This window comes from Ursus americanus, chromosome 15, assembly GCF_024610735.1.
Source record: "Ursus americanus isolate L20-20 chromosome 15, mUrsAme1.1.p, whole genome shotgun sequence".
In the NCBI taxonomy this organism is placed as follows: domain Eukaryota; kingdom Metazoa; phylum Chordata; class Mammalia; order Carnivora; family Ursidae; genus Ursus; species Ursus americanus.
In genome coordinates, this window is record NC_142141.1 from 11,000,262 (window position 1) to 11,072,350 (window position 72,089).

The window sequence follows — 72,089 nt, forward strand, 5'->3', positions numbered from 1 at the left end:
TATTAGGAATTGGTATAACACTGCGAAAACCAGTATCACTTGTGCCTGCAGCCCTCCATAAGCAACTAAGAATACTCCAAACCCAATTATCCTGCCTTCTGTCCTGCTGGCTGACCATCGGATTGATGTTAGCGCAAAGCTATGAAAATTAAACAAAACAGGGGTTTTGCATAAAAGGGATTTCACTCCATCTTTGTGATAAGGTGTATTATCATCATTATGAAAGGTTTTAACTAAGTGAGGCATTTTATATTACCTGTAAAATACTTTTTAAAGTGTTAACCTTGAGAAGAATAACCCTGCTTAATTATAGTTCCCAATAATTAATTCAGTCTTTTAAATTTTTTATCCAATTATAATTCTTCTTCCTTGCTGGTTTCCACTGTAATCACTCATGTTCTATAAGAATAAAATACTCAGAAATGGACCTAATTCGGCAACCTGAATATAGAAGCACTAATTATAAAAGTAAACTGTATAGAATGTCAAAAATAATTTGACAGATTTTTTTTTCCTATGACAACTTAAGAAATTAATAGGTTCAACTCAAACGTATCCCTTTTAAATTTCTACATAGATACTCATACACCTATTCAGAGCTGCTAGGAGATAAGCATTTTGATGCTGTTAGGTTTTTTTTTTTTCTTCCATAATCCCCCAAATAATAAACACTAAAATAAAACAAAACCCCCATATCCATGCACAATCCAAACAAACAAAATAATAAAGAAATTAAAAATTTATATATATATATTATATATTTAATATAATACATTAAATTGTTAGTTGGAAACAGTCAACTCTTTTGTCAAGGGTTCAGGTAGGAGTTTTCTTACAGTGACATGGAGAGGCAATCTTTACCTTCAAGATTTTTTCTGATTAGATTAGAGCAAATCCACAGGGAATAAAGGGAAAGAAAAGCCCTAGCAACACATCTTAACAGGTAAATTGTTATTATAGTGGTAGAGATGAAGAAAGCTTATTTATTTATTTTTTGTCTATAGTGAAAACTATGAATTCAAGCTGAACAGCTTTTCATTAAGAGGTACGATCAAGGACTTGTGTTAGAAGACTAGGACTTGTGTTAGAAATTATGTGCTATATAGTTTTGGGACTGAAAGTATCACATAGTAAAGGAAGTAACTAGAGGGATTTGGAGAAGAATGCCAATCCTTTGGTGGTACACCAGAGAAGCAAACTCATCACCATGGGGAATCTGAGAAATTGGTGGCATGGTGTCACTACTACCAGGAGATAAAATGTTAGGTTCCACAGGTGCTCAGGATCTACCCAGGATGCAGTTCTGCCAAATGATCACATTTTTCACCAAGAGGTTGGATGTGTGGGCTAACAAGTCAGCTGAGCTCTTCTGCAATCCAACTCCCAGGTACCGGAAGGTATTAAGGAGCCCCCCAGTTGCCTAGGTCTGAAAGTTGGTACAACTGAAATTTACTTTAGGCTAACACAGCAATTATGTTGGTTTAGCAAACTAGCTCACATGAAATTGAAACGACGAGAAGTAACTAAAAGCCAGAAACTCCACAAATGGAACCAAGCAAAGTGGTCTGTGATAAGACAGGTAGAGAATTAGAGAGAGGAATCTGGATTCTATAAGATTATATATTTTTATCAGATGATAGTTTTTTTTTAAATCCATCCTCTGTTTTTCAGCAGTTATTCCTTTGAAAAAACCATGATCTGGATTCCTAGGAGCTAGGAGTAAAATAGGTGAGTCTACACCTGTTAAATATAGAAAAGTTTGGGACTGGGTTATCTCTAGAGAACCAATGTGGTGTCCCAGTTTGGTGACTGAGATGGATGCTCTTCGACAGCCTTGTCAGAGAAGAACAAATAAAAATGAGGGATAAAAATGAAGCCCATTAGTGCCATTCTAACAAGGGTATCCCCCCTCACTAAACAATGCTTATAATAAGCAGAAAAATATTTATTTCTTGGTACATCACCTTTTGTTCAATTCACCCCAGAGCAGAGGCATTTTCAATCTGGGACTTTAAGTGAGGCAGGACACATCTAGTTTGAGAGAAGGAATATCATAATGTACAAGGAGCTCTCCCATAAAGAGCAACAGCAAAGTATACATATTGCCTTCTGATCCAAAGTCTACTTGAAGATAAGATATATACAAACACACAGATGCACACACAAACATAAATATCACAATTATTTTATGTGTCTATATGTTTACAGATATCAGAATATTATGGCATTATGGAGGGATATGATCATCTATAATTTTTCTACCAATAAAAGTCTTAGGGTCTGGCCATTATTATGTTAATTGTTTGAGAGATTCAATTCTTGCTGCCTGCTCTGACTTTGACAAACCTGAAACTCTCTCCTTTAATTCCCCTGCCCTTTGGACCTTCCACGCAATAGGAACTAACTCTTAATTGAACCCTTGGCTAAAAATTTTGGCATCCTGTTTGCCCTTTTAGAAGGTTCTTCTGAATATGGACCTGCCTTTTCATTCATGGCTTCAGTTAATCACTCTTTAAATCCACTTTCCTATTCTGAGCAGTATTCACACAAGACTATGAATCTCTTCAGTTTCTGAATACCTACTCCCCCTTGGCTAATTCCACTGCTATGTGAGTCTTGTTCCAGGGAAATGAAAAGAGAAAACGAGAAATGATTATTACATCCAGGTAAAAACTCTGGTAATATATCTAAATTAAGATAAATCAATAGCAAGAAAAAGAAGCATGGCAAGAATGCCTACACTCTTATGAGTGCCGAAGCTCTCTTCAGCTGCATTTGGTTCTGAGTTGTCCACTGGCCATGTGATAACCAATCTATGCACAAAGGACAGCTGAAATGATTGTTCACACTTCAAATTCATTCTCTGTGGTACTTTGAAAAAGGAAAGTGCTTTATATTTATTTCTTCCCATTAAAGCAAAATGTACGAGGTGGCTATCTGAGATGGTTTTGATTGATAAACTCTTACTGCTCAGTCATCAGACCGTTAGAAATTCATAGAAATCAGTTAACTCTTTGTTTTGCTGCATTTGTGTGGGCGTGTACATATTCTGTAGTAGAGAACTTACTTGAATCTCAGAATCCTGTGGCTTCAATGACTATACACTTTTCATTATGTTTTAAAGCAATGAAATAATCAGAAGTTATTCCTTTGAGTAAGAATAATCAAGTTCATGTGTGTGGGGTTGTGCAATATAAAATAAAATTATGTCCTTAGAAATTATTTCATATTTGGAAGATTAAAAACATTTTCGCTATGCAAAAGACATGTGATGGTCAAATTTAGTACCTTAGTGTTGAGAGATGGACTCAGGAAGTATGAACGGAAAAATATCTACACTGAGTTTCTCTTTTACTTCATTGAGAGACTGGACTAAACTATGATGTTGGTTTGGGAGATGAAGGTAGATGTGAAGCCAGTGTTTGGATGGGAATAATTTAAGCCATGAACAGAAACTATCAGAGTACGGAGAACTATTGGCTGAACTACCAACTGACAGCATTCTTTATGGAAAACATACACCAAGTCCCTAACACGGTATTGATGGGCACAGGATGAACCACAACTCAGCAGGCACCAAATCCATTTCACTAATTCCCCTGGTCAGGAGAAAAGACACTAACCCAGAATGGAGCCAATCAGCAAAGCCAGGGTGTGCCATGCTAGCTATACACACCAGCAAATCCATAAATCTATTGTAATTGAGGTAGTATCTTTAGAGAAGAAGAAACATTTTGAAAAGTTCCATTCTCTATTAAAGGACTATAGAGATTATAAGAAAGCTAATTACCTAGAACTAATCTATTTAAATGAAATTATTTAAATTTTAAAGTTATTAGTAACAATAATAACAAATATTAGTTACCGAGTATTCATACTATTTATATAAATATTTGATGGAATTATTTTAAAATCTCACACTAACTCTCCAAATTGGGTATAATTATCTCCATTTCATAAATGAATTAACTGAAGCTCAGAGGATCTGGTGACACATCCAGCTTCCCATGATTGGAAATACTGGAGACAGACTCAATTGGTCTAATAATAAGTCCTCCTTCAAAACCAGTGAGGATGTGGATGAAAGAAACGGAGACCCAGATTAATACTTTTTCCTTACATCTAATTCATAGGATAAGTTAGAGAACTAAATTGTGAAGTGAGTCTTTGTTTCCTGATGATCTAACTCTCAGCTTTTATTTTTGAAAGGATAATAATTATATCAAACAAACATGAAGGCAAGTAGTAAAACTCCCAAAGAGAAAAGCCCAGCATTTCAATGTTTATTCATTCATTAAAAAATGTACTCAATATTGTAAAGCACTGTGCTATCTACCCTTTTCTCTAAACAGTAACAACGACATTCTGTTATTTTCCCCCATAAGATATATTCCCTGCAAAATTAACTCTGTTTTTCTTTTCCTGAAGTGAATTATGGGTATATTGATTACCTGAATAATATTCAGACTTTTAAGAGGACCCCAGTACTGAAGGAAACAGAAAGGCTCAATTTAGTATGAAAGGGAAATGGACAATTAGCCCATTAACTCTGTATTAGGTTGATAGCAGAAGGTTAATTGATAACTCAATAGTTTTAACTGTAGCCATGGTACTCTGTTGGCTCAGAATACAGGAAGAACAGCATCATTTCGCCTAGAAAAACTTACAGATAAGTCACTTGTAATAGTCACTAGGTGAAATTAAAAAAAAAAATGTGCATCATGATTTTAGGGCTTCTAGACAACATATAAGACCCTACAGCAGTACATTATACCTGCTCCCTGTCAGGAGCATGACATAAAGGCCCAAATAGGGGAATCGGCAAGACTGAAGTTTCTACCATTGTGAGGTCATAAATAAGGCACCCAGTAGACAGAGTACTACATTGAATTGAAGATGTTTTAACACCTATATTCTCTTTATCCTTATAAAAGCAGCTTGATCCTTGAGAAAACTCTTTTGCTATTTATTTTAAGAAAAGTTGAAAAAAAATTATTGTTCCACTCTAGAATGATAGATTTCCAGATATTCTACAGTGTTAGTTCTGTAAGAATCATGCTCTAACTTCAATTTCTTAGGCAATCTGAGCTAAAATAGGATTCCAGTAGAAGCCCAGCAAGTAGCATTAGAAGACTCTGGTGTATGTAAATATCTGTGGCCAAGACACTGAGCAACAGCTTGAAATTTAAGCAAAAATTGCATGGTTCTTTGTCAGTCACTACATTAGAATCTGTGACCTTTGAAAAAGGAAAAAGGACAAAAATAACTTAAAGAAGACAGTAAGATCTTTAACAATTTCAGTCCTAGCATCTTATCTATGTGTTTAATTAATTAATCAATTAATTTATTCATTCATGGACTAATGTGAGTACTAATCATCTAGCCTGTGCCAAGAATTGAGTTAGGCTGTGTGAATACAACAGTTAACAGGATGCAGTTTTATCCCTCAGGGACTTTATGACAGAGTGGGAGAGATACATAGCTAGCATATGATTACAGTGCAGTGATATAAGGACCAAGTTAAGGGCAATTTTTGCTAAGGCAAAAAAATGAGTTTCAATATTGCTGGTGATAGGATCTGGATAATACCGATTTTAAGATACACATTAACTTATGTTCATTTTCATTGATAAGAAGTTCATCTGTCATGTAATTTAATCGATGAAAATAGGCATGAGTCAGAAAAAAATGAAGGTCTGAAACACTTCTGATTGAAAAGTTTGCGAGATGGGACAAACGGGTCTGTAAAGAGGAAGAGAATATAGAAGAATATGGAATCTGAACATTTCCTCTCACTTGAGCACCAAGGTCTCACAGACCAACTCTTGGTCTCTTGGCAACTCTGCACAATGTGGAGCAGTCTAAATGCACCTGAGCCATTTCCAATTGTCTTTTCTTACCAAGGAGAAAATGACTATAGAGTGTGTGTGTGTGTGTGTGTGCGCGCGCATGTGTCCACTAAGGGATGTGACACTCTGGAGCCCAGTTAAGTGTGCTGAGGAACATTTACTTCATAGGGATACTTCTACCCGAGAAAACTATAGATGCCTGTGCTGAGGTCCAAGGGACCAGGCAGTTTGGCTGGCAACACTCATTATCTTCACAGGTTTTTTGACTGCGTAAGATTGTGATCAGAACCACACTGGCTGTGAGGACGAAGAAAAATACATGGCTTTCACAGATGTTAAAAGGGGTTGTATAAGTTTCCTATTTTGGCATAACATACTGCCCCCAAATTTAGCAGCTTAAATTAACATTTATTATCGCACACAGTTCTGTTATCTTACATAGGTCATGGACACCTGGAATCACTTTAGCTGAGTGGTTCTGGCTTAGGCTCTCTCAAAAGGTTGAATCATGATGTTGACCAATGATACAGTCAACCTGGAAGCTTGAATAGGGCTGGAGAATTTGTTTCCCCAGGGGCTTACTGACGTCCCTTACAATTTAGTACTGCTTGTTATCAGGAGGCTTCAGTTCCTTTCATGCCATGGGTACTTCACTGTAAGATGGCTTGAGTGTCTTCGTGACAGTGTAGGGAGTTTTTCCCAGAACAAGCGATCCAAGAGAGCAAAGGGGACTTGGCCAGAGATGTTACAAACCATAATTTCTGCATACCTAGGGTTCACAGAGGCTTCCCAATTCAACATGAGGGGACTACATAGAGGTATAAATAAATACCAGGATACAAAAATCACTGGGGAACATTTTAGTGACTGGCTATGACAGAGGAAAAGGCAAAGAGTTTTATTTATTGACAATTTGGATATAAGAAAGGATGGGGAAACCAAATATGAAACTCTGGAGTCTGACTTTTGACAGTGTCGTTGCTTTTGTTTGGAAATGTTTTGCATTTGCACTTTCCTGCTGAGTATTTGTTAACATGTATACATGACAACTATTATTTCTCTAGGGAAAGTCACTGGTATGAGTTGTTAGAGCACAGTGAGGTTGTTAATTTGCATCATCTTCTGGAGAAAGGTAAGGAAAAGTATCCTAAGGATGGTTCTAAAGCCAACTATTTCAACAACTTAATGAAACTAGAATGTCTATATCTTTAAGGTATATCAAAAGTGTAGAAATCAAGAATTGGTTAGTAGTTGTTAGCACTAAAGAAAAAAGTTTAGGGTTACATGATGTGAGAATTGCTGGTTCTCTCAAACCAAGGTCTCTTAAACTTTTCCCTACTGACATTTTGCATGGGATTATTTTTTGATTCTTTGTGATGTGGGGCTCTCCTCTGTATTTAACACTACCCCTTGCCTTTACCCACTAGATGACAGTAGCACCTTCCCTCCATTGTGAAAGCAATATAATTCCAGACATCACCACATGTCCCCTCAAGATTGGGGAGTAGGTGGGATGGGTAACGCATAGGGAGAATAAAATCACCCCTGGTTGAGAACCACTGGTCTAAACATTTTTGCCTATTTTTTTTTTTTTAACTATTGGTAAAGGCTTTGCAAAAATTATGTCAAAATTAAAATCTAACTTTGATGAAATCTTGTGATTAACCTACCTGATCAAAGGCAGTGTTTGTCATGAAAAAATAATTTCTCTCTAATTCAATTGAAAATACAGAGCAGGAAACTCACTCAGATAAAAATGGAAATAAAATTTTATGTCAGGCTAGCCTTTAAATTAAATGCCTGCAGTCTAAACTTTCTAATAATTTGGCCTTTTTGGATTTGAAAAGGTGCATTCTAATCTTGACTACCAAACTGAAGTAAACATGAAATTGTATGACAGGACACAATAGAGACCCATATCCTGAGGAATTTTGCCTAGGATTAGTATTAGAGAACAAAAACAAAGAAACTAAAAATTCTAGAAAATTTGAAGAAATCCTCTAAAATATAATTGGAACTAATATAAGTTTGGCAAGGTTGCAGTATATAGGGTAAATAAAGATCTATTCTATTTCTTTTCTTTTTTTTTTTTAAGATTTTATTTATTTATGTGACAGAGGGAGACAGCCAGCGAGAGAGGGAACACAGCAGGGGGAGTGGGAGAGGAAGAAGCAGGCTCCCAGCGGAGGAGCCCGATGTGGGACTCGATTCCGGAACGCCGGGATCACGCCCTGAGCGGAAGGCAGACGCTTAACGACTGCGCTACCCAGGCGCCCCAAGATCTATTCTATTTCTATACACCAGCAGGGAACAATCTGAACATGAATAAATGATTCCATTTATAAGATCATCAAACATTATAAAATAGGAATAAATTTAACAAAGAAGTGAAGACTTTTCAACGTTGTTGACAGGTTTTAAAAGAAGCATAAGTAAATGAAAAGACATCCTTGTTTGTGGATGGGAAAACAATATTGTTAAGATGGTAATGCTCCACAAATTTATCTACAGATTCAACACAATCCATGTCAAAATCCCAGCTGTCATCTTTTGCAGAAATTGTGAGGCTGATCCTAAAATTCTTATGGGAATATGAGTCCCAGGATAGCCAAAACAATATTGAAAAGAATAAATTTGGAGGCCATACACTTCCTTCCTTTAGAACTTAATATGAAGCTATAGTAATCAGAACAATGTAATACTGGAATAAGAATCGATGTATAGATTCCTGAAATAAAACTGAGAATCCAAATATAAACTCTTATGTTTATGATCAATTGATTTTTACCGAGATAATTCAATGGGGAAAGGACAGTATTTTCAAAAAAAGATACTTTGATAACTAGTTATCCACACACAAAGAATAAATCTGGAGCATTTCCTAACATCATGAACAAGGAGTTAATTCAAAGTGAATCAAATACCTGAATGTAAGTGCTAAAACCCTCTTAGAAGAAAATATAAGAATAAATTTTCATGATCTTGGGCTAGACAAAATCTTCTTAGATACGACACCAAAGCAAAAGGAACAAAAGAAAAACAGATATATTTAATTAAAATTAAAATCTTGTGTGCTTCCAAGGAATTGTCAATCAGGAAATTGAAGATAGCCCACAGAATGGGAGAAAATATTTTCAAATCATAGATCTGATAAGATACTTGATTACAGAATAAATAAAGAACTCACACATCAATAATATGACAAATAACCCAATTTAGAAGTAGATGAAGGATCTAAATAGTCAATTATCCAAAGAAGATACACAAATGGTTACCCACCTTGATGAACAGACTCAAAAGCATCACATTTTACCTACTAGATGGGTGAATTTATGGTATGTGAATTACATCTCAATAAAGCTGATTAAAAAAAAGAAAATTTAAAATATTTAACCAGAATTATTTGTTTATTGAATACATAATGTAAAGTATCTTCAATGAATATATTGCACTATTATCAAGTATAGTCTTTTTTATTTGTTTTGTTTTTGAGACAGGGAATGTGCATGAGTGAGGGAGAGAGGGAGAAAGAGAGAGAGGAGAGAGAAAATCTTAAGCAGGCTCCACACCCAGTGCAGAGCTTGAGGTGGGGCTTGATCTCGGGACCCTGAGATCATGACCTGACCTGAGCTGAAATCAAGAGCAGGATGCTTAGCTGACTGAGCCACCCACATGCCCCTCAAGCAGAGCACTTTTGAAAACTATCCTAGTGAAGCTACCCTTTAAGTCAGCAATCACAACTATGATAGCTAACATTTCTTGAGTGCTAACTTTGTGCTGAGCACGGTCACAAGTTCTTTCCATTTTTCTTAATTTTTTTGCAACACCATTATTGGGTAGGTGATATCATTATCTCCATCCTCAAATGAAAAAATAAGGAAAATCAAGGTTAGCACACTTGCTCAAGGTCACGAACACTTAGCACACTTGGTCAAGGTCCGCTTGAAAGGCTGAATTTGGCTTATTATACATTTTCATCAAACCATTTTTCATTAAGGGATTTAACTTTGGTGTTTCTAAGGTGAAGAAAGCGTAGTTATGGGTAGAAAGTATTTTCTTTTTCTTCCTCTTGATTAATCTTAAGTAAGCTTTGGCTCCATATGATTTATTACTATTTAGGAAATGTATAGTACAGCATGGATGGATCAATATGGTTTCTCTTATACTCATCTTCTAGACTGTGAGTTCCTGGAGAGTACAAACATTATCTTATATATTGTTAATTTCCCAGCTCATTGTAAATGGCAAGACATACAGGTGATATTTGACAGAAGTGTAAAGAATTAATTAAACCAGAAAATTTTGTAATGTGGAAAATTTCAGTTGCTGGAGTTTGTTGGAAAGCTCAGTTTTCTCTATTTTCATCACTTTAAGCAGAGAATTCTAACCATCCAAAGGCCATTGTAACATGTGGACTCATATTTCTGAATCTTCTTTGAGGCATATTCTGTATACTGAAATTAATTGTGCAGCATGTGGGGACTGTATGAGTTAAATTATGCTAATAAACATCAAGAATTTTCTGAGGTGACAGAATTTCTCTAAGAATTTTAAGTTCTAATATTCTGAAATTTTTAACATTTTTTTAAAAGAAGCAATTTTATCTTTCTTGGGAATTAAATGTTTTATTTCAAAATTTCTGGACTAAACATTCTGAAAACTGCATTCATTTCTCTGGGTCAGAAGGATAATGACTTATTGTATACCAAAGCTGGGCCCACATTCTTTAAAAAATGTCAGAATGTAGGGGCGCCTGGGTGGCGCAGTCATTAAGCGTCTGCCTTCGGCTCAGGGCGTGATCCCAGTGTTCTGGGATCAAGCCCCACATTGGGCTCCTCCGCTAGGAGCCTGCTTCTTCCTCTCCCACTCCCCCTGCTGTGTTCCCTCTCTCGCTGGCTGTCTCTGTCAAATGAATAAAAATAAAAAAATCTTAAAAAAAAAAAAGTCAGAATGTAACTTCTCAAACTTCAAGTTTAAATATAAAATTTCCATGCAAAAAAATTTACATTCAAATTGTAAATATAAACTGCCCTCATTATGTCTTTTAGCTCGTTGCTTAAGGTGTTTTATTTAAAATTGAGAATCTTTTTTAGCCTACTATTTTGTAGTGAGCAGTATTTTTACAGGGTAATTCTTTGTGACCTGTGTATGTGTCTTTTCACAGCCTTTGTCCCAGACTATCTTTTCAAGAATGTTTATATAGCAGAAGAACTTTGGAAGATAGAGATAGTGTCTCCCTCTGTGGCAAGGGGCATATATATATGTGTGTGTATATATATAAATTTTTTTTTCCCTGAAGAATATAATAAAGATAATTACTCCTTCTGGAGCAATGACTAGGTAGCTTTGCTAGTAGTGCGTTTAAAACATTGGGGTTTCCTCAACAGATGTTGGCGAGGATGTGGAGAAAGGGGAACCCTCCTACACTGTTGGTGGGAATGCAAGCTGATACAGCCACTCTGGAAAACAGTATGGAGGTTCCTCAAAAAGTTAAAAATAGGGCTACCCTACCACCCAGCAATTCCACCGATTTACCCCAAAGATACAAATGTAGTGATGTGAAGTGGCACCTGTACCCCAATGCTTACAGCAGCAATGTCCACAATAGTCAAACTATGGAAAGAGCCCTGATGTCCATCCACAGATGAATGGATAAAGAAGATGTGGTATATATAAATACATATACAATGTGTGTGTGTGTGTGTGCGTGTGCGTGTGTGTGTGTGTATATATATATATTGTATATATATAGTACAATATATATATTGCATATATATATATAGTATATATATATATACACACACACACACACACGCGCGCACACGCACACACAATGGAATACTACTCAGCCATTAAATAAATGAAATCTTGTCATTAGCAACCATGTGGATGGAACTAGAGGGTATTGTGCTGAGTGAAATAAGTCAATCAGGGAAAGATGGTTATCATATGATCTCACTGATATGCGGAATTTAAGAAACAAAACAGAGGATCATAGGGGAAGAGAGGAAAAAATAAAACAAGACAAAATCTGAGAGGGAGACAAACCATTAGAGACTCTAAATCATAGGAAACAAACTGAAGGTTGCTGGAGGGGGGTGGGGATGGGGTAACAGGGTGATGGACAGTAAGGAGGGCACATGATACAATGAGCACTGGGTATTATATAAGACTGATGAATCACTGACTTCTACCTCTGAAACTAATACATTATCTGTTGATTGAATTTAAATTTAAAAAAATTCAATTAAAAATAAATAAGTAAAAGATTGGGGTTTCCCCTAACATCTGTGTTCTTCAGAATGACAGAGACCTACTGTGTGTGTAGCATCTACTTGGGTCCATCTTGTCATTGCCCCCCTGGGACTTGGAGGTGAAGAGGAGCTAATGAGAACATAAAGTTACGCTGCCTGCAATGCTGTGAGTAATAAAGCCGTGTGTCTCTAATCCAGAAGTCTCGCGTTTCTGCCAGCATCTAAGAAACTGTGGCAAGCTGCCTTGTTAATTTCAAAGTAGGGTAAAATCTCAAACTCTATAGTTATTGACAGAACTGGCTTCTAAACACACAATAGACCTACACAATGTGTGAGTAACACATTGTGGATATTCTAAATATTACATGCAAATGCTGATTTAAAATACATTGCCAAATCCACATACCTAACATTTATGATAATGACTGTAACAGACCAGTCAGATCGAATGTATATCCTGCTCATCCATGGTCACCATTTTTGACATTTATTTATAAATCGTAGTTTTCTTACATGTCTTCTATTTTTATTAAAAAATTAGTTTCAGCATATTGAACATTGCAGTTTTATTTTTATATTAAATTTAACTATATACTCTTAGAATTTATTATCACAGGAAAAATAAGCAAACGAAAACCCAATCACAACATCATGGTTATAAATGCGTTTCCAATAGTTTCTTGTCTGATTTCTTGGCCTCCCTATGATTACCAAGTTCAAAGCTTTGGTATTGGCATAAACCTATGAGCAACAAATTTTCGTCAGCATAAGCCCTAACCCAAGAAAAAAATTCAGTCTTAAAACAAACAAACAAACAAACAAACAACACTAACTATGCAAGGGTAGTATCAGATGTACTTGTCGATAGGTAAGTCTGATTGTGCTAGAGAACTAAGTAGTTTCACGTATATATTTTTTTCTGTTTTGTACATCTTTCTAGTTTAAATAGCATAAGGTGAAAAGGCAAGGACTAGTTCTCCTTGTGTTCTATATCACCAACAAATAGTGTCCACTATAATAAATGTGAATTGAATGAGTGAACTTTGTCTGTTAAAAAGCTCCTGTGCTGCTATGCTTTAGGACTGTTTAACTACTAAAAAAATGGTTTGTTTTTTCACATTCAGTTGGTGAGTCCACCTGATATCACTAGAGTAATTAGCATTGTAAAAGCTGTTTGAGAAAATGTACATAGGAAACTGGCCAATTCTATTCAAGGTCATCTAACTAATTTGAAACACCATTGGTTCAAGTCAAGTTTATCATATATAATTGCTGAACTTCCCTCCACTGCCTTAAAAATTTTACTACTAAAACTGGTCAGTGTTTATAAAATAGTCAGCCTTCATTAGGTGACACCTCCAATAATAATCATGGACAAGACCCTGCCTAATAAGGGCTCAAGAGCTGAAAGTGACAGGAAGGCAGGCAAAACATAAACAACTGAATTGCAAAAGCAGATGACTCCTACCATCTGCTTAGCTTGTTTCTGCTCTCATTTTGCCAGGAGCCCTTTGAGAAGACACGGAACCATGCTGATGCCCTCCATCATATGTTATCTCTCCTTCCCATCTGTGATGCCCTCTCCTATGCTCAATGACATTACTTTGGCTTTGCCTTTCCCTATTGAAACACACAAGATAAAGGAAGAGAAAGGAAGGGGTTCCATGGGTCCGCAAAAATGTTGAAGATGAGGACAGGATGGGATGTTAAGCTCCACCCTTTAGGGGGCCAAATAAGGCAGAAAATTAAAGTAAGGCCTAAAATAAAGTATGCCACATGGAAACATTTATTTATTCAATAAACTTTTACTAAATATGGAATATGTGGCAGGTATTGTGGTAGGTTGTGCAGATAATGGGGGGAAAAAGGGAATGGGGGAGAAAAGACCAGTTCATGAGTTCAAGAAGTTTATAGTTTAGAGAAGGAGGCAGAAAACAAATATACAAAATAATTACAAAGGATTGTACCTGCTAACCTGTAAGGAATCAACTCAAAGCTTAGATGTAGAATAACAGGGAGTGGGGAAAAGCACTGCAGATAAATTGGTTAAAAAAAGACTTCAGCTGAAGAACTTACACAACTCAACACCAGAAAAACCAAATAATTCAATTAAAAAAAATGGGTAGAGGACATGAACATATATTTTTCTAAGGAAGACAGATATACAAATGGCCAACAGACACATTAAAAAATGTTCAACATTACTAATCATCAGGGAAATGCAATCAAAACCACAATGAGATATCACCATACATCTGTCAGAATGGCTAAGATGCAAAACACAAGGAATTACAAGTGTTGGTGAAGATGTGAAGAAAAAGGAACCCTTGTGCACTGTCGGTGGATATGTAAATTGGTACAACCACTATGGACAATAGTATGGAGTTTCCTCAAAAAATTAAAAATAGTACAATAGTAATTCCACTACTGGGTATTTAACCTGCAAAATGAAAACAGTAATTAGAAAAGATACATGCACCCCCTTGTTCACTGCAGCATTATTTATAAAAGACAAGACATGGAAGCACCTTACGTGCCCACCACATAGATGAATGGATAAAGAAGATGTGGTATATACAATGGAATATTACTCAGCCATAAAAAAGGAATGAGATCTTGCCATTTGGGACAGCAGGGATGGACCTAGAGGGTTTTATGCTAAGTGAAATAAGTCAGATAGACAAAGACAAATGCCATTTGATTTCACTTATGTGGAATCTAAAAACACAACAAATGAACAGACAAACAAAACAGAACCATAAATAGAGAGAACATAAATAAAAACTGGTGGTTTCCAGAGGGGAAAGGCTCAGAGGGATGGGCAAAATAGATGAAGGGGATTAAGAGGCACAACATTCCAGTTATAGAATGGATAAGTCACAGGTATGAAAGGTGAAGCATGGGGAATATAGTTGTAATGGTGTTGTGTGGTGACAGGTGGTGACTGACCCGATCATGGTGAGCATAGCTTAATGTATGGAGTTGTTGAATCACTATGTTGTGTACCTGAAACTAACATTGCACTGCAAAAAGAAAAAGAAAAAAAAAAAGACTTCAACCAGACAGTAACACTTATGGTGAGACCTGAGCGGTGAGAAGAAATCATTACTTTAAGGAAGTACCTAAGTCAGTGAAGTAAATAATTAGTTTACATGAGGGTAGGGAGAGGGGAAGCCTGAGGAAAAGGTTTGGGGAAAGGAAAAACTTGGTGTGTCCTAGGAGAAGAAAGAAAAGAAAGCCACTTGCTGTTGCTGGAGTGTCATGAGGGAGAAGAGCAGTGTGAGGGGATAAGCAGTTGAGAGGGAAGCAAACACCGGGCCCAGCCTCTGCTGAAGAGTTCTGATTTTATTCTAAGTATTATGGGAGTGACTGGACATTTTTATCAAGGAGGTAATATAATCAAATTTACTTTTAAGAAGATCACTCTGACAGTTATATCCAGAGTAGATTAAAATAAATTCCATAAGTTACAGTATAAATGACATGTGGCTGGGGGGGCGGGGACTTTAAAGAAGAGAAGTCAGAATGGTGACAGAGTTCAAGTAAGAAAGTAAGAACAAAAAGTCGAGCTGTTATCCTAGTCACCTGCTGGCAACACCGCGATGCCAGCAGTGTAGCAAGATGACCAAGTCTGGACGGGGAATGCGTCTTCTTTATGACAACGTGGTCAGGGTTCCCCTGGGGAGTACTGCCTACTTGTTCTGTCTTCTCTGTGTGACCTGAATTCCCCAGATTTTCATATTTATATTTCTTGACAAATATTTGCCCACTTGTAAACAGGAAACATGGAATACATCTAGAAGATCATGATAGTGGCGGGGACGGCAGCTTCTGGGTCCTGATTGTTTGCTGTCACCGTTTCTGATGCTATCGTCCTAAGGTCAAACACGCTGGAAGGATATTGCGGCTCTCACACAGCCACGCCAGAGTGCTACCGTCGGTCGCCTTTCGTTACGATAACAAGCGTAGGCTCTCGGTTCAATGAGACCGACCACAGAATTACAAATGGCACCGGTTTAAATGCCTTGTTCAACATTGCAGGGGGAGGACTGACGATTTTTCAGAGCTGAGAAGGAGCCCTGTGTATCTGCTCATTACTAAAAAGGAAGAGTGTGTTTCACAAAATATGGCCTTGTGGGCTAAAGCCGTCTTTCTTTGTTCCTTGGAACAGCCGAGTGTGGCTTTACATCTCAGGCCAATTATCCTCCACCGTTTCTCAGAAACTGACAAAACCTGTAAAATGAGCAATGATACGAAGACAGCATACCATTCTGCAGTTTACTTTGTATCCTGCATTTGCATCTGATTTTGGTGTGCGTCTACTGGGCTGGGGGGATCTCACTACAGCGATAAGATTTCCTAATATGAGAACAACATACCAAACAAACAGCTGCTAATTCCCGCTGTCTCTAATCTCCGCGCTGGACAGCTCTCCTTAAGAAGGGTACCTCTTCTATCAATACCCCGCATTATTATTATTATTTTTTCCCCTGAGATAATGGGATTAGCCAGGAGCAAAGCTGTATATCCTGCTACCCTTAAAGAGAGCCCTCACTCTAGCTTGGGTTTGTGGGATGTAACCTCAGTTTTCACTGAGAACTGCTGGAGCTTGACGTGCAAAACAAACCATCGGGGCATGTGGGGTGATTTCATACAGACTTGCTCTCACAGGAGAAGAGCAAAGAGTCAGAGATAAAAATTAATCGTGACTCTCCATCAACAAGGCACTGTGCTCCCTTCAGGTTAATGCTTGTTCTGGCCCCCAGAAATCCCAGGAAGCCCAGAGACACTGTCCTGCAGGCTCCTGTGGGCAGCACTCCCCATGGGGAAGACAATATAGTAAGAGCAGGTGAAAAATCAAAATGGAACTGAATAAAGAATATGAACATTTTCTGATTTTTTTTCATTTTCCACAACACACATAAAATTCACTTAGAATATACCCATAATAAAAAGAGAAATGATCAGAGGGATATAGAATAGAGCCTGCTGAAAACTGATTTTCAGATACTCCATAATGTTCTGCAAGAGAAAACATTGTGTCAAATGTGAATTAAATTTGAACAACAGCCTTTCAAATGCAAATCCTTTGGAAGGGATGTCATTGATATACAACCTCTAAAAACCTTTCAAAAGAAATAAAATGGATAAATGTGATAATTAAGATCTCTATTTATAGGAAAATGATCAGATCACATTTGTTCTGAAATGTTTTTGTACCTGCAACATGGAGGGCAGATATAAAAAGTAAGGATCAGGTTTGAAATTTGCAGGTTGGAGGTGAAAATGGAATGATAGCTTGTCTGACAGAGGCGAGGGTTTTCCTCTAGTATGCTAAGACCCATTATTATGCACCCATAATTGCCAAGGCCCGCACTGACCTCTATTCACTCTTCCTCACGCAGTCTCCGCTTCAGCAACCCCTACAACACCCTCTTCTTCCTAATGCAAGATGTAAGCCACTCCGCTATCAGCAGCAGGATTCTACTGAACAGTAGTATTTACGGGAAGCTGACTGGCCTACTTGAGAATGTAAGAAGTACTGTTTTTCACTGAGTATTTTTGGAAACAGAGAGCTATATGCACAAGGTTTATTAGGGAGTGATCTCAAGAGACACATCTGTAAGCAAGTGAGGAAGGCAAGATGAGGCAGAAGGAGATGAATGACAAGTGACTGTGACCAAACCCATAGGTGATCCTAAAACAAAGCAGTGATCTGGAATTAGGCTGGCTCTTCAGAGTTGTCACAAACCAGGGTAAATTATGGGGGGAGGGGTAAAAGGCTCTCCACTCCCACATCTGCCAATCTTTGGTCACAGCTGTCCCTGGGAGAGGGTATTCTTGGGTGAAGCTGGATTGAGGTCAAGGGCATTTGCCAGTGAGAGATGCACCTGTAATCTCTCTGCAGGTGCATAATCCCAGAAGCTGGGGGAAGAGTGAGAGAACCCAAGCAGTATATTATCCATTACAGCTCAATATATGATGGACTTTGAGGATTCCCTCTTCTAAAGATTCCCCCTCATCACTGGACATTATTTTTATTGGGAAATTATTCTCACAAAAGGGAATTTGCTTCACAAAACACATCAAGCTATTCCCTAACATATGTAGCTGACTATTGCTTTGCCTTGTGCTTGCCAGCTACAATGCTAAGAGGATATTTATGGCCAAATGAGGAGAAAAGGTCAGGATAGAGGTGAGAGAAATCCACGGTTGAGAAACCCTGGGTAGTTGCAGTAGAGAAAGAACCTACAAAGACTCTAGAAGAGCATCATCTCTCAGATGATGAGGAGAAGATGCTAAGAGAAGAAATTCTGTTAAGATTTGCCCATGGTCAGTCCTATACTGTCACAGGAGAAGTAATGGCAGTAGAGGTGAAAGGATGAAAAAGGAATAGGCAGCTATGAAAATTTAGATTCTCTTTCCTCACTGACTGGTTTTTTCCGACATCGCTTTTCCCAAGCTTCTATTCTAGGAGGAGAAAAGTCAGGAAACATGGAAGACAGGATATGCGTTGGGTGACAGTGTCCCTATACCAAATGTTGAGCACTCCGTGGTTCTGTGATTTGTTTTCTGGTCTCCATAATCTAATCTCAATAATCTGTCTGTACACCTCCTAGTTTTTTTGTTTCTTGATAAGACTTCTTTTAAATGTTAGGCACACCATTTGTGCCTCCATTCATAATCTCACTTTCTTTAGGCAAACGGTAGCTAAAATCTGGGAATGCTGCCTTGCAGGACATTTAAAGCACACTTTTCCATGTCATTTGCCTGGACTTGGCTAAGTTGCTGCTGGTATTTTTCTGGCCAGATTTTTTCGTCAAGTAGCCAAACGTTTTGAGAACCATTTTGTTCTTGCAAGATTTCTTTCAGCTGGTTCTCTGCATTGATGAGGTTCAGAGGGTTTAGAAAACCATCTGAACTCTTGGGATTTTATTTGAACCAAAACCCAAACTTTGAACCCTTTATGGTTTTACACATCACAAGTAAATGTGTCTCCTGCCTTGATATTATTCCCTCTGGTTCCCTCCTGACTCTTTGTCCCTTGAATAAAACTGAACAGTGAGTTGGAGATCAAAACTCGATCCAAGGGTCACCTCCAATTGATGACCTTCTCTCTACAACAACCACTTTAATTAAAGACCACATCTACGAGCAACCACTTTTCCATGGGCCCTTGGATATGTTCTCAAGACAGATTTTTCTGTTAACAGCAGCTGCATCCCCTTGCTCTGAAGAGTAGCAAGTCCCAGTGGATCACAGATCTTAACCCCATGACTGGCCAACCTATTTATGCTGGCTACTAATAATGACTTATGTTTATAATGGCACTATTCATCCTAGAGGCTCACTCTCAGCACTCCACTGACCACATGTGTGCTCTTTATACAGGCATGTGTCTATACACACCCACACATCACAACTGCACAAAGGTCTTGACTGCTGTGGCTTTAATCAGCCCTTTCTTCCTTTCGCTTAGCTACGGGGCTTGATCCCTGGGATTAGGGGAACCAGTGCACCCTCCTCTTTATCACGGGGGGAGGGGAGCCAGACTGAACAATTGGGAGTCCAGCTCCCTATTCACTTTGCTGCTTATTAGGGTGTGTGTATATCAGCTGTGATGCTGCAAACCAAGTTGAGAGAGATATTGTGCAATACATATTTAATAGTGGGAACTCTCCTCCCATTTTATCTCTTCCCCTTCTCTCCTTCCATTTAATGAACCAATTATTCTGACAAGGAGGAGAATGCTCTCTTCCTAGCTCCCTCGCACTTGGAGCCTTTATTCCCTGCTTCTCTAAAGTGCTGCCTAATTTGGCATAAGACCCTATTGTAGGTTATTTTTACATTCACCATGAATTGTGTAAAATTGTTTCAGCACTTTGGAAATTTTTCTTTTAAAGCAGGAGATATTATTTTATCCCCATGTGAGTGACAGATAAGATGTGATGGTAAGAGAATGGCCAAACCTGAATAGATACACAATTGCCTTCATTTTATTTAATGATATTAGTTTGTTTTCTGTAACAGATTAAACACAAAGAAAAACACCTAGACTGTGTATTAATGGATTCCCACTTCTGTTTTTGTCGAAATGCTTAAAATGTAGCAAATCTAGTTTTTGCATTGAAGACTCTGCAGCTATACATTATTCATGAAGAAATATGATATGATTTTATTAATTTGCACATTTACTTTATTTACATGCATAAAAATCTACAGAACTACTACTGATCATGAAATGTTTTGAGGAAAAAATTGGAAGCAGACTTCAACAGTGCTATCCATACTGTTTTTCTTAAGCATTTGGTCCTCTCTATTGGGTAGAATGTTAATTATTGATCTATTTTGCATGGTGTAATCTGAATTACATGATGATTGCTCTTTGTCACATAAAGTTTTAAAGTGTTTGGTTTATTCTATAAATAAACTGAACTGAAAGACATGGGATATTTTTAATTAGAGGAACTGTGATCAGTTCAATTTTTAATCTGTAGTAAGTGCCAGGCACTCTGATAGATCATAGTTTCAATAAAATTTACAAGAAACAGCCTTTGGCCTCAAGATGCTTCTGGACCAGTGGGGAGACAGACTTTCTAAACTCTTAAATGCCAAATGTCATTAGAGAAACACGGAATATATACCTACTATTTTTGCAGGCTCAACATCCCTTCTTTTGGTAACAACACGCAGATTGACTTTTAAATATTCACTGGCTCCTCTAATGTCAATCTATGTAGTTAGGGAGGAATTGTTTCTACCCTCTTCTTCCTAGAGTCAGCATGTGATCCAGTCCTGGGCAACTGGCATTCCATCTTCTTATCCACAACAATGGATAAGTATCACAACAACCAATCGGAGTGTTTTCTGGACATTTTCCTAGAGCTAATGGGAAAGAGCAAGCCCTTTCCCCTGAGTTTGCTAGGCTGACAGAGCAAAAATCTAAAGTTGTTGGTGTCCACATTTGGAAATTAAGTCACTATGGCAAAAACAGGGTTAAGAGTCGGAGAGAATGCTAATGATACCACTTGAACACTTGAATCCAGTCATTACAAAAGCCAGAAATTCTATGAACTTTTTATTAGGGCAGTTAAAGGATCTCTCTCTCTCTCTCTCTCTCTCTGTGTGTGTGTGTATCTATACTTGATTACCTGCCTGAATGCCTGCATGTATTTGTTGTAGTTTGAATAGGTACTCATATACTGCAAACAAAAAATTCTAAGAACATGGTCCCAAAGAGGAGGCAGTAAAAGATTTCTAGAAGAGATTTCATATAAAATGTTTATAACCTACCAAAAACAATGGTGGAGATGTTGGTTTCATTTAAGTCTAGAGATCAAGGTTAAAAAAAAATCTAAGAACCAGTTTACCATGAGCCCATATTTAAACTAAAGATAACAGACACTTCTGTTGGGAAATGTGTATGCAATATTCCTGTTCATGTATGCCTGCTTCCTATCTATTAAGTTCTTAGTCACTGAATAGTCTTACCCATAAGTAAAAATTTGTGAGCCCAGAACTACTAAATTTCCCTTAGTAGAAACAAGAATAACTTTCTTAATTCACCCTGGGGCTCCAGCAGTTAGTACTGATACCCTACCCAAGAAAGTAAAACTTTGTCCCCAAAAGTGATTGTGTCAAATGACTATATTTAAATGTCAAGACAACAAAATATGTTATGAGTTAATGCCTCAGGGCAGCAAATGGACTAAGTGATATATCATGATCCTTCTATCTCTACAACTCCATGAGTCTGTAAGGCTATCTTCCTTTTCTCAGACATGTCTAACTAATTTTACCACTGGACTAGTTAGGTCTGAGTTTAGGTTAGTAAGCCATGTTCTGAGCTTGAAGGTACCTGTTATTTCAAAACTGTAGATTTTCTTCCAGTTGTGCTGCATGTGCTTCTCTACCTATTAGAAATAGGGAAAAAGACTAAAATTGGAAGGCACAACAAGCCTTTGAAGCAGACCTCTCTTACATTCAACTGCAATTCCTCTTGAACCTCACTCGTGCTGTACAATGACCAGTTGAGCAGGTTTGGGTCAGCTTTGGGCAGATGCAACCACAAGGGGCTTTGCTCTGAGCTCACATGGCTATTATTCCTGTTTCTCATCCTGGGGCTTCTCGGAATGCAAAGTTTAGAGCCTGTGGGAATTATCTCAGTGGTCATGCTTGTGCAAACAGAAAGCGCAGGAAACCTGACAATAGGAGACAAATGCAGGTGAACAAATACTTCCCCCTTCTTGCCCCAGGTGGATAGATCTGAAAAGCATTTCATATGGTTATTCAGAAGGTCATAGGGGAGATTAAATTCAGTCTCTATAGCCATTGAGCTCTGTGGCCAACCTGACAAGCATCCTAGTTTGTTTCCTTCCTTCCTTCCTTCCATCCTTCCTCCCTCCCTCCCTTCCTTTCTTCCTTCCTTCCTTCCTTCCTTCCTTCCTTCCTTCCTTCCTTCCTTCCTTCCTTCCTTCCTTCCTTCCTTCCTCTGTTCCACCACTCTATCCTTCACAACTCTGTTCTTTCCAAATAAACTACCTATGCATAAATCTTTGTCTCATTTTCTGCTTTGGGAGATGGGGAAAACTCAGACTGAATACTACTAACAATATTTTTTTCATTTGAAGGCATCTAAAGACATCAGTATTCTGGTGTCTGGTTTCCAAATGACAGCATTCTTATAACTACTCTGCAATCCATAGAAGCTAAACAAAGGGGAGAAGCTGGAGACAAATATGTGCCTTTGAAGCACTTTGAACAACAACAACAACAAACACTTCAATTTAAAAATTTTAGTGGTAATGTAGACATCATTCTAACTAAAAAAACCTATAAGAATTATTCTCAACACTGTATCCCAGTGAAATTCATCTCACAAGGAACCTAGAATTCATAGAATCTCAGAATTCATGTCCATACTATACAGCGCTAGGATGTATCCTTGAAAGATGACTCTCATCTCTATTTGAACACTTCCAGCAACCTGCTGATTGTTGGTAAGTTCTACAGGTAAAAATATAGAGAAATTAATAAAAGAGTACGATTTATTAATATAACCTCCCTTGAGAAAGAAACTGGCTTTGGGGATCTTATACAAGATCATATTTTAAAGATTTTATGTATGTATGTATTTAGAGAGCATGAGAGGCAGAGGGGCAAAGGCAGAGGGAGAGACAGAACCTCAAGCAGACTCCATGCTAAGTGTGGAGCCTGACACGGGGCTCAATCCCATGACTCTGAGATTATAACTGGAGCAAAATCGAGTTGGATGCTTAACTGACCGTGTCACCCAGGCACCCCTACAAGATCATATTTTAAACATGATACTAGGGGTTCCTTTGTTAGACTGCCCAGGTTTGAATTTCTGCTTTAACTCTTACTAGTTTTGTGACCTTGGACAAGATACTTAACTTTCCTAAGCCTCAGGTTTCTCTTTTGACAAATGGTTGTAGCAAAACTTATTTTGTAGGGGCCTAGAGTGTTCTAAGTAAAAACTGTTGGAGAAAACACTGCAACTATGTCTGACATGTGGTAGGCACTAAATATATGTGACATATTTGAAGAAAGGGGATAATTTTATTATCTAAAGAACAATAATAAATTGCATTTCTGCAAAACGGAAAAAGAAAGGAAAAATTAGCTAAAAGATGCCAGACAGTTTTACTACGCAATTGAAATACTGCAATTTAAGAAGGATGGTATTTCAGTAAAGTGAATTTAGGTGTTCCAAATAATTCAAATTCACTTCTTTAACTCATCTAATACAAGCATTATATTGCTAAAATTATATATGTTTTATCCTAAATTCCCTGAAAGTGTTACAACATTTTACTTTCTTTGGCATTGCATATATACAGTCTAAGAAGAGCTGGTTTGTAAAATGTTTTACAGAGATATACATATCCATCTCCTATTAGACAATACAACCAAACTAGAAAATTCAATTAATAGGAATAAAGTCTAAGCAAACTTCAAAGTGCACAAAGGAAAATATTTAAATCATAGTAGCCAGAACCCCAGACTGGGACTTGCAGTGGAGACTCAATGGCTATTCTAAAGTCTGCCATTTATAATGTGGTTAGGTCACTTAATTTCTCTAGGGTTCAATTTTATCTAGATCAAATTCAGTCTAAAACAAATGGGAAGGGATTGATTATCTCTGAGGACCTTTCTAATTCTAAAATGTCATAATTCTATATTTTTAAGTTTGCTTTTGCAGGATAGATCAAAGCGTAAATAGACTGGTAAACTTTGCTTTATACACAAGAGTGATTATGCAGCAAAATCATTTGTTCTTGACCTTAGTCTTGACATAAATAAAAATTCCATCACAGAAATCATAGAAAATCAGAAGGAGTCCAGTTCACTATGAAACATGCTGTGTTTCTTTTGAAAAAGACACATGACATTTGGTTTAGGTTTTCTAAAGCTGTGATAACATCAAAACCTGTAGAAGAACTTCACTAATGAGGCTTTAGGGTTGAGACAGGAGGAAATAAACTACACAAAAAAGATTTGTAATTAGCACATCAATTATTTGTACGTGAGTAGGTGCTCCTGAAGTGCTTTATGGTGCTTAAAAATTAATATTTCCATGAATACTTCAAGCACTTTCTTGCTTCTGGTTTATACGTGTGTGTGTGTGAGAGAGAGAGAGAAAGAGAGAGAGAGAGAGAGAGATTGAGGTGGGGGATAGGGGCAGAGGAAGAGAGAGAATTTTAAGCAGATTCCATGCCAATGCAGAGCCCGACATGGGGCTGGATCTCACAACCCTGAGATAATGACCTGAGCTGAGATCCAGAGTCAGACACTTAACTCACTGAGCCACTCAGGCGCCCCTAATTCTGGTTTATACTTTTAATTCATACCAACACTGAAGAAAAAGATTACTACTTAAAGACAAATGGGTCTTCAAATCCTTTTCAATTTTTGTTTCTTCTGGTTTTATGGACATCTAAATAAATGGGTTTGGGCTACAGTGTTAAAATATTGTTCAGTGATATGTTCATAATTTAATAAAAAGCAAAACTAAGGGAAGCATTCTTGTGTCTTGGGAAAATGCACAAAGAAGGACACTTTTTCTCAGAAAAAAAATCCATCTTTGCAGCAAAAAGAAGAGAGGTAGTAAAATCTGAGATGGCTTTCCCAATACCAAAATGGTCTTTTGGATGGAAAAATTATTCAACAGCTTTATGCTACTACCCCACAAATCTTTGAATCAGAATTTTTTCTCAGATTTTTAATTATTACCTGTGTGATTTTATATAACATAACTTTGAAAAGTTGGCAAAGTCTTATGAAATAATAATGGCAAATAAACTTGAAAGTTATGGAAGGAAGAGATGCCACCTATTGTTTGATAAACTGGAAAAATTAAATTCATGATTTAGTGGAAAGAGACCTTCTAAACTTCAACATTCCCACCCTCAGAAGATGAGTTCTAGTATCATAACGAGGTAAGAATGAATTGTAAATTACTTAATTTTTTCCTTTGCTTTTTTTAATTGAGGTATAATTGACATAAGACAGTCTATTAATTTCAGGTATACAACATAATGGTTTGTGTATATTTGCATATACTGCAAAATGGTCACTGAAATACAGCTACTTAACATCTGTTAACATACACAGTTACAGAATTTCTTTTTTCTTGTGATAGAACTTTTAAGATCTACTCTCCTAGCCCCTTTCAAATACACAATACAGTATTAACTATAGTGGCCATGCTGTACATATCCTCATGACTTACTGATTTTATAACTTAAAGTTTGTGCCTTTTGACTCCCTTCACCCATTTCTTCCACCCCCCCCCCCCGACTCTGGCAACCACCAATCTGTTGTCTGTATCTATGTTTCTTTTCTTATTTTTCCTTCAGATTATACATATAAATGAGATCATATGGTGTTTGTCTCTCTCTGTCTTACTTATCAAATTTTGAAGATTCAGGAGTAATGTGTTCATAATGCCTTGGTTGGTTATTTTATGGTGTCATCAAAATTAAAGATAATTATGACATAATGTGTCAACACATTTTTTTAATGTTGCACGAAGAAAGTATCTACAATATGAAAAGCATGTGTAATATTACCTCTGTCAGGCCCCGTAACTGGAACTCTGATCTTGGTATATCATCATACAAGTGGAGATGTTTTTAAATAAAGCTGTTTCAACTTAATAGCATCTCATAACTCAAAATCAGCATTTCTTTAATAAAATGTAAATAATCACCTCAAAGGCAATGGGTATTTCATGCAGAACCCCAAAATAGAATTTGCATTAAACTGAAAATTGGTCCATGCTTCACCACACAGTAATTTGACCTAAAGATAACATTCTTATTCCCACAGCTACAAGATGTGAGTTTCAGGCAATGAAAACATTTAAGAAGCACAATGTGCAGTATATTTTATAATGCAAAAATGTCTCTCTCAAGTTCTAATGTAACAAAATACAGAAATCCATGGGCTTAGCAGTGTTAATGTAGGCTCTTACCACATGAACTGTGACAATAGGAATGGTAAACAGAAAAAAATCTAGGAAATCAACATGTCTCATTTCACTTGATGCTTCATTTCTTGCTTAGTGATTTGTGGAATTAAGAGAAAAGGGACTGGGGTGCCTGGGTGACTGGTTAAGCATCTGACTTTTGACTTCAGCTCAGGTCATGATCTCAGGGTCATGAGATCGAGTCCCACTATGGCCTCCTGACTCAGCAGGGAGTCTGCTGGAGATTCTCTCACTCTACCTCTGCCCCTCCCCCTGCTCTCTCTTTCTCTCAAATAAATAAATAAAATCTTTAAAAGAGAGAGAGAGGAAAGGGACTTTGAAATGAATGCCCAAACATGGTGGTCCCATGAGACCTTTCTTTTACTGTTGGCTTATGGACCAATACTGTTTGAAATGTGTATTTGAGTGCTGGAGGAGAATGGACTGACCTTGCTAGTGGTGAGGAGAGTATACAGCCTATTGAATGGACAAGTGGTAGACACTCCTTTTGGTTTTATTAAGGGAAGTGTAATCTGTAAGGTACAGTGAAACACATGGAAAAGAAATTAAGGAAAGTTCAATGAAGTGAATGCTTTTAAGAGAATCAGCATGCAATAGAATTAGCTTTTATTTACCATTCACAATACTTAAGTCAAGTAATCAACACAAGTTTCTTCTACTGAATCATGCAAAAAAGCACAAAACCTGCTGTCCATAAAAATCAAAACAGAGCCATATCTTATGAAAATGATAAGTCCTTGTCAACCCAGCCTCCCTCTGCTGCCTGGTAATGAGAGAGTTTGACACCACCTGACACTTCACACTCATATAAAATTTCAATCATATCATGCAAGAGATTCACAGATCAACCCCCACCCCCATGAAACCATTAGAGTGAGACAGAAAAACCATTTTCAATGGGCTCAGTGGAGCAGAACACAACTAAATGTGATTCTTTTTTTTCTTTGTGTTCCCCTCTGTACTAGAGTTGGTGCCTAATGAAAAAGGTTAGGTGATTAGTAGTAACATTGAAGATGGTGGCTCTGACATGGCACTGTCACTCAGTACATTTTTCAGACACGTAGATGCAATACCAATAAGCATTATTTTAGAGTTGATCTTGATTAAAAACACTGATCTTCACCTACAAATTCTTGTACCATGCTATAGTGCTATGCCTGGATATAGTCCATTGAAAACAAATTATTCAATATTAAGTTCAGAATGTTTCCTTTGGTGTTGCAAAATTTAATTTGTTGTTACTTGTTTTAGGTGTAGTTTAAAGAAATTTTAGGAAAAGAAAATAACACTGTTTGGTGGTAGGGTATATAATCCTATAATTAAACCCAATATTTGAGAAAAAGACCACCTCTATTGTCCTGTGACATTACTGGAAAATACTTTGTTGGGCATTCCTCTGACAGAAAATTTGCCAATATTTTCCCAAGACATGACTCCTGGAACCCCTTAAAACGTTTATTAGTTGTAAACAAATTGTTTTAAAGTAATATTTTGAATGACAACATTAGCTGGGATAGTTTGAATATTCAAATATGGTGAGTTTAGTTACAAGAGTGTTTCTTACTGGGTGATCTATTAACTACAGATGTTGATATTGCTTTTTGGAAGTACAAACAGGAATGATTTCTATGTTTAAATAATTTGAACTGCATTGGCTGTATATTTCAGCTGGGTAAAAACTGATACCTTTCTCTAATTCCCAGATGCAGCATCTGTCTCTAAGGGAGAAGGACTTTGTTAATATTCAAAAGAGGTGGTTACTTTGCTTTAAACAGAACCATACACAGATCCACTGAAGCTCATTCCAGGTATTTATTTCTTAACAGGATTGCTCTGCTGCTATAGGAATCCATACATCTATACCCGATTGGAGAGTGACTCCTGACTGGTGAGTGGTGTCTACTTGGATGCCTCACTATCTCTGAACATATCATCTGCTCTCTCTACATTTCTGTTCCTTCTAAGGCTTCTCAGAGACTTAATTAGAGCTCTAGTGTGGCAGGAATGTTACTTGGGTGAGTACAAATGAACTTCTGATTACTTTTGGTATAAGGTAGTAATTATGAAGATGAATTCAAAAGATAGAGTATCCAGATCTGAATCAAGGTTCTGAAAAAGTCTTCATGTGCAATTTTGTGGCCTTTGTAAAATATGTCCTGAAAAGTATACGCCAAGTAGTAGCATTTCTTGGCTCAGGACATACAAATGTTCAACTTGACTAACTGATGCTATTGTACTAACTTCCAAAGTGGTTGTATCAGTAGGTATGCACATCACTGTTGGATGACAGTACCCACTATCCCATATCTTTGATAACCCTTGACATTACCTGACTTTTTGACTTAATACTTATCTAGAGGAAATGATTGATGGTTTTAATATAATATGGTTAATATGGTTGAACACCTTTTCACATGCCTATGAGCCATCTGCATTTCCTTTTTTGTGTGCGTACGCCCTCATTTCTTTTCCCCATTTTTCCATTTCATTGTTTGCCTTATCTCATTGAATCATTTGAGTTCTTTATATATTGGGTAATTCACACAAACTTAGAGAAGCTCAGTTTCCTTGCATTAAAATGAGGATAATATTAGGATTTAATTGTTAGTCATGAAGAATATATGAGCTAATAGATTTTAAAGTGCTTAAAATATTGTCTGGCATAAACTGAGAGTATATTATTAATAAGTAAATATTTGCTATGACTAATTCTCTTCTATGAGACATATTAGATACGAAAGTAGTTAGTAGCTAGAGTAAAGTTGTATGAGCATTCCAATCTACCAACCTTTTTTTTTTTTTTTTAAGATTTTATTTATTTATTTGACAGAGAGAGACAGCCAGAGAGAGAGGGAACACAAGCAGGGGGAGTGGGAGAGGAAGAAGCAGGCTCCCAGTGGAGGAGCCTGATGTGGGGCTCAATCCCAGAATGCCGGGATCACACCCTGAGCCGAAGGCAGACGCTTAACGACTGAGCCACCCAGGTGCCCCTACCAGCCTATCTTTCTAGGTATGTATGCATGTATGTCACAAGAGGTTGTTGCTCCCACCCAAACAATAAAAATAAACTAAGTAACATACATAAGCCCAGTTTTTAAAGACTATTAGAAAGCAGGAGTCACAAAGAAACTAAATAAAATAAAACTCCAAAAACTGCCAAACTGCTTCTAAGACAAAAGAAAGCCATTTCTGTTTTCCTCCTTGACAGAGAGCCATAAAGAGAGGAAAACTCCACAGATGTGGGTAAAAAGCACCTAAATCAATTAAAAAAAGAAAAAAGCCTGAATGTATACTGGTATGCCAGTTTACAATCCCAGAAACTCCAGAAACAATTGAAATCTGTGCCCACACTCTTTTCGACAGGCCTTTACCAAATGTTTATGAGAAAAGCTGGAGGCAGTGCAGAGCAGAGCAGCTGAAAGAGGCACTTTCTGAGGCACCAGCACATGTGGAGCTCTAATATCTGAAAGTGGAGTTGAGAACTTTGAGAAACTACAGATAATTCAGCCCCTGCACTGAGTAACTAGAAGAGGCTGGCTACGACTGGGGGAGGGGCGGAAGAGCTGAGAGTGCCCTTCCACCTCTGAAAGACGCTCCTAGAACTGCTGAATGGTGAGGGTATGGATTTAGAACTGAGAGAAACCATATGGACACTCTGAGCCTCATCCCTTGAGTATGAAGCAGTGACTGTACATGGTTGTATAGCTGGAGGAGGGGCATGAAAACCAAAAGGGATCTTCCTGAGGCAGAGGCACATAGGGCCTATTGAAGTGTGAAGGGAAGGCAGGAAGCAAGAAGTCTGAGAGATGTCTCCCAGGCACTTGATGCTTTTCATTGTGTACTAGGCAAGAGTAACCTACAGGGAGGAGAGGCAGGATGAAAAAAAGAAAAAAAGAAAGAAAGAAAGAAAGAAAGAAAGAAAGAAAGAAAGAAAGAAAGAAAGAAAGAAAGAAAAAGAAAGACAGACTCTAGGCATTCATACCCTGCATCAAATAATTTTAAGCTGATGGTGAAATGAATCTAACTACAGCAACACAAAGTCCAGAATTACTTCAAATACAGAATAGACTGGAACTAGATGGGCAATCCATATACTAATGTTTGGGTAAAATTATTTACCTCAAACTTTATTTATGTTAGACATTCAATAAAAAGTCATGAAACATACAAATTAGCAAGAAAATGTGATTCATCATCAAGAAAGGAAGTGAATTAGACAAGATATAGTCCAGATGTTAGAATTTTTAGAGAGCAGCTTTATAACTCTGATGAATAACTATGATGAATATGTTGGAGAAGGTTCACAACATGCAAAAGCAGACGGAGAGATGAAAACCATAAAAGGACCTAATTGGCAATGCTAGAAATAATGGGGAAAAAGGGTGATAGGGATAAAAGTCCTTTGATGGGTTCATCAGCAGACAGAGAAAATATTGGATGAGATCAGTAAATGTGAAGACAGATCAATACAAGCAAAAAAATGAAGAATAAAACAGTACACAGGATCCGAAAGATACTATCAAATAGTCTAATATATATGTATTTGGCATCATAGATGAAGAATGGGGAGAAAATAGGACAGAATATTGAAGAGATAATAGTGATGAATTTCTCCAACATTTATGAAAGAAATCATCCCACAGATTTCATAAGTTCAGTAAACTACAAATAAGACAAATGCAAAGAAACCCAAATCAAGGACATCATAGTCAAACTACTGCAAAGCAAAGACAAAGAGAAAATCTTGAAATCAGCCAGAGGAAGAAGACACATTGCATACAGGAAAAAATGATGAGACTGGCAGCTGACGTCTCATCAGAAACAAAATGACACCTTTAAAAAGCTAACCAAAAAAAAAAAAAAAAAAAAAAGAGGAAATTATACACTCAGCATAAATATGCCTTAAAATTGAAGGCAAAATAAGACATTTCAGAGCCAAAATATGGACAAACTTTCTCCAATAGATACACTCCACCAGGAAAAAAAAAAAAAAAAAAAAAAACCCAAAAAAAACACACCTCTATCCTGAAGGAATATGCTATCAGATAGAAAATAAGTTTTTCAGGATGGAATGACAAACATCTGGGGTAACTACATCAATAAATATAAAGGGACTTGAGATAGATAATTTTAAATCTCTTTTATTTTTTAAAAATTTATTTGATAGTGAGAGAGAAAGAGAGAAAGTGGGTAGGGGTAGAGGGAAAGGGAGAGGGAAATTTTAGCAGACTCATTGCTGAGCTTGAGACCTGACACAGGGCTCGATCCCATGACTCCGAAACCCTGAAACCAGGACCTGAGCCGAAACCAAGAGTCAGACACTCAACCAAATGTGCCACCCAGGGGTCTCTTAAATCTCTTTTAAGGACTATTGACTGTGTAAGTGTTAGTAATGTGATATGGTATTTATAGTATATTTTAAGGTAAACTACATGAAAACAAGAGGACAAAAAGCAGAAAGATAATAACTAAATGTATATCAATCATTGTAAGATTATTAATTGGTAAAATAGAATTTTTTTAAGTCAGACTGATAACTTCAAGAAGTACATTGTTATACCTAGAGAACCAATAAAAATAGTATAAAAAAATCCATGATTAAACAATCAATAGAAGAAAATGGAACACTCAATCTATTCTATTCAATAAAATAAGCAAGAAAAGAGAAATAGAGCAATAAAAAGCAAACAGAAGAAAGAAATCAAACTTGATATGGGACTTGAAACTAAATGTATTATATTAAACATAAGTAAAGTAAACTCAAATTAAAAGAGAGATATTGTCAAACTGGATGAATAAGAAATACTCAACTCTATGTTTTTTAGAAGAAACACAATTTAAACATAAAGATACAGATATGTTGAAACTAAAAGGAAAGGAAATGTTATGCCATGCAAAAATTATTTAAAAAACTGGTGTGGCATATTAAACAGCAGACTTCAGGATGGAGAATATTATCAGAGGAAAAGAGAAGCATTTTGAATTATGAGTTAAATAATCAAGAAGGCATAATGATCTTAAACGATAACAATAATCTTAAGTGTGTTTACCTAATCCCACAGTTTCCAAATACATGGAGCAAAAATTGACAGAATTGAAGGGTAAATTGAAAAATTGTTCAGTTTCAGAACTTACCACTGGTTCCTTGGGAACTAATAGAATCAGAAGCCAAAATATCAGAGTATAGATGATTCAAATAACACTGTCTCAACACATCAACACTCTTATGTATCATCAGTAGAATACATATCCTCAATATCACATAGAACATTTGCTAAGATAGACTATATGCTCAGCCATAAAAAAGTCTTAATAAATACCAAGGATCATAAACCTACAGAACAAATTTGCTAAAAAGAATGATATTAAATTTGAAGCATATAATAGGAAGTCACTTGAAATATTTAGGAATAATTTGAAAATTAAGTAACAAACTTTGATAAACCAATAGGCCAAAGAAGAAATCACAAAGGATAATCTTAAAAAACCTGAACTTACAGAAACCATTGGGGTGCCTGGGTGGCTTAGTCAGTTAAGCATCCAACTCTTGATTTCAGCTCGGGTCCTGATTTTAGGGTTATGAGATGGAGCCCCATGCTGGGCTCTGTGCTGGGCATGGAGCATGCTTAAGATTTTCTCCTTCCCTCTTCCCTCTCCCTCCCTCTCTAAAAAAACCCCCCAAACCAAAAACCAAAAAACAAAACCCTGAACTGATGGACACTCACAATAAAAACACAACATATCAAAAGCTGTAGAATAGCACTAACATAGTCTTTAAAGGCAACTTTGTAAAATAGCAAAACGATAGATAAAATCAACGAAGACCAAATTTGGTCCTTTGAAATGTTGAATAAAATTTGGAATCCTTAGTAAAACAAATTTTAAAAAAACCCACGAACTACAAATACCAAGAATTAAAAAAAAAAAAAGATATCATACAGATTATATAGATATTAAAAGAATAATTTACTTATGCCAATAAATTTGATAACATAATAATATGGACAAATTTCTTATAAAACAGAACCTACCACAACTGATACAAGTAGAAAATCTAGCAAGTTCTCTATCCATTATTTTTTTTAACTTAGAAACTTCCAATAAATTTAAAATAGAGCCCACCTAAAAATCAAGATCACATAATAGTGTAAGCTACACACTAGAATGTGTAAAACTTGCATATGGCAAAAGGGAACTCAAAATAATTCAGTAACTATGAAATGTATATATCTATATCTGTATATCCTAGGTGCATTATACCACCAGCTGTATTTTATTTTCCTGGCCTAGGACTGTTGGGTAAGACAATGGGAAAGAGGAAATTAATATTCATTTGATATGTATAGTACACTAGACACTATGGCATAAATTTTGAGTTAGGACAGCAAATGGTTTCTATAAGGAAATACATTCTTTTCTGTTTTTCTTGAGACTTAAGATCCTGAAAATCTAATTCAGTTTAAAATATGGGAAAACAACATGAAATTTTGAAGATAGATGATGAATTTGTGAGCACCTGCCACTCTTAAAGCTCAAAAAGATCCAATAATTTAGATGAGGACTTACAGCTGCCTAGTCAGGGTAAATGGAGGATTTAGACCTAAGTCTACCTGATTCAAAAGCTTGTGTTTTCTTCAATATGCCAATACTATAGCTTGTTTGGTTACTACTGATGATAAGGATAACTATCTGATCTACCTTCCAATTTTCAGAACTTCTTCATAACTTACTATACTTTACTATGCATAGTTTAGGTAATAGTGTAGACCAAGTTACTAATTTATTCTGATTCATCTTACTACAGTAAATCTATAACAAATAGCATGAAATGTTATTTGTAGTTCACATGGAGAGTGAATCATTAAGTTCTGAAATAAAAAAGAACCTCACCAGAAATAAGGAGACCTATGTTTTTATGTAATCTTTGACATTTACAAATAAATCTCTTAGACTAAGTTCCCTGGTTTTCAATACTTAGGGTAAGGAATTCAGAAGCTCTGAAGTCTGTGTTTGTTTCCATTTGGGAAATCATGTTCTTAAAATATTCAACAAATAAATGCAATACCACTAATGACAACAAAAAGTTAAAAAATCACAAGAATCAATCAAGCTCAAGGTCTTTTTTGGTTCAGGAATTACTGTGGAATATAAAAACTGAAATTCATCAGTCCACAAATACTTTCTGAGTGTCTACCATGTGAAAGTGGTATAACAACAATAATAGCAAATAATACATACGTACATAGGTCATATCGTTCACTGGTCTAACTTTTTGCATATATAAACTCATTTAATCATCATGACTATCCCAAGGTATAGGTACTATTATCATCATTTTAAAAATGAGAAAATTGAGCCTTAGAAATGTTAAGTAACTTACTCAAAATTATAGTCTAAGTGACATGGCTGGAAATCAAACTCAGGCTCTCTGGCTCCAGGCAGAGTATGTAGTCTTAATCAAATGTTGTATAAAGACATTTTTTTTCTATTCTAAAGAAACTTCAGTAGTAACATAAAAAATAGAAGCAAACAGTGTGGAGGTCCCTTAAAAAGTTAAGAATTGAGAGCTACCCTATGATCCAGCAATCGCACTACTGGGTATTTACCCCAAAGATACAGACGTAGTGAAGAGAAGGGCCATACGCACCAGTATTGTCCACAATAGCTAAGTCGTGGAAGGAGCTGAGATGCCCTTCAACAGATGACTGGATTAAGAAGATGTGGTCCATATATACAATGGAATATTACTCAGCCATCTAAAAGAACGATTTCTCAACATTTGCTGCAACATGGACAGGACTGGAGGAGATAATGCTAAGCGAAATAAGTCAAGCAGAGAAAGACAATTATCATATGGTTTGACTCACTTATGGAACATAAGAAGTAGGAAGATCAGTAGGAGAAGAAAGGGAAGAAGAAAGGGGGGGTAAACAGAAGGGGGAAGGAACCACGAGAGACTATGGACTCTGGGAAACAATCTGAGGGCCTCGTGGCGGGGGGAATGGGATAGGCTGGTGATGGGAATTAAGGAGGGCACGTATTGCATGGTGCACTGGGTGTTATACACAAGTAATACATCATGGAACTTTAAAAAATTAATAAATAAGTTTAAAAAAATAAAAGTACATATCAAAATGATTTGGTAAATGTTTCATGATCTTAAAGAAGGAGATCAGTTAGGGCTAAAACTTCTCAAAGAGGCACTATAAAGAAGAGTACTTCAATTTGGCCACTGGCAATGAGTAAGATGGGTACGTAGAGGGTCAAGGTTCTAAATAGCTAAAATTTAGACATTTAAAAAACACTTTAGCTTCTATTCATTCTGCTTTAGCTTGACTGAAGCTCAGATGAGTGGATGTCTATGTGTTTCAGGATAGGGAAGTGAATATTACTCTTCTAAGAAAGGATGGATGTTTATAAGGATGAAATTTCCTGAATTTTTGTTTGTTTTAATGGTGGGTCTTTATTCCCCTGGTGTGTTTTAATAAATTAACTTGAATAATAAATAGTCGAACTATCAGGGTAATAACTCTCCTGTCTCTAATGCCTTGACATTCAAATGTTAGGGTTCAAAGAAATGCATGAAGCTTTCACTACATAAAGGAAGCTTTTTTCTCCTCAAGTAACCCCACTGAAGTAAAATGTTTATTATTACAAGTTACTTATTTCTTTACTCATCGATGGTAGTTTTGGCCAATGAGTACTAGGTAAGAAAAACTGGGAAGCCTCCCACTCTCCTTTCCCACAAAAAAGATTTGTCCTCATCCAAGGATCTATAAAACATCTTCACATCATTTTCCTTCAGTGTCAAATGCAAATACTATAGGAGAGGCTTTTACATTTCCTAAGGGTAGTTTAGCAAAAATAGCTTTTCCAGGCCACTTTTCTCTGGACCACAGAGACGTGAAAAAAATAAGTGTCCTGGGCTTAGTGCCAGGTCTGCGCCTATGTTGTAAGGATCAAACTAGTTAATAACGGTGAAAGTGCCTTGTACGCTCTGAAGGTCTATATCACTGATTGTTAACATTTGGAGACCATGAATTCCTTTGTCATCGTGACACAAGCCACAGACGATTACATGAGAAGAATGCACACATGTACATATCACTACCACAAGCAGCCACAGAATTTGGCATATAATCTCAGGGGATTTGTGGACCTCTCCACAATAGCTAGGTATTCCACAGACCCTAAGTTAGGAACCTTAGGTCTATAATAATATGAGATTATTATTATTATTTTAAAGATTTATATAATTCTTATATATATAGAATTATATATATATATATATATATATATATATATATATATATATATATATATATATATATATATGAACCCAATGAAGTATCTTTGAGCTAGAAGGGGCATCATATATTATAGACTGTCAACTACACACACATGATATTTTCAAGGGTGGTACTAACCTTATATTATGCAAGACAGCATTATGGATCACGTGATTCAAAAAATCCATAGTAGTCTCAAAAAAAGACAAAAGGAACTTTAATTTCATCCCAGGATTTTAATTACATTGACATTATTATGCCATCATAAGAGGTTTATTTTCAAGGAATTAAAGATTTCTGATTCTAGATATACATTGTCATATACCTAAATGATACCTGTGCTATCAAAGAGCATAGACATAAAACAAATGAAACACAGTTTGTTAAAGTATTCTAAAAAGAATAAAACCTGACAAATATTTATGGATTTATATATTTTTGGATCCATAAAACAAAAAAAATACCTTAAATAGTTTGATTACTGATGGCATATACTTGATTTGTCCAGAATGTTAAGAATAGATTGGCTGGTAAATATATTTATATAAATCAATCCCCAAATGTCTGTCCAACATTAAAATTGATGAACATGGCATTCAGGCAAATGCAACCAGCCATTGGGGAAAAGCACATCTTGGCTTCTGTTGCAATACCGAGAAACTGGACTATGCTGTGTCCAAGTCATGAGCCTTTTGGCAGTGGAAATTTCACACACACACACACACACACACACACACGGATATTGGCTTGGGCAAATAATTCTAGTTCTTTTTCCATAGACAAATTCATGAACTAAGTAAAATGTCAGATTGTTCACTCCCATTGAAAATGCTATCTATCTAGATAGGTAGCTACCTAGTTAACTGTGTATCTTTTAAAACTTAAATCCACTTAGGAAACCCTGTTCATGAACTGCCAGAATTACATAGGACACCTGTTTTCAACTATCAAGTCCCTTAAGGTTTCAAAGCAGCAACTCCAAGATTGTCATGTATTTTGAATAAGGTTTAGGCAAAACATCACTCAGCCAACATACTAATATGATATTGATAAAGAACCATAGCTGTGGTCACGGTAGGTAGGGGAATTTGAGTAGGAGGAAGATTGGACCTCACTACGTGTTTGTGATTGTGTTGGCTTACGGAAAGTATAAAAGATATTCTCAATATTTTGCCAAAATTCAGAATACCTGAGAGAATTCTAGACTCAATACCCTCGAAGAACACAGAAAAAAGTTCTGGAATTACAGAGAATAATAGTAGAGATTGGTTCATTCCTTTCAGCAAGGATGGATTTTGGATGAACTGTGAATGCACTTGGTGGTCATAAATACACACTGAGTCTCTTCTAATTACCTTAAGTTTGTTTGACCATATAAATTCATGTTCTTTGTCTTTCAAAGTAGTTGAAATACTAAATTTACTAATAACTGATTGTTAGAAATATTTTTAGGGTGAGTAACATGTAATTTTGCTATAGATGATGTAGCTAATATGTAACAAGTAGTAGCTATAGATAAGCTTTAAACTTTCAACCCTTTGTTCTGGCTGTAAAATGTCAGTTGGACCCATTTTGGTGCTTTTTATTACTGCATCAAAACCATGCTGTGAATTTGTAGCTGCCATAAATGCTTAATGTAAGAGCTCATTGTGCAATAAAGTGTCAGAACACTGTTTTTAAACACGTTTTTAAAGCAACGTTTTACAGCTTACATTTTTTCCCACTGCGTACTATAAAAAGTACAGATTTTCAATGTCACATTCATAAGAAATGCATAATCGTTCCTGGGAAAGCCAAGTATGGTGAGAATTAAATGATTCCTCCTCAACCTTTTTATAAACCCTGCTTTTTCCACCTCTTCTGGCAAGACCATTCTGTCTTCCTCAAAGGAGAGAACTGCAACTTTGGACGAACATAAAGTATTCAGAGATTAATTTGGGTGTTTTGATCCTCAAGTGATTTAAACCTTTAAACATGAAGATGAACACAAAGAGAAACAGAGAGGTGTGGATTTCCCAGTTTTCATCTCAGGTTACCTTGCAATATCATAAAATTACTTTATTATAAGTTACCACCCAAAATACTCAAACTCTCTCTCTTTCTCTTTTTCTTTTTGAAAGACTATTTTTCTTCCCTATTGCAGTTGGACTTTTATCTTAAACTGAAGTCTCCCTTCCTGCCATCATACCAACATTCTCCTTTTCTTACAGTTAAAAGAATTACTTTATTTCACCTGCTGGTCAACTTGAGTGTCAATACAACCTTGTGTATATTTTGTGAATTTTTCTTATTTTTCTAATTGTTTTCCATTCTTGAGTTAACTGTCAGTCCTTGTGGCCAAAGTCTTCTAGCAGCCAAACTGAAGTTCTATTAGGATCACTGTAAGCCTCAGCCACCCCTTGTGGGGCAAAAAATTGTTAATCCTAAACTGAAAAGTATCAGAAGATTTATCTGGAACTTCTGCTTCCATCTGCAATTGGCAATATTCTATAACCATAGGTATAACCAAATTCTCTCTACTTTTTAAGATTTACCTTGATGGAGTCAAGAACTTGTTCCTGTGACTAAATTTTTAGTATCTTTGTAGACTGATCAGAACCTTCTGGAGGGTTGACAGATGAGAAAATATTTTTTTCGTGGAATGATTTCCCTCCTGAAAATTATTATATATGATTCTAAAGGTATGAGAGAAGAAACTTTATCTGTTATTGTTCACCATTACATCACAATGACATTACAATCTGGCACATGTCTGAGCATATTGTAGGTACTCAGTAAGTACCAGCTGAATATGTGAATGAGTAAATTTGAATAAATGAGTTAAATAAAAATGTGTTCAGACAATCATTAGTATTTTTTTTTAAATTAATGTCCAAGGAGGAGCACGGCATATGGTATGGAAGTGTTGAATCACTGTATTGTACACCTGAAACTAATATTACACTGTATGTTAACTAACTGGAATCTAAATAAAACCTTAAAAGAAGAAACTAAAAAAAAGAAGTCTGATTTCAGATCTGCAAGTTATCATATTAGTATGATCCTTGAAATAATGACAAACAAATTTGCCTCATGATCAAACTTAAATGTAATCTGTAAATTACACTGGATTTTGAGTCCAGAAAAATGGCTCAACTCCTAAGAGTCTAGAAATATTTTTCATTGACTTGAGTCTTCTTTTTCCCCCTGACTCAAGCATGAAGTTTCCTTTTCTCTAACTCAAAAACACAAAATCGAGGTGTCATAAAATAGGTAAAAGTTTTTTTGGAGTGGACTGAGCAATCAATTAACTTCTTCGACTACAAACCTAACTTAAATTAAAAAAAAAATGAAATCTTGTAATGACTTTCACAAGAGACAAGATCCTTTGAAGCTACTGCCATCAAGAAAAACAATAACTTTTGAGCTACTCTTGGTAAACATGGAAATAAGTTGGTGATTCATTCTTATTCAGAGGAAGGCATTCAATTTTTTTTTTTTAACTGAAAGAAAAGTGCCAACTATAAAATGCCAAAGAGATTAAAAGGGAGTACAGACATACATGAGTAGCCTTTAAAAAAGTTACTTTTACATTCCAACCAATTTTCTTTTTTTTGGCCACATGGCATGTATCTGTTTAATATGCATGAAGTTGGCACAAATGTTTTTTTTTTTTTTCCAACTAGCTAGTGACAACCTAAGCATTTGGAATGCACAGCATTTTTCTGTATTCTAAGGTATTACAACTTATTACTCATTCAATATTTCAGAATATTTTCTAACTGTAGAGGTTGAATCTTAACATAACCCTACTATACCACAGGCCATCCCAAACATTGCCTTAAGCTTGCCATTTACAATTTCTTATAAGCAGTGATGCCAGTGAAAACCAAAACATACTAGAGATTTAAAAAGGAGAGACCAAAATATCGAAACTCTCATCAGTTACTTCAGCTTCAATTAGTTTTTTTTAAAGATTAATTAATTAATTTATTTATTTATTTAATTTGAGAGAGAGAGAGAGCCCTCGAGAGAAGGAGAAGCAGACTCCCCACTGAGCAGGGGCTCAATCCCAGAACCCCGAGCCAAGGGCAGATGTTTAACCAACTGAGCCACCCAGGTGCCCCAGCTTCCATTAGTTTCTATCTGGCTTCTCTTCAATGCTGAGTATGTGAGTGAGTGTGCATTTAGTAGGAACATTAATTTTTTCAAAAATATTTTTTGAAAATTTAAATTGTTCCAGAAGACAATAAATCCTACCTCAGGAATCAACCTGGCTTTGCTTTCTCGTCTCTTAAGCTAGTTTTACTCTATAATTTTATGTCCTTTGACTTTTAATGTGTTGAAATTCCTGAATTACTTTCACTGAAGCATCTCTGAGTTGATAGGTTGTTCAACCCATGAAATTCTATTTAGGGAGTTAAGGTATTAAAATGATCAGAAAAAGGATATCAGCTTTTACAAATTAAATCCTCTAAACCTTCCATTCTGAAGTACTAAACAGATACAATTCAATTAAGAGAGTGAAGGCATATTTTTTAAAAAAGATTTTATTTGTTTATTTGAGAGAGAGAGAGAGAGAGAGAGAGACAGAGACAGAGACAGAACATGAGCAATGGGGAGGAGGGAGAGGGAGAGGAAGAAGCAGACATCCTGCTGTGCAGGACTAGATCCCAGGACCCCGAGATCATGACCTGAGCTGAAGGCAGACACTTAACTGACTGATCCACCCAGGAGTCCCAAGGCAGATTGAAAACAATGTTCTAAATTCTTATTTTCTATTTGGTTATCAATGGTATGTAATATCATAGTCTGTATAAGCATCCTACTTGAAGTCTCAGCAACACAAAAGAAAAGACAAAGGAGAAACATGGTGGTAATTGGAAGGAAGTTTTTCAGGGCAGAGCTTCCGGGGAACACCAAGAAGTCGACTTTGATGGCATAGCATTAATTCTGGTCAATAAGATCCCTGTTGTTTGAGTACCAAGCATTCTATAAGAGGCTCTGGGAGATTACTTCATTCTGTCCTGATATCAAAAGTAGATAAATTGCCTTGTGTTTAAACTATCCAATACCTGAAGTGGATTACATTTCAGATGATCACAAAAACCTATATGACTACTGTTTTCTCATTTGGTGGAGTTCATTAATGATTATGCACTTTTTCTTGCAGAGACAAAGGCTATGTTTCCCTTAGCAGAGAATTTGGCATGTATTTTTTAACAAAAACTTTACTAAAGGCTTTTAACATGATTTTTAACACATATGTAATTTTCACATCTTGATTTTCCATGTTCCTATGCTTTCAAGATGGAAAGCCAAATACCAAGATAAGGAGCTGGTAGAGGCAAAACTATCATTCATTTATTTCCTCATTTCCCTCCACTATTCAACAAATATTATTAAGCACTAGGCACTGATCTGGGTACCAGAGATATATAAGAGAGCAAAACCAATAAACCTAGACAATAAATAATGAAACAAATAAATGCATTATAGATTGGATGGTTGTAAGTGAAATTAAAAAAAAAAACTAAGTAAAGGTTAGGTAGTAGAGGGAGAAAGTATAGAAGTTGTGGAGGGAGATCAGAAATCTTAAGTGAGGGAGAAAGAAAGCCACAGGACTATTTAGAGGACAGGCAGAGGGAACAGTGAAGAACTGACGCACTTTTTCACCTACACTGAAGGGCCGACATCTCCATTACATATAAAATGCATTATCCTGAACACAGCTGTTCCAGGTATCTAATATGGCTGATATACTCGTATCTCCATGTATTTTCATTGTAACATTAAAAGAGTGAATGTTAATGTTGAAAACAACCTAAAGCTCTATCAACATCAAGATGTTTCAATAAATTATGACTTATTTACACACAAAAAAACTCAGCAGCACTTGAAAAAATGGGCATATCTATATGAACTACATGGGAAGACCTCCAAAAATATTGCTTTGTGGAAAAATTAGTTAGAAAAAAATATCTAGACCTTGACTTTATTCATATTAAAAATTTATAAAAACAAAACACACACAATAAATATACATATATAAAACTTAAAAATTAATGGAGATTTATAAAAATTATTAAAGTAATCGTCTCTGCGGATGAGTTAAGAGCAAAGAGAACATCTGCCTTGTTGTTGTTTTTTTTTTTTGTATTCTGAAACTTTAAATATGTTATAAAAATCCGTGTGTCAACTCTCATGAAAAATAATCAAAACAAAAAAGACCCTTTCTAAAAATATATAACTGATGACATTCTTTGTGCTGGACTTCTTAAGACAAAAGTATTCTTGAAAAATGTTTAAATATAAATATATACTAAATAATTTTATCATATGGATATTCTTACCAATATAGGAGTTATTAAACAAAATATTAAATATTAAAAAATATGTCATTCTGCATATCCGTAGTACCTTTACTGTAAAAGGTCTTAAAACTTTTAAAGGTAATGAACAAGTACATTAGAGAGAATACACTTTTAGAATTTGAAGAGTTTATTTTAGAATTTAGAGGGTAGGAAACATTATATACTCGATCAAAAATAGTTTTGATTTTTTTAATATTTAAAGAATGCTATAAATTTTTATCTTAGGCCTACTATCCTATTAACTATTGATATTACTAACTGTTGGCCTTGCTACATAGAGCCCAAGCAAAATTAAAAAGTAGAAAGAAAAACGGGGAACAGTTAAATCATGTAAAACAAATGCAAGTTTGGTTTAAGCCTGCTTGCTGGTGCCCTTTAACTTCATATTATAATTAGTTCTAATTAGTGCTTTAGTGAATTTATAATTTCACCACAATGTCAAGAGTTAGAACCCGTATTTTTCTTTAAAAAATAAACTATATTCACTTGGGGCTTTTGTTTGCTACCCAAAAATTCTAGGAATCCTTGAATTTTGTTTAGAAATTGGTCATCGTTTGGGTTTTGAAAAATCTGCAACTGCCAAGTTTTACCTATCCCATAAACAGATTTATGTGTGTGGGTTAACACATAATATAGTACAAGCCTAAAAGAGTGATATTCTTTCATAAAATGTGGCATTGGACAAACGTATATCAATAACACTCCGAAGAACAGCTAACATTGGATTTGATTAAACATCTTAGAGAGGATGGTAGCTGGAGAACATAAGCTAAAAGAATGATCAGGACTTTTGCGAAGCAATGGTATAAATAATTTCTCTCAAGCATTCTGACTTATTATTCTATTAGTGCAGCGTGGTTTCACTCAGATTTGATTTGCTCTCAGCCAATCAGCATTCTCATGTTCGGTATTCCAATCAGCTATAATTCAGCAGCATTATGACAGTTTAAGAACCAGCTTTAGAGCTTAATATGCTAGTGTTTCTGTAGCATGCATCAGTAAAAGCTGGGGTCCTCATCTGCGGATGGACCTGCTCAACTGAATTGCTAGACACCAATACACCAAGCAGGTGGCTGTGCTCTTAATTGAGTGAAGAATATCCTCCCTAAGGGGCTGGGATCAATTAGATCAGGCTGTCTCTTACAACTGCAGCTTCTTATTTATTTATTTTTCCCCCTCAGTGGAGGCTTATTGGGTCTCTGATGGTGGGGGAGGATGTAGTTCTAGCTCTTCAGAATTTCTAAGAAGTGAGCTGTTCCCAGTGCTATGTCTTATGAATTCCATTTAGAATTGTATATGCATGCACATGCACATGTATATATGTTTACTGTTTAAGGAGAAAATGCCAGAGAGGGGTGCTAGGGCGCCCTGGAAATGAATGTCATGTTTTTAGCTTCCACTACACATAGCAATCTAAACACAGATGGTTCTGGAATATCATTTTGTGATGTGAAAGAGGATCATGAGACTTGTATGTCAGAGGGGCTGATGTTAAAAAGTTATTGAAAAAAAAAATACACTGAAACCTAAAGATATGAGAGCTCCGAGACTCATAGCCTGGCATAGCCACTTGTGGCATTTAAGTGACAAATGTGAGTATTTTGCCATAGGTTGGAGATATTTAAAAGGTGGATATCCTAGAAAGGATAGAAGAAGGAAAGGAGAGGACAAGAGGACTAACAAAAAGAAGAATAAATCAGAAAAAATGAAGGTAGAAGTGGTAGCAATAAAGGCCTTCACCTACTACTGCTCCTTCTTTTGAAACATATTTCTTCTCTTGCCTGTCTCTTGAGTTTGATTGGCAGGTTCATCAGGATGAGAGGAAAATCACCTGAGAAATTAAGGCACTGGTTTCCTTATCAATCGTAGTGACAGATAGAATTGACTACGGCTTTTGTTTGTGGGTTGGTTTGGCAAGACTTCTCTGGGTCAATTCCATCTCAGTATTTGCAATTAAATGTCAAACGCAATAGGAAAAAGAAATTGCAAGGGTGCATGTGAGATGGATTGACCACCATATTATTTTTCTACTTTCATAAATTATTTGAAAATGATACTCTCAGGGATCACAAGCTAAGGGAGTATACTGCATGCTTTAGAACATATCAGAGAAAGGAAAAGAAAAAATACGTGTATAGATACTAAAAAGAAGCTTTCCATAACTTTGTAAGCCAAACTATATATTCTAACATTGTACAAGGCTGACATGCAATACGCAAGAAAGATTTATATCTCCATGGTTAAAATTCATGTCAGCCCAGCCCTGGTAGGATAGTTCATGTCCAGGCTGGATTCTAGGTTCAGTGTGCATAAGTGACATGGATTTTACTAGAATAACTTACAGAGAGCAAAACAAGAAGCTTCCATTTCTACTGCTATCACTAACATAAAATCTACACGAGTAAATGGCACCAATACTGAGATAAATTCAATTTTGCTTTTGCCATTCATCATGTTATAGTATCCAGGAAAGTACACTATTTTCTTTACAGGAAGTATGTCTCAGTTTTGACATGGGCTCTTTAAAATTGGCTTAGAAAACATTTTTTTAAAGCTCCCTTTCTTCCTTCCTTTCCACATTATAAAGGGTTTTATAAATATGTTATGCAACGATAAACTCATTGACTATTCGATATCCTGTCAGATGCATAGATCTGACATCTTTCAGAAGTAATAGCCTGATTGGTTGAGGTTTTTTGATGTAATTGAAACTGTAGCCTCCAAACTGAAAATTGTTTGATAAATGTGTGTTTTCCCACTTTGCTTAAAAGGAACCTATTATGTGAGCAGCTGCCTTTTGAATGATATTAATGCTAAAGTGAAGCTTTATTTTATTACAAAGTAAAATGAAGCCAGCTTTTAATATTAGGTTGAAAAGTATTGTTATGCAGCATGAGGACTGACCTTTGACTCCAGCAAGAAAGCTGATTTATAGAATCAAATGCAGAGACACAGGCTTTAAAAATGCCAACACTCTCTTCTTTTTTTTCCTAGTGAGGAAAGCCAGAAAGAATTATATATGTAGTTATAATATAAAAGTACCCCAAGGAGTAATACCCTCCAAGGAGTCATCCCAGTAAGTGCTTAAACTTTCCTTAAAGTTGGGTGAAAAGGCCAAATCCACAGGTGGAAAAGGCATATTCCATCAAGGAACTTGGGCCAGGACTCATCTCAATTATTTAGAGTAAGTACTAGAGAAATCTAGGCAAAATAGAGCAAATTAAATGGGATCATCACACTTGGTGACCAGGTTGCCTTGCTGGAAACATAGGACACATGCTCATCTGGCTTAGGATGGATCATAGTATGGGGGGGGACTTTTGTTGATATCCAAACAGAATTCTAATGTGTGCAGAGGCAAAGAAGAACTTGGTGGGAGGAGGGAGGAGACTCAGTCTACAATAGGTTAGGATTTGCTTTGTACTAATCCACTTTCCATCTAAATTTCATATCTGACTGACAAATGCATACAGTGGTCAGGTCCTGTGCAGTTATGCCCAAAGATAATGTTTGGCCAACTTATCTCAGAATGTATTTTCACTGCCCAGTCCAGAAAGGAGGGGGGCCATGTGCAGTCATAGTTCTATTGGACAGGGTTACATCAGTTTGTAAAGACGGGCTGTCACCAAGAGAAACTCATTGTGAAAGAAGGGGAAATGAGAGTAATTTTTTTAATACTCCAAAGTAAAAAGTGTAGTGCTGGTAATGGATTTTAAAAATGTATTCAAGTTAATTTAAATATCATGTTCTCTTAAATATACAAAACAATTTCCACATATATGCTATTGAGATCTAAATTGAAGCAAACGTGGATAAAGTGAGAGCCACTTGAATTCGCATTGCTATCAAACAGAGTGAGATGAGCACCATTGCTTTCAAAATTTTATAGTAGAAAAATGTTTATCTCTGGCTTTGGACTTAGTTTCCCTAAGACTAGCAACAAATGGTGCCAAATTTTACTCTCAGAACTCGCTTTGTACACAATTCTACATAGCAAAGAGAAAGCCAAAGATCAAAGCTTGGAGCCTTCAAGGAATGTATTAAAATATATTATAAACTCTTGATTTATAAAATATACAGGATTAAAACCCCCAAACAGAGCATCTGCTCCTTATTTTATGATGTTCTAAGTATCTTCACCAGCTCAGTACTGATTTGATTTTACAATTTTGAGTTTCCCCAAATATCTGACCATTATTCCTGCCAGTTACTAAAGTTATAACATTGCCATGAGACAATGCACAAATGTGTGTCAAAGTCTAGTACCTATATATTTTGCTTTGTCATGGTGTCCTATAATCTTTGAATGCCCTCTAATTCAGATGATGTGAGTATGAATCAGGGCCATGAAAGCTTTTTCTGACAAAGACCTGTTTTCTCTTGGTGCTGTTCATAATTTTTTCAAGAAAGAGATGTTTATAAAAACAGAGAAACTGACTAGTAAGTCCAATTCTGACACATGGCTTAATTTTACCATTATGTCATCTTCTTGGCTTTGAGTGAACTTTCTGTCCTTGCTAAGTATCCAATATCCCTCAAGAGACATAATTATTAAATGGGAGATCATATGTAAAATGCTTAACATCTAGTAATTACTGACTTAGCAGAATATAGCTACTTTTCTTTGCAATTAAGAGACAGTCTATGCTATTTGACTTTCCTTATATCTGAAGGCCCTGGCATAGATTTTCCAGAAGGACAAAAAAAAGTTGTTTCGGTTGTTGTTGCTATTTTTAAATTATATTTTGTGTGTGTGTGTGTTTAATAAAGATGTTTTTCCTACCACTTCTGCTCTAGAGCAATGAAAAGACATCAAATCTTGTGAAACACTGCTGAACTCAAGCCACTAACTTCACTGCTGAGTCAGAGTCTGCTTCCAACTCTTATGTTTGCATCTCAAATACACATCCCTGCAGAACTTGAAAAGTTTGGGACTGTCTTCAGACATTCAAATACAGATCCTGTTTGGCTACCGAGCCAACTTGTTGCTACTGAGAGAGTAGAATCTCATACATGCCTTGTTTTCTTAATTCTGGAATTCATCTCCCCACTTCCCAATTTCTCCGACTCAAGTTCAGTTTTGGTTTTCTCTGTTTTTCCCCCCCATGGTATCTAGTAGGTCCAAGTAAAACAAATTAGCATATATTAAGTGCTCAAACACATAAAACTTAGCACGAGTGATTAATAAGGACTTAAGAAAAAAGTCAGTATCATTTCAAATTGAGGCAACTCGGTAGATTGAACAATGCTTTGCATTAGACAGGCCAGCTCAGTACTTTCGGTTCTGGATGGCTTTTGTCCTCACCTGTAAAATGAGTCACTTGGGTGAGATAGTCTCAGAGATCAGGTACTGGAATTCCATGATTCAGAGACATGCAATTCTGTTTTGCACCAATGGCCAATATTTTTGCATGCACGTCAAAAATGCATAACTTTTTCAAGAAAAGCTGTTTCTGCAAAAACCTACATTTCTCTGTGTAACCCAGATGTCAGCTGGGCTTATCTTCCCAATCACTTGTATAGATAAACTTTTTTTGGGGGGGAATTCAATTTCTTCAGATTCCTCTATATTCCTAGAGGGCTGACATTCTCAACTCCTTTGGTACCAGTGCCTCACCCTAAGTTCAATTTATGGATCACCCAAATGCCGTACACGTCACCTTTATTCTATGACACTGACCCACGTGTGGAACACAGTTGTCTTCTGAACTACCATCAAAAGTGATCCTTACACGAGATTTTTCTATAAAGGAGCTTTACTGAGGGTTTAAGGAGAATGGTGGAAGCATTGTATTATAGCAATAAAACCAACTGGAAATCATACACAGAACATCACCTTTTAAAAATGTCTTTGGATATAATTCTTAGCCATACCCTTTCCCCCTCCTTCCCTCTCCTAGGTCATATAAAACAGAGCAACTTAGCTATCACTTTACTATCTTGTCTCCTATCCAATTGCTGAAAGTCTCACCTACTAGTTTAAGAGGCTTCTTAGGGTACTCCCTTAAATACAATTTGCTCTCTAAGGGGAATTCCAGTGTAAGCATGTCAAATATCTCTTCCACTATGCCAGATACACATCTAACATTTTTTCCCCTCTCCAACTTTTTAGTTGTTCTAATGAAGCAGCCATAAAAGACATCAATTACTAGCCATGGTTGCATTTTGTTATTTGGCTTACTCTATTCTTAAAGGAAGACAAAGAACAGCCTGGAACTATATCCATAAAAAACAAAGTAAAAGGGGACAAATAGGGCAGCAACATGAGTCTCTTCTCCTAACACATCTGGGTGTGTGTGTTTGTGCCTGTGCATATGTGTTTTCTCCCAGTTACACCTCTTGATCTGAAATATCCAGTAATTACTTTGTTTTCCACATGATTTTTTTTTTTTTTTTTTTGCAGGCATGACTGCCACTCTTCTTCAGTTAGAGAATCTTTATCGAAGGGGACACAGACACCATAATATCTCATCAAACTGTCGTTGGTTTCCAGAAAAGTTGTAGAGGCATTTTGTTTTGCTTGTTTTTGATTACTGTTTTGGCAAATAGAACCCCATCTGACTAGGTGACTCACATTACTGTCTATAAGATGATTTATCTTCACTGAGGCTTGAACAACGACTGCCAAGAGCACCTCACTTTTACTTCCGGATCCAATGTCTCCTCCCTTCCTGCCTTCCTGGAAAGTTGTTAAGGGTCAGTAATAAAAATTTAAAGTCACCAGGGGAGATAGTTACTTAAAAAAAAGAGGGGGGGGAGAAGTATACCTTTTATTTTCAAAACTTGGGTGTTGAATTAGGATAATTCCTACTATTTAGATTTTCTGTAAAACTAAGAAAATCACAAAGACTGATGTTTCCTTGGCTTTTTGCAAAGAAGTGAGAGGTACACAATTCCTAGTTATATCAACAACAGGATTCTGTTTATACCAAGGTTTAGAAAAAAATGGAGAAGGGAAATTTCTCTTTGACTTCCATAGACTTCTACTTCTTCCCCAAGAAAAGCAAGACTTGCATTAAGAGATTTAGTTTTGACTAGTGTGCTGGGTTGAGTGGTGTGTTCTCTTTGACTGTAAGGCAAGTATAAGGAGAGAGAACACATGGGTCTGAGGAGATCTGTGTTACATTATTGTCAAAGGTAAGGATGGCTTAGTATTTATTGATATTTACTGCTCCAAAATATTGCTTTGTATCTTTGAAAACGCCAAATATCAGGGCAGGGGTATAAAATGAATGCTAAAAGTTCTAACTCTTCTCTTGCAACCTCAAATGAGCCTAGAAACCTTGTCAAAGCTACCTTGCATGGGTTCACTCAACTCAAGTCCATAGCCTCTGAGTCTAAAGCAGCTTTTTCCTTATTCCATTAATACAAAAGTCAGGGTTTAATGTTAAATGACACACTCATTTAATCAATATTTGCCCCCAAATTACTATGTGTGCTCTCCTCACAAGGTGGCAAATTCTTCCCTCTATTCTCTTTCAAGATTCTAATGTGACACATTATGCTTTAACAAAAAGCTAATCTTGCTGGTTGTTATCTGAAAGTGATGAATCATTATTGAATTCCATTCCTGAAACTGGTATTACACTATATGTTAACTAACTAAAATTTAAATTAAAACTTGAATATAAAGAAATACAAATTTAAAAAGCTAATCTTGGAATCTCTTTTCCTATCTCTCTCCCTTTCATAGCATTTGGAATTTTCCTTTTTTACATACTTAGGTTTCTTTTTTCTCTACTCTTCTTTTTCTCTCTCTCACAAAAAAATGGAAATGACTGGGAACAAAAAGATGTTTATCACAAAGAGAAATCAGAGAATAAGGATAAACATAAAATTGCCATTTTATATATGCTTATGACCAGTGTGTGTGTGTGCACGTGTGTGTGTGTCTCGTGTGGGATCATAGTATTTTTTTTCTGTTGTGTCCTAATTTTAAACAATTTTAGCAATGGGCCTCCTTTTAAGTCAGTAGGCATATGGTCTTATTTAATATCAATGAAATTTATTCAAGGTAAGCAGGGAACATGTTCTTGCCCTCACTCTTGTTAGAACTAAAGGAATCACAGTGAAGAGAGATGAAGCAATTTGCCTAAAGCCATGTAGCCAGTTGGAGGCACAATGTGACTAGAACCCAAGTCTGATCAATGCCATGCCCACATCTTTCTGTCACAGATCATGTTTTCTAAGATCCTGCATTCTCTGTGGCTCAATGCCTCCTTAAACCAGACCCAGACTGTTCTCTGCCCCACTGGAAACACAAATGGGCCAGCTTCCCTCCCTCTATGCACTGAACGTCTGATGGCTTTTTGCCGCATGCATATATTACTTTGTACTTGTCCGTAATAAATCTCTTGTTGTCCTTCCCTGACCCTGTGTTTGTCATTATTCAGGTGATTTCAATCATTTTTTTTCTGTGAGTCATGTAAGCAAGCTCTCCCTATGTTACAATCAGTTCTAAGTTCCATCAATATGTTTAAAGCACCAACGCCTCCCAGATACAATAACATTTGTTTTATTTGGTGTTTGGGAGAAGCGGTGAATTTTCTCTTTGATACTCAGATTATCTATTAGGGAAGAGAGCTGGACTATAAAAGAAGCCACCTCCTCACTCATTTGGAGCCTTGCTTTTCTCTAGATTCCATTTATGGCAGGTAATGATGGGGTTGTAGTCAGCGGCTTCTCCACAGTCCAGGACACAAACAATCCAAGAGGACAGTGTCACCTGAACCTCAGAGATTACTTTTAAAAGACAGTTTATGGCAAAAACCTCACTTGAATAAAGGGAAAGGGCTGTTGAGAGCACTGACTGGTTTTATTTTTGTGGTTGTTAACTGCCACAGTAAGCGAAGGAATTCCTGACTTACACGGGTATTACAAAGGCTTTACCAGGGATGGCTGAAGACAGCTTTCTCTCTCTCTTTCTCTTTTCTCCCCTAAAAAAGGAAATATGATACTGTTCCTTAAAAATGGGTGATGCCCTAAAATTGCACATTCCTTTTGTTTCAAAGAGTTGAGAAACACTTATTAATATAGTGCACGTAGATAATATATCAGAGTATAGTTAGAGTTTGGACTATGCCGCATATTATTCAGTTTCAACTAAGCATACTAGCTCCGTGACTTCGGGCGAGGACCTTCTTTCCTCAGTAAGAAAAGAGAATGATAAAATATCGTAAAGCATAACGTGCTTTTTGAGATTAGATAAATGAGATGATAATATTTGCAAAGCATTTAGCACAGTGTCTAGTGCATAGGGCCGCTACGCTCTTTATATGCAGATCCTGCCAGCAATGATTGTCCTCATTCCACTTTGCAAACTAAAATCATCCAGAATCTTCCTTTTGGACATGCAGAAGTCTACATATGTGGGTTTATTCTTGTCCATAGAAGCACTTACATAGCTTCAAAGCAAACACATAATAATAGTTCTTGTTGTTCTTAATAGGACATAATTGTTTCATTAAACAAATATTAAGTGCCCATGTTTTGCCCTACCCACTTCTAAAAGTTTGGGACACATCAGAGAATAAAACAAGAAAGATTCTTGTCCTTGTTCAACTTACCTTCTAACATTGGTAAGACTTAAACATAATTGAAAAACCTAAATTATATGGCATAGTACAGGGCAAGAGAGATCATGAGTATCCAGAGATGAGAGGTGGGAGTGTCTATTATGATAATAATAGTAGTTATAATAATGATAATATCAACAGCTTGTCTAAGTGGCCAAATTGCTCATCTTAAAACCTGTCCTATGGAACTGGTTCTATAAATCAACAGCGTTGGGGGAAGAATGGGCAATGTACTACAAAATCCTTTATTTATTATTTTCAATACCTGTCCATTTTTAATGAAAATCACATATATTAATTGTAAAATATTTTTAAGTATCTATAACAATATTTTGCTTGGTAGGAACTGGAGAAAGTCATGGCTAGCACACAGGAAGCTTTGAATAAGAGATGGATGACTGCATAGTTAATACGGTTGGACAGATGGATATCACTGCTTTGCTAGGGTAAAAGCAAGTCATCTCCTCAGTCACAGTCTCTAAGTAAGGAGCTTTCTCAATGTTTTAGAGTAAGAATAAGCAGGAATAATATAGCCAGGTCTCTGATGTATGCACCAATGGAGAGGTTTAAGAATCACGTATAGGTCTAACAAACAAATCATAAACAACTGCTTTTCATTCGGCTTTCTATTTGGTCTTCAACGTCTTCTAAGTGTGACGATTTTTCCTCTCTGTTTAATGTGTTTTACTGGTTCTGATGCCAGTCTCCATTTCGTCAGCACAGCCTCCATAATAAAGTAGTAAAGTGGCAGAGGGTGTTAAGGCAGATTAAAAGTCTGTCATAGATAGAATCGACAGAGTTGATTATGTTTCTAAAATTACTGTAGAGCAAGAGGATCCTTGTAACATTATAAACTGTTTTTTATAACAATAATACTCTACCGAGAAGTCTATTCAGGTTACCAAATATCAAAACTTTGCTCACTAAAGAAATAATAAGAGGAGAAGGAATGTTGTAAACATGTAATCTAAATCAAAAGAAGAAAGCTGAATAATTGAAGTTCAATTCTCACGAATTTTAGAGGACATATCCTCCAGTCCAAAGGGAATTTTTCATGGCGGACATTTATTCTTTGTATAGGTGATTGTATGCAGGGCTAGATTTTGCTTGTTCATTTTGTAGATTACTAGATGGTGGGTTTCCTTGCATGATCTCATGGACAGATAAGCATACAGTAATTAGCCCATAATAAATTTAATTAGGTATTCAGGATTTATAATATACAAATTATGTATTGCCCAGCACAAGTACCTACAAGTAATAAAATAATGAATGGAGTGTGTAGGTCCTACTTTATTTTTCCTTTAAGTGTAGCTTCTGGGTCAACACTTCCAACCAGAGGTTGTCCTTAATCTGACTACCTCTTCCTGGGCACAGAGCAGTTTTTGCTACTTCCCCCGGAAAGAATGAAACTGTCCTTCCAGATGATTTACAAGTAAAACACTTTGTCTTTAAGTATACAACATCTCACCTTTAAAGAAGACAAAAGCTAAAAGCAAGACGGAATTCTCTCCTGATATAACTCTTTGTTTAGAGTTAGTCTGAGCTAAACATTTGCAAGGTAGACATTCAGCTTCCTCATTTGAGAACCACATTGGGCAGAAACTTTAAAAGATAACTCCAAGTTATTCATCAGGTACCCACTGGAATGTTACTGTGTAGTAGGCACTAGTATAGGAACAAATAAGTATTTGTTTTTCTACATCACATATTTCTTCTTTCACTGAGGATATTTTCCTGGTCCCTGAAGGCATCATTTTTATGCATTCATTTGATGAGTGAAGGAGAACTCTAGGTATGTTCTACTAATTTGCAGCTATTTAAAACATGGAATGGTTCAAGCAAGGATTAAGTAGCTTTTTGCTGCAATAGTGCCCATCTTTTCACCAGGAGGGTGAAATTATATATATATTTAATTTATTAATTGAGTTTTGAAATTGTCTGTTCTGTTCTGTAGGGGTAAAAAGTAGTACCTTTCAGGAATCGTAGCAATAGAAATGCTAGAATGAAAAAGACCAAAAAAGAACAGTACTGAAAGTGATGCTCTCTGTGTTTATAAGGGTTGTGCTACCTCTACTTTTCATCTTGCAGGAGAGGGGCTTGAGCCCCTTAGTCCAATGAATGTGCTGAATGGGTGGGTTTACCCAGCATTTCTGGGAAAATCAGCGTCATGGAAGAAAAAAAATTTTTTTTTGCAAATATCCGAGGCTTAAATTTGTAGTACAAGACTTTTTGTAAAGATTTCAAATATTTGGGCTGAAAATGTTTCTGAATGCCTTCCATTCTCCCCTCCTCCTGTACAGAATATGCTGAATATAATTTTCTTATAGAAAATGCTAACTTCTTATTGATAAATTTGGATCAATATTACAAATATTACATTTGTATTATAGTTAGTATTTTATTACATTAGTATTTCAAGTATTAAAATTAGTTAATTCATGCCCGATTGAGGTACTCTAAATTACTTATTAATGTTAACATGGATCACTGTGTATTTAGCATAGCTATCCCTTCGCTATATGGTTCCACAAACATTTGCTTTTATATTTTTATAATTAATGTAACTTTTGTCTTTTTTACAGCCAGCTGTCACGCCCCATGGTTGTTTATTCTAACTGCTTGTTTTCCTACTTATAATTAATATCACTAACAATTAAGAACCCATTCATGCTTTATAGTTTTACGTAACACTTCCATAACCAATTTCACATATAATCGTATCAATCTTAGAAGAAAAAGTGACAATCACATATATTAAGCGACTTGCTTGATGTCTCTTATTCCTTCTTAAGAGGGAGAAAAAGAACTAACATTTTGAATTTGGGGGGAAGAAGACTCAGTTGAATATAAAGAATGGATTTCTAAAATTAGAACAGGTACAACAATGGGCTTAACCATCATAGACTCTCCAATTCTATTGGAAATGATGATCTTCAATAATTAAAATGAACTGGAATTGAGATCTTAAAGCACTTCACCTGCTGAGAGGAAAAGCCGTGCCCTTAAAAGCTTCTAAAGCAAAAAGCCCAGAACAGAAATGGAGAAGCAAAAACTCCTTCACAAGATTACCCTAGAAAGTCAATCCATGGATTCTGGGAGATAATGTCCTTGTCAGGTTATAATATTATTATAATTAGGTAAAATCAGGATAGTAGGAAAAAGAGGTCATCTCCTGGTATAAATGAGCGACAAATAGATTAACAGAGAAGTCCAGTTGAGGTTTGCAATGAGGCTATCTTGCAGGGAGGACAGTGGGAGAGTATGCAATTTCTGGCACCAAGTTTGGGGGCCTAGGTCTCTCTAGTTGATGTAACAGACTCTCAGTCTCTCACGGGCATGACTACGGAGAAATTAGAGATTCACTGAGCATAACGTAGATTCTACTCAAATTTTCCTTATATTTTCAGTACCCTAAAATAAGCTAACACCCAGTCTTTTATGTAAAACACATACTCTTTAACAAGTTTCCTTATTTAAAAAAAAAAAACTTCTCTATCCATAAGACATTAGCTAATTAAAGCATATGTTGAAGTTCTCATTTCTAAGCCCAACCACCAACCAATATTTAATCCAGTATTTGTCATCAAAACCTTTTTACAATAAATCTTTAATCTTTGCTTACTCCTCAAACTACCTACCATATGGAATTAGGTAGATTCTCCTTTCTTTTGGGACCTATTGTTCAACTTTGATTATTAAGGCTTTTCTTGCTACTTCATTGAACTTGCAACCTCTGTCACCTAAATAGGCTCTTCTTCCTCGATTCTCTTATCAGTACCACATGAATTGCCAAGGACTTGTTTGGGTCTCTTTTCCCAGTCTTTCTGAGCCTCTTTCCGATAACTGTTCAGTTCTGTACAGACAGCAACGTTATGTATCTATTGCTAGTTTGAAACTTTCTTCCTAACAGCCGATATGCATACCTATTGGACGTTAGCAACTGAATATATTGCAATCAAATCAAACTCATAATCTCTACCCTTATGTTACCATTTTTTAAGTTCCAATTTCTATCAATGGCACTATTTCCTTTGTCTTTCTAACTCACACCTTTTGGGAGAGAAAGAAACAAAAGTAACACTTTATAAACAATGACTCTCTTACCTCAATATCTTCACATCTGTAACTCTCTCATTTTTACAGATTACATCCTACCTTATTATTTCATCACCAGTAGAATGAATAGCTGCGGTTTCTTATCTCTGTTGCCTTTGTTTTCCCCAATCCTTCTTATACATGGCTGCCAAAATAATCTTCCAAAATACATGGCTCTGATTGTGTTATTCCTCTACTCAAAGAGTCACCAGTACAAATCCACTTAATCACAAACTCCTCAGCCTGTTGTTCATGGTTCCTTATACTCTAGCCTTAAACCACCTCCTGAATCTAAATTCCCAATTATTCCACCACATGAGGCAATACCCAGATTCTGCTGATAATTTTACTTTTCTTTGCATATGTTCTAAACATTCGTACTTTATTTTTGCCTTCTGCCTGAGATACCAGCTCCCATATATGCCTTGTGAATGTGTTCTTGTTTTGCAAATATCCTTCCTCCAACCTATGTGGCATCTGTCTATTTTGAACCCTTCCAGAACTGAGCCAAGGGCCTTACACATAGATTTCCAATAAATACTTATTAAATTTAACTGAATTGAATGGAGGTTCTTTCACAATAAAAACGTTAAACATACATTGGTCTTTATTTTCCTTCTATAATTGGTGTTTAGTATTCTTCTTCTCTACCCCTACACTTTTTTTTTTTTATGTTGCAAAAGCATCAACTGAAAAGAAGTTACAAAGACACATGGGAACATCTGCTCTCAGAAGCCACTTGAAAAATAAGTATGTCACAGAATGGAGAAAACATCTGTGCAGTATTCATGAGATTATTAGTAGTGCCGTAGGAAAGTAGCAAAGAGAAATAACACACACATGCATACACACACACACACACACACACACACACACCAAAATCTGGAAATGAGATTAGCAAGAGATAGTAGAGTGTCCAGTAGGAGACCACAGCGCTACTTTATTCTCCCTCAACCTTGCAACGGCGCTTCTTCAGAAGGGGAAGAAGATATATTTTGCCCATCAATTTGTTTTTCTGAATCAAAAATATTCACAACTGTAACTTCAGCTGATTAGTCCAAATGAATTAGAAGTTTCAAAATGCCAACATATTATCTCAAATGATACAAATAATTGTATAATGAAGAATAATGAATTATAGGTAGATTCTAGGCAGTTGCCTATTACTGTAACAGGAAAAGCTAAATTTGCATTAGAAGACTTGAGTTCTGTACCTGGATTTACAACTATTATTCGCTGCTTTAAGATGAGACATTTATTTTTTATTTGTCTTACTGAATTTTATTAAATTTAATAAGTCTGTGCCTCCTATATCTTAATAAACATTTCATCTATATAAGGAGAGCTAGCTACTGTTCAGACCTGGTCTTACTCAAACTATGGCACACCTAGAGACTACACTGAACCTTTAGTCTACAAATAACCTAGGTGCAGTCCTTATATAAGATAGAATTGAAAATCCCATTTGCCTTCTTCCCCACAAAACAACAAACAACATAGACTATTCACCAACATAAGAAGGTATGTTATCTTAAACAAACCAGACTAGGATTTTATAGACTTCACAGAGGCAAAAACCTGTTTAATTGGCTTTGTCACATATTTGCTTAAAATTCCAGGAAATTTACAACTAGGGTGTTTTCTGTTACTCATTTTTGGTCTTGTGAGGGCTCTAAGACCCTAGTAGAGTTTGTTCAAGGCATTCATCTTCAGCTCACTATATGCTTTAGAATTTACCTGAAATGTGTGGATTAAAACTACCAACCACCAACAGAATTTCAAGGGAGCAGTAAGCCTAATATTGGGTTTTCTTTCCAAACTATGTGGTGAGAGCAAGACATTTAGAACTGGGAGACACGATCATTATCTAATCCAATCTTCTTAGTTTATAAATACTATTCTACAAGTAATTCATAAGGAAAAGAAAAGCGTTCTTAGCAACACAGAAATGGCTGAATATTGGGTGTCTTCTCCCTGCCTCATGCTAAAAGACTTTTAGATCACCTACCACTTCTCTTAAAGACTTCTCATATATGTCCGACTTAGTTATCTTTTCCAAACTTTAATTAAAAATTAAAGGGGGCCACCTTATTTTTATTCTTTGGAGATACATTATATTGAAAAAGAGATGAATTTGAAGAATGATGAAGTTGCTCTCCTCAAATATGAAAATGACTATCACAAGGAAGGACTCATTTTGATCTGTGTTGCTCGAGGGGGCAAAACTAGGGCCAGTGATTATAACAGAGAAGAAGGCAGGCAGTAGTTTATTATAATGAAGAATGTTTAAACATGAACATTAAGAATGGTCTAATAATTAATATAACTTCCTTGTAGTGGAGAGAGTGCTAATCCCTGGAGGTCTTCATTCAGAGGCAAGGGGGATAAATGTCAGGAATATTCTAGAAAATATTTTAGTACTTAGGTTGTACAAAATTACTTCTTTATTAAGGAAAAGTTCTTTATTTACTCATTTAAAATTGAAAGTGACAATGGCAAATAAATTAATGTGATTAATAACTCTCCCTCTAGGGAAGAAAAGGAGCAACCCTTTTGGAATGGTATGTCAGTAAGAGTGTGGCAGGCAGAACTTGGAAAGAACTGAAGGAATGGGGACAAATTTCGCAGCCTCTTCCTATTTTACTCTGAAAAAAATGGAAAGGACTTTAATATATCCCTTATCACTAGTTCAGCTCAAATGTAATAAGAGCTAATAGGGTTCATGATTTTCCATCAAAACCTTGCCCTTTTGAACTGTCAAGGAGAGAGGAAGGAGACATATTCATTCTCATTTGAACGTGAGAGATTTGATTGATGTTAAGCAAGTCCCTTGCCTTTATTTAGTTTGTTTTCTCATCTCAGTAGTCAGTTATTTGAGAAATACTGCACTGTATACTTTAAATACTATAATTTTTTGGCTATAAACTTGCCTTCTTCCTATTGCCCAGATTACAGCCAATCTTGGACCATGGCTAGCACACATGTCCTTAGTTCAGTACCACCTACAACCCTCCCCCTGAAAAAAAAAGAAAAAAGAAAAAAGAAAAAAAAAACAATGAAGATGTATCATTAGGACTAAGAATAGTGAACCTTGAGAATTCTACTAAAGGAGGAAATGTCTTAGCAGAATTTCCATATTTATATACTCTCTGTGTTTTTACTTAAATTACTTGCAGACCATGAAATGGGGCCCCAGGGACTTCAAGGCTATATGATCAGAATGACTACATATGTTTCACCTCATCTCAGGCCCCAGAAAGATAAATATTCTTCTTACACAGCCTGGCACTAAAGGGTAATGAAACTATTTCCCTATGGCCTCCTGATGGGTCAGCATCCTTCTGAAAATACTCCTTCTGCAGGGTGAAAAAGAAAGCAGCGTATACAAGAAATACTTCCAGCTTTTTAAAAGAAAAATACAAAATAAATTTTAGCTATTATTATTACCATTATTACCACTCATTCAATCAATATAATCTGACACATTATGTTCCCTTTAGGCCCATGGAACCTCTTTTCTGAATGCTGGTTCATAAAAAATTCACATATAATAAAAAAAATTCTGTGTGCCTGGAAATTCAGTGAACCCCATATTTTATGGGAAAGCTGTTCTTTCTGATCATTAAAAAAATCTATTCTTCCTTGGATGTTCGCATTTCCATCAACAGAGTGTTCTATCAAAAACAATCCAAGTTACAGAAAAAAAGGTTAGTGGAATAGAAATAAGATCGCGCTACACGATCTGTTTCTATAAACCAATCTTGCATTTCAAGATGTCTTGCAGAGGAATTAATTTCTCCATATTCTCTTCACAGAGCTGAAATTGGTCTCTTTTTATTTTATTTTTTTTAAAAACGGTATGAATCTTTTCAAGGGGTGTCATTTAAACACTGAGAGCATCAAATTCAAACATGAGGAATCCTTGCAAGGATTTCATAATGCCTCAGTTTCAATTCATTGCAAAGACTAAAATGAATCGTGTATGATTCTTCCAAAAGTGGTACTTATTAGTATATTGTAAAGGAACAGAAATTACAAAATAAGTGAGAGTCTTTTCAGTTATGTAAGCTGATTCCTGGGAATTAGATGCTTAGGAATACCCCTTTATCACAATGGAGTTTTTAACCTCAGCATTGCACTAAATTAGAGAATGGCTAATACTTGTGCCTCTATTTTAACTAAGGGGAGATAGAACTTGGGTATCACCCAGCTTAAAAATTCAGATTTCTTCACTACACCCTTGGTATGTATGGTAAGTCACCTTCACTATCCATACCTTCTGGAACTTAGAAACTGGTTCACCTAATAAGATTTCCAAATAATTAATGGTTGCATAATTGCAACCAAAGCACCTTTTTAGAATAGGAGAAACAGGAACGAATAAGACATATTCTCTCATGGTCTGAAACCACAGACCTGGGAAAGAAAAACAGACATATAAGAAAAGCACCGATGTCAGCTGTCCCCACATGTTGTGTCCAATTTTCTTCTGCTTCAAATTCCAGGCAGTACTAAAACTTCTCTTGGTATTTGCCAGAAAGAGTTTCTCTCACCAGAAATATAAGTGAAGTCTATAGTTGCTTAGCTTAAAATTAGGTGGTAGAAATGGAGGAGGGGTTTAACGCCATACCTTACTCCCCAAAACTTGAAGACCTCCATCAGGTATCATGTAATCTTGTCTTCCTCTTTCCCACTGGGTGGGGTAGAGGCATTGGAAGTGAGGGCCAGTCAGGTTTTCTCTGCCATTCTTCCAGACATAGGGCCCTCTGGCTCTGATTTCTTCTGATCTATGTACTCCCACTGATTTATTTCCACTTTTCTTCACTAGTTGTACAAACCAATTCATCCCTCTCATGGCTTCTACCTTTAGACTTACGCCCCCACACTCATCATCATACTCCAAAGAGTGAAGAAATATCTAACACCCCTGAAAGCCATACGAATCATTTAAAAAAAATACAGAAATAATTCTTATGGAAATGAAGACATAGATATCTTACAATATAGATATAGATAAAACGCTAAGAAGGCCAGAGAGAGAACCTAATTGACCTGGTAGGGTACATGTGAACACAATGTAGAAACCTGTATCACTAGCATCTAGAGCTCCCACTGGCATCATCATCTTTGAGGCTCTGTCATCCTCAGTAGGGAAGAAGGTAAAGGAGATGCTGTGAGTCTTTTTAGATGATATTAATGGCAAGCTACGAGAACAAATGCAGCTTCAAATTCCTTTTGTGTGTGCACATCTATGTATGTTTGCAAAGACGTTTCAGAAAATGATTCTGGTGCTAGTCCTTGCAGAAGATATCTGGGAAACAGAGGGACACGACCAGTTCTTACACTGGCAGGCCCTGGGTGAGGAGTACGTTCAAAGGCCATGTGCTATTTGTTTAAATGTCTACAAGTTATAAGTCAAGCTAACAAAATTATTAGTCTACCCTCTCCTTTGACAAATCTTACTCTATAATAAAAAAAGTTGAGAAATAGGTGTGAAGCTATGGCTTTATGACTAAAAGTGGACAAAATATCAGAGATGACTGTCTCTTTAAGCACTCTCTACATCAGAGCTCGAAGCACATTTTCTGTGAAAACAAATTGTAAATACTTTAAACTTTGAGGGACATTTGGTCTCTGCAGCAACCACTCAACTCTGCCTTTGTAGTGCAAAAGCATCCATACACATTATAGGAATGTATGGGCAGAGCCACTTATGTCGCATATTTGTTTCTTTTGATTTATGATTTTTTTTCAGTTAAAGGAATAAAACTATATTAATAAGTGATATTGCCAAACTCAGATCTATTTAGGCTTTCTTGCAAATCTTTTGCTAGCACTATTTATAATCATCAAAAAGTGTGGAGAGTGATAATTCCGAATTAATTTCATTTTCTACTAAAGATCCTGATACATTCTTTATTTAAAGATATTCTGTTGTTTCATGACTCTTACTTTTCAGTACATTTCATGTATTGTCTAAATTGTTAATGCTTTAACATAATTTAGTTTTGTTGATTGTCCAGGAGTTTTAGTAAGGCTGCATTTGAAAAATGTCTCATCAACATTTTCCATCTTAGAGCAGATCCCGAAAATGCCATAGTTACCACTTGAATTGCTTCAAAGATTATTCCCAGTTAAGACCATGTTTCTTAGTAACCAATTCAAACTATGTGCCATGCCTTGCACAAAGAATGGCTCTGGACTTTAAGTCAAAATTCTGGCTTTTATGCCTCTTTCCTTACTGGCCACATTAGTTCCCTTATCAAAAACATTAGACAATGTTTTAAATCAATGCCCAAACCTCAAAAAAGTGTCTTTTCAGATCTTCATTTAAGTCAAAACATGTACTTCTTAATAAGAACAGGTGTAAACCCAATGAAATAATTTCTATTTTTCTGTTTTCATCTTTTTTTTTTAAAGATTTTATTTATTTATTTGACAAAGCAAGAGACAGCCAGCTAGAGAGGGAACACAAGCTGGGGGAGTGGGAGAGGAAGAAGCAGGCTCCCAGCAGAGGAGCCTGATGTGGGGCTCGATCCCAGAACACTGGGATCACACCCTGAGCCGAAGGCAGACGCTTAAGGACTGAGCCACCCAGGCGCCCCTGTTTTCATCTTTGGAAACCTCAATAGTATCTATCTCTAAGGAGTAGTAGATGTTCAACATCACTTTTTTCCTTTTTTCTTTTTTTAAAGATTTTATTTATTTATTTGAGAGAAAGAGAGAGAGAGAGCATGAGTGGGGGGAGGGGCAAAGGGAGAGGGAGAAGCAGACACCCCACTGAGCACAGAGCCCACCATGGGGCTCCCTCCCAGGACCCTGGGATCATGACCTGAGCCAAAGGCAGATGCTTAACCAACTGAGCCACCCAGGCGCCCCAAACATGACTTTTTCTGTGATAAAAATCTCCGTGCATAATGTTTATTTTTTATTTTTTTTTAAAAAATGTTTACTTTTGATTAAAAATTTGTTGTATAGGGTCACCTGGGTGGCTCAGTCGGCTGGGCGTGTGCCTTCAGCTCAGGTCATGATGCCAGAGTCCTGGCATCAAGCCCCACAGCATGTTCCCTGCTCGCAGGGAGTCTGCTTCTCCTTCTCCTTCTATCCCTGCTCCCCACTCGTGCTCTCTCTCTCTTGCTCACTCTCGCTCTCAAATAAATAAAATCTTTTTTTTAAATAATATTTTTTATTATATTATGTTAGTCACCATACAGTACACCCCTAGTTTTTGATGTAAAGTTCCATGATTCATTACTTGTGTATAACACCCGGTGCACCATGCAATATGTGCCCTCCTTAATACCCAATAAAATCTTTAAAAAAAATTTGTTGTATGACTTAATCTCTCATTTTATTATCCACTACGTTAATGTTCACATTTTGAATTTATTATTCTAGATCTTAATAATTCTTTAAATCATTTCATATGTTTGGCCATGCTAGCATCACATTTCAAAATATTTCTATTAAGTAAATATATTTTTCAACATTTCTATTGTCTATTTTGTGTAAAATTTCATTATTCTTGGCTAAATATTGGACATATTATATTCTTTAACCATTCACACAAATGTTTCATATCAAAGTTTCCTTGTCTTTGCTAAATACTATTCATTGTTTGCTCTTTATCAAGCCTTTTTTTAGTTCTAATGATTAGTGTGGTATATGTGTATGTGTGTGCAAGTGATATACTCTTTTAATTGAGAACCTAAAACGCTTCTAATCACAAATATGATTTTTTTGCAAAAGCTAATCTTTGACCAAATATTTTGTAATACCTACATATTTTGTCTTTGAAATTAGGATGTAAAGACTACTTTCTCAAGTTTCTTTATCCATTTGAAATAATTTGGGATAAAATTAAATACTTTACTTTTTTGCCATCTTAAATCAATGGAAAATTGTAATTCTTAATTTGAATTGGATTTTGTTTCACTAGAAAACTTTTCCTGCACTATCAGAGAAATGTGAAGACTGCATTCTAGAACTACCATTTATAAGCTTGATAAAGCTCCAGTTTATTTTATACCTCTTGTCCAATTTGATAATTTTGTGGACATAATTTCCTTTAGCTTCTAATGTGCAGGAAGGAAATATAATTGTTGCTTCTGAATTATGAATTTGATGTGAATAATCCTTTTCTTCACTCTCATTGTATTTATAAGTATTTAAAATTTTACATAGTAAAGCATATGAAAACTCAAACCTGTTCATGTTGCTGAATGGATAAAAATAGTTTTCTTGTTCATCCTCCTTGTTTTGAGCAGTAATTAAATATTTATTAAGTAAAGAATGTGTAATGCCCTTTTCATGAATTCTTGGGTCTTGTTTGACAGAAGTCTAGTTTGAAAATTTAACTAAATCACTGCATTGAAAATTTGTGTATTTTTTAAATTTTCTGCCATTTTTTCCCTGAGTGCCAATGTAATATTTTTTATTTCCCAATATTGACTTATATATAATCTCAATTATATAAAAAGTAATTGAATTATATTTTTTGCAAAATTTGAATGTAATTTTATTAAAAATATAAGTTAATGGAAATGTATACCAAAATGGAAGAATTTTTCATGCTTTCAAAATTATTTTATTCTAAAAACTCAACTATTTGTTAAAAATTAAAAAGCCAAAGTAAATTGGAATTAATGAATACTATCATTTTAAAACAAATTAGTCAAATAAAACTGAAATGCTTATTTACTTTTTTGAAATATAAATTAATGTTTTAAGATAATTTTATAAAAAATATAATTTCAGCATTGTCTCTCTAGTAGATAATGTAAAAAAATTGTATCAGACTGCATTACACTTCAAATGTAATTGTATAGATTTGCATAATATATACAAACTTAAGAATCTAAATCGTTTAATAATTCAAAAATTCTTCAATTTCTATGTATAACAGTGGTGAACACCACACTAATTCATGAATACCTCAGGACCACAAATTGGAACAGGGAGAGAACAAGAATGGATATTTAGCACTACTGGGAAATAATATTTCATCATTCAGGAATTTATTACATTTATGCTGAGAGAAATGACTTGACAAGTTAATTGATTTGTCTTTTATTTAAGTGCTCCATGCTCAAAACTTCTCTGTCCTCTGAAGCAGTGTCCATTTTCAACATTGACTGTAACAAAACCTACAACCTTCAGAGCATTTGAACACAACTGCCTTTTATTTCAAGACTTCAGGCAAGAGATGTGAATAAGCATTTCCATGGGGTTGGAACTATGATATTAAGGGTGGGCCCTGTGCCAGCATTAAATGCCAGAACCTGAGAGTAAAAGCATCTCATCTTTTTCATAAACTTATATCTTTGTGTATTTGAGACACATGTGACTCTCTAAAACATGTAGAACAAGACAAGGACTCTTCTTGCCCATTCCTATTAAGTGTTTTACTGTTGGGGGACAAGGATAGTATAGAGAATTATGTTTTGTTATATATTCTATCCTATGAATTTTTTAACTGCATGGATACGTAACCAAATTTAAAAAAAAATGCATGACTCACATTGGGCTTTCCCAGAAGCAGACCCTAAAACAAGAATTATTTTTCACACAGTCTAAATAGAGACATGACTGCAGGAATCAGTGGTACAGAAGTAGGGAAGTAAGATAGGAAAGGGCAGGAAGCCAATAAGTCTACAATAACAGACGGCCACTGTGAGCAACTGGAGCGGAATCCCATGGGAGACCCTAGGAAACAGTGTAGAACACATGCCTCAGAGTTCTTTCTCTTAAGGGACAACTGAGAAGAGCTATGTGTCAATCAATTCCCTTCAGTCATTCATGGAGCACTGCTTCCCAGAAGCATGAGGACCCTGGCACTTGCAGTCTGCCTTACATACAGGCAGAGTCAGACTTTGGAGTACAGAGATCTTTCAGGCCTAGAGTCTCCAGTACTGATAGTTCTAAGTCCAGTTCCCATGCTCCAAATCATCTGTGGGGTGGAAGGATATAAGGAAGGCACTGACAGTGTCTGCTTTAATTTAGAAAATTCATATTCTTTAAAAATTAAGAAAAGAAATATTTGCATACTAGTGAATGCCAAATTAAAAACGAAGTCCGATTTTCCCTTATTCCGAAGGTCATGTGAGTCCGACGTACCTTTACTATGGTGAAGGAACATGCATTAAGACTTGCAAATATTAGCAACTCTTAGATCCACACAATGTCATTGGGGCTAAACATATATTTTTGTACAATATAAAAACAGAATTTATCATTGTACAATAAATAGGAATACTGTGATCTGGGCTACTATTAGTGGCTATTTTTATAAATTCAGCAGTATCTTTGCAGTATGTTTTCCCAACATACTCCAAGGGCCTTTATAAACACTTTGTATACATTTGCTTACAAAATCCTTTAAAACCAAATCAATGCTTTATCTTTCCCATGCCTCAGGCCAGGAAAAACCTGCAAATCTCTGATATTATATAGAAGTACACCTATTCTCAGTGGACCCAAACAGCTTCTCTATTTCTCTTTCTTTTTTTTTTTCTCTCTCTCTCACTTTTCATGAAATTTTAAGATATATATAAATTTAACATCTATCTTTTATTGTTATCAGAAATATACCATCCATGAAATAGCTTATTGTTTAAAACATTGGCCTTTTTAAGAAAAGGAAATCATATATTTGAAAATAACTGGCTGGTTTTCTTTGTAAACACTGCCTTTATTATTTTTTTTTTTAAAGAAGAATATAGATACAGCCTGCAAATTCTAAGTATCTAGCAATAGGAAAAATAATCTGGTTGTATCCTCACAATACAAACATTTTCATTAGAAATTTAATTTACTGAATATCTTAATTACTCTACCAGTTAAGAAGAGTTTATGTTATGTTTCTATGAGAAATTTCTCCCTTGTAATAAGATACTATTTAAAATCTAGGAAAGAAGGAAAATGTAATGTGGGATAGGCAACATTCTGCTTTTCCCAAGTGTCTGCACACACAGACTTCAATATAATTAAAGAAAAAATAAAACCACCTTAAATATAGAATTGCCATATACAAGGAATACACAGATACAAAGGTATCTATTGACATGTAGACAAATTATTTTCCTTTTGTGCCACAGCACATAGTTTAGAAACAAATTCGATGTCCATGCATGTTGGACATTTCTAAGTGTTCTTTTCATTGTTACTGCAAGTGTCCTCAACTTGTGATGATTCTTCTCCCAACTGTAATAATCCTGTAGCATGTTGCACGGTTACTTTAGAACTGTGGGGATGCTACCAACAGGAGTATGAATTCAAGAGCACATAAGAATCAGGAGCTAATGAGGCTAAAATTTATTAACACAACAAATTCCATTGTCTAAAGCTAAATGCCGTAAATATTTTTAAGAAAATTAGAAACTAAAGTATAATTGTTTCTAAGTGTTTTTGTAAGATTTATTTTGGCTTTTCTAATCATTAAAAGATACGCCCATAAGGATGTACGAACTCACAAGCATAGGAACAATTGATCCTTAGATATCCAAGAATCAAATCACCAGTATTAAGACAAGAAGTTAAGAAATAAATAGTTCTGGGTGATTGGTGATATTAAAGCCAAAGCTAAACTACTGCAAAACCACAATTGTGATTTTCCTACTTGATCCCTTGGAAATTTTCCAAGGAGCATAAGTTTTAAAATTTTCTTTAATCTGGGGGCACCTGGGTGGCTTGGTTGGTTGAGTGTCCAACTCTTGGTTTGAGCTCAGGTCATGATCTCAGGGTCCCAGGATGGAACCTCACATCAGGCTCTGTGCTCAGCGGGGAGTCTGCTTGAGGATTCCCTCTCCCTCTCCATATGCCTCTCCCCCCCACTCATGCACACTCTCTCTCTAAAATAAATAAATGAATCTTTAAAAATTTTTTTTCTCTTTAAGACGCAAATACAAAGCATAAAGTTAGATTGAGATATTGCTGAACTTCTCCAGAGAAATATGTGTTGGCAGATTAAAAAAAAAAAAATTCCTACAGAGTAATATATAAACCACTTTTTTTCTTTGCCTTATTGTAATGCTACCACTATTGTGAATGGCTTTGAGTTGCACTGGCTCACCTGATGTCCAGTTTCAGCATCACCAAGAAACATTCAGGTTGTACCTCCTGAGGCAAAGTGAGATAGAGAGCTGAAAATAATCTAGCCAGTCTGGATATTTCTGGTCCAAGGGAAATACTCTCTTCCCCACTGGATGGCAGAGCTCCCTATCTATGCCTCTACCTACATCCTCTCAGTTACCTACATAATGGCTCGAACTACTTAATTTCGTCAACATAACATTAATATCCACTTAGATACCTCATAAAATTCTTTTGGATGCCTTAAAGCTAATTTACATGCTTTCAATGTTTGGTTTTGAGACAATAAAACATTTACTTTATCAAAGCCCATTTAAGGCAAAAAGAAAGGTAAAAAATAAATACGCTTTTGCCTCAAAGAGTCAAAATACATAGGATTCCCAACTATACCCATTGTAAAAACGTCCAATGGAAATGTTAAATATCTATATTAGCTCTTTAAAAAAACAGAGATCAAGCATGATTCAAGTCATCATAGTACTGAGAAGCCAGTCCTCAAACGCTTATCAAGTTGGTATTGCTCAGAAAGGTTCAATTAGATTAAAAAAGAACACAAACAAATATGGGTACTTAATTTATTAATAGCTTGATTGTTACTAGGATTTTGAAAATGTGGGCTCTGTGGCGGAGAGACATGCACATACAGTTCTAATTAACACCAATCACAAACGCTAATGGTAGAACCTACTGCTTAAGTAAATGAACATCCTTACCCCTGCTGCTTTGAAGAGCCTGATAGGCATACACTTTATTGACAAAGTAAGCTAATTTACAGAGTGATTGTCCAAGAGGGAACTGCTGTTTATTTGCAGAGTTTTTCCCATTGAACTCACAGGGCAAACATTGCACTTACATTGTTAATTAAAATATCAACAGATAAAAATGTAAACATTGGGTTTTCTTCAGAGTAGAGTGACATGTATTCATTCAGAGCCAAATACTGATGTCTTCCTGATCATTGATTTCTGAGGAATGAGAGTAAGTTCCCTGAACAGGTTCGGTGGCTGAGCTTTATTTGTAAGTAGAAAAGAAACGTTATTAGGGCTAAAACAACAAACACATGGAGTAGCTGAAAACCTAAGGAGGTCTCCACTTTCTCTCTGCCTTCAGTGACAGCCATCTGTGGTTACCAGATGTGACCATCCTAAACACGAAGAATTTGAGGGTGAAGTGAAAGCAGGCTGGCCATGGTGTGTTTTTCTTAAGAATTGTAGGAAAGGCCGGGGGCCGGGCGGGGGTGGGGAGGAAAATAAAAGAGGCTCAGTGTTCACTTACCTCCAAAAGAAAAATATGTCTCAAACTTGAAATAGAAAAGCATTTGACCTTTCCAGAATGTAAAAGTTAATTCTGGGAAACCAAGAGAATATATGGTGAAATTTTGAAGTAAGTGGATAAAATCCTGTTAATTTGACTAGTTCTGGTTGGTTTCTCTCTTAAGGCATTTTATCTACCCTGTCTCCTGAGGCTACATAAACCAAGGAAGATCCTTATTTGAGGGAGTGGGATTCCAGGAGATCTCCTTCCTTGTATCCACCGGGAGCCGATGGGCCACATATTAATGGTTTTTCCGCCTATAAAATGCCATGCTCACCAGACAGAATTGTTATGAAGATGTAATGAAATACTTACAAAATGTCAGCATCTGAGGTCCCTTTGATGCTCTTCTACTAGAAGCTTTTAATCCAGCGCTGTAATGCGCTAGAACTATAATGTGAAGTCACAAATTTAAGCCACACAAGTAATTTTTAATTTTCTAGTAGCCCCCACTTAAAAAGTTATACATATATATGCATATATACATATGCATATATATATAAAACTAAGTTTTCCGTATATATATATATATAACTTTTCAAAATTTGGAGTGTATTTTATGGTGACAGCACAGCGCAATGTGCACTTAAATTCACGTGTTCTCTGGCCTTGAAGTACTGTAATAGTTCAACTCTTGGCCTTGAGTGAGTACTCTGCTTTTGGTAAGGTTTATTAGACTGGATTCATTTCATTTCCTTCTAATAATAACTATCAGGAATGTAGGGTCACTATAGATACTCTAATACACGAGGGTTCAATCAAGGCCCATACTAATTACGATGCACCTGGAAGTATCTCCATGTGGTCAGATCACTGGTTGGTCTCCGGCTTCAAAGAACCTGTCCAGGAATCAAGAAGAAATGGAGTGGCCCAGGGGTCGAATGGTCTGGGCAAAGTGTCAGGTCACAGCGAATGGCTATAAGAAGGTCTACTTAAAACTCACACCTCTTCATGACTAGAAATCTTGTAGTTCACCAGTAGTAGTTAGTTGATAATTTCTTGTTTGCTTTTTAGGAAACCTCAAGTAAAAACAAGCTAATGTCCTTTTTCTCTGTGAGTTCTCATAGCCGTGTATGTACCCTGGTATGCTAGCATTTATAATGACATAATTATTTAATTTGCATACCTAATTCCCCTGCGCATATGATGAGGACAGGAGGTTATGTCATATTTACCTTTTTTATCTACAGTTCCAAGCAGAAGACCTGACACATATTAGGTGCTTAATAAATGTCAAAAAATAATTGACCACTTAAAGGAAATTTGTATTTTTAAATGTCAAGGTGAAAAATTGATACCAAGCATTGTTTTTATAACATGTTTTCTTATTAAAAATATAACACATGTTTTTTGATGAAGATACGGATTATTGAAAAAAAATTTATGTATAGCCCTAATACTGATGCGATAATTTTTAAACCTCCTGCTATTGTTTTTTGAGATTTTTTCCCCCTATACAGGCCACAAAGATATTTGCCATTTTTTACTCTAAAATTTCAGATTTGATCAGTGTGTTTTTTTAAAGATTTTATTTATTTATTTGAGAGAGAGAGTGAGCAAGAGTGAGCAAGAGAGAGAGAGAGAACACGAGCAGGGAGGAGGGGTAAAGGGAGAGGGAGAAGCATACTCCCCATGAGCAGGGAGCCTGATGCGGGGCTCGATCGGGATCATGACCTGAGTCAAAGGCAGATGCTTAACCAAGTGAGCCACCCAAGCATCCCTCATGTAAGTCTCTTCAGCTTGTTTCTTTAGTTA